This window comes from Dendrobium catenatum, unplaced genomic scaffold (assembly GCF_001605985.2).
Source record: "Dendrobium catenatum unplaced genomic scaffold, ASM160598v2 fragScaff_scaffold_1676, whole genome shotgun sequence".
Taxonomy (NCBI): Eukaryota; Viridiplantae; Streptophyta; class Magnoliopsida; order Asparagales; family Orchidaceae; genus Dendrobium; species Dendrobium catenatum.
Genome location: NW_021320138.1, coordinates 144763 through 216851, shown reverse-complemented (window position 1 = coordinate 216851; position 72089 = coordinate 144763). Strand labels below are relative to the sequence as shown.

Here is a 72089-nt window from a genome sequence, read left to right as displayed (position 1 = left end):
CACTTATTTTATTGTAAGCCGCACCGACTCTTTCCCCTATTTATGAAGGCAAGAGACATTCATGTAAAAAGTTAGGAATATCAAATTTAAGTTTATGATTTACATATGACTAATTAAAAATTATAATTTTAAAAGAAATGAATATATATATACAAATTTTAATAATGTAATTTTATTTTATGGATATTGAAATTAATTATGACCTTGTATTATGCGATGACGTTGTGATGGGTGGAGAGATTGCAATGCCTTAGCTTAGTTTGAGGAGTAGCTCGGGGCAGAGGTTAATGTCGTGAGACGGAATACATGCGAGCATGTATTTTGAACTCATTTGATTCCAACGAAATTTGAAGCTATGGAAAAATGGTCTTTTATGTATTAGTAATATCTCAAATAAATCCAATGCATTTGTTTTACATCATACCAAATAACAAAAAGTTAAAATACATCTAAAAGAAATGCAATACACTCATTCTACTTGGAACCAAACAATAAAAAGTTAAAATACATCTAAAAGAAATGCAATACACTCATTCTACTTGTAACAAAACAACCCCTTAGAAAACCATGCAATTCCCATAATCACATCAAATTAAACTAAAAGTTATATAATTAATGTCACATGCACCGACATGGCTATCATTCATAGCATTATAAGTTGTTAACAAAATTGAGAAACTAACCCAAAATGTTGTAGAGGGTAAACATGATACATCAATAATCTTTTTCAAATATGAATGATTGTAAAGCACCATAATCAAATTAAGTGTAACTGACACGACTTGATCTAAGATCTACTTGAACCACATTGGTTAAATCCTTGGCCTTCTAACATGTGAATGCATAAAATCATACTTGTACTAGCAGGTGATAGCTTTTGATTGTTTTATCTTCATTTGATATCCTCTTTGATTAAGTCCAATACCATATCTAGCATAAAATATCCCTTCTTACATAGTCATAGGACAATCCAATATTTTGCCCGCCAACTATCTACATCTGAGACACTTGTCCATCCCCAAATAGCATGATACCGCTAAGGGGATCCTCCCTTGTGGGGCCCAGAGAGCTATTATTCATTATGTATGGAGGAGGAATTAAGTGAGAGCTATTTGGGAAGGTTTCCTAATTGTTTTTATATTGTTAGGAAAGTTTTAATTGTTCAGGAATGTTTCCTAATTGTGTTTATGTTGTTTAGGAAGATTTTAATTATTTAGGAAGGTTTTCTAATTATATTTATGTTGTTTAGGAAGGTTTTAATTGCTTAAGAAGGTTTTCTAATTATATTTATGTTGTTTAGCAAGGTTCCAATTGTGTTTGTTGTGTGTGAGGGCTATTTATGGGGGAGTTTTGTCTAGGTTTAAGATCCTTTGTTTGCTGAATTTTACTCTAGGGTTTATGGGATAGACGATATATCTCTCAAATAGTAGATCAATTGTATCTTGCATTATTATTGTAGGGGAAATAAAAATTCAACCTCTGTCTTGTGTTCCTTCATTTTTCTTCTCATCTTGCTATTTTTTAGTTACAGGACACATCATAGCACTTCCTCAAATTCGTGTTTCATTAAACAGCACTTTGAAAGGTTTGTATATAGTAGATGGATTTTCCAAATTTGAAATTGAACTCGAACAATTTAAGGTTCAAATTGGTGTTTGTTAACTTAGTTTTCTTGCTGATTTTTTTCCCTCAAGCTTGCACATTCACTTGTAAATTCTGCATGTACCTAATTGAAGATTGTTCACCAATTCCCTTTCTTCGTACTAAAATATTTTACGTTGTTTTGGGTTTATTTCTTTTCTCGAAGAAACCGTCTGCCTAAATGAAGCCAGTGTACATTTTCTATATTCTTTTGGCATTGTATTTAATATGAACGGGCATTTGGAAAATTGGATTTAGAAGTTTTATAGTTTATATGTTTGCAATATGTAGTTTATCAACTTGAAGTAAAAAAGAAAGCAATCATTTTCTAGCGCCTTTATATCATTTCTCTCTTTTATCATTTTATATTTGGTCACCTAATTATAGTTTGCCATTTGCTTGTTTTTATGGTATCTCATTATTCCAATCTCAGGTCTTTGATAATTATAGCTAGTGCATAAATAAGCGAACAGTAACGAATCAAGTTGACTTGAGAAGTCTTTCCTCATGAGTGAATTGCCCAAGTGAACATAAACATCACCAATACGATTTTATTTCTGCTTTGGATGGATATGAACACTTCTCTTTAAAAGATAAAGGGTGATACAATGGTATCTACTATTACTTATTAGACCAACTTACAGCCCAAGGATTGATGGATGCATAATCCTAAAATATGCTGATGAGCTTTAGTTACATTGGCTTTAATAGCTAGAGTCTAGAGACATTCTTATTGCGTGATTGGGCATCCTTTAACGGACACTTCAGGACTAGTAGGACAACTAGCAAGTGGACAATAATCATTTGCATATCCACCCCACCAATCTATGCCATTTATGTTCTTAAATTGCATAGAAAAGAAGATTAGCACTCCCATGAAAGCCACTCCGGCTTCTAAGGCAGCTGACATTACGTAGGTGTGTTTTGCCCACCAATTCTTGTGCCTTGTGTAAATGTAATAATTGAAGAAAATACCAACCGTGCCCCACATGATGTAGTTCACTGCGTGTACTGGTGGAATGGCATTTCCACCTGAGATTAGCAGGGGAATGTGAATATGTTTAAGCCATCTCTTCTCAGGGAATGCTTTCGCAAGCAACCAAAATGGAATGGGTAACAAGAAACCTATTAGAAAGAAGTAATTCAAAAGTGAGTAATGACCAAGTTTGCCAAATATTCTTTTAGGACCTACAAGACCCCAAATGATGTTGACTGTGAAGTGGACGCTATCCACAGGGCAAGTCCATGGGCTCCCTGGAGGAAGTTTGCTTGTGTCGCATATGTTCTTTATAGTATTAAGGAGAAACCATGCTGTTGCAAAGTGAACGCATGTTGCTATTATGGAACCTGTTAACTGAGAAATTTCAAAGACAAGTATATAAATATATAGAAGTCAGCGTTCTGCAGACAAAATCACTTCAATTTGCTGATGTCATGTACAGTTATACCTAAAAAAATGATGAAACTGTTGTTGTTAGAGATTGAACGATGCTTGTGATTTGTATATTTGTATTATGCTTGAAATAATATCAGAGAGGTTAAGAAAGTTGAAGTATTAGATTTGACTTATGTTAAGAAAGATAGAAGTAGATCTAAAAAGACTTGGTTAGAAAATATTTGAAATGATATTTCTTTATTAGATTTGAATGAGAATTTGATTTTTAACATGACACAATGGAGAAAAAGGATTCATGTAGCCGACCCCACGTAGTGGGACAAAGGCTTGATTGTTGTTGTTGTTGTTGCTTTTGAAATAATATCATTTATATTTTTGTTTCCTGCTTGAACTAATATGGTTATCATTGATACATATCAATGTTTGTAATAATTCAGAAATCAGAATTTTCGAGGAACTTCCATATTTAGTAGTTAGAGAAATTGCACTTACGAACTGCAATAGGAACTATTTTAAGCGTGGAAGAGTGCATATCAAGCGAAAGACAGTCCTAAAGCTCTTATTTTTCTTTGAATTTTTCTATAAACTCACAATGAAATATTTTTCAGGAATATATATATATATATGTTTATTAGATTGATGTTGTATGTTGTACAATACATGATCGCGTTAGTATAGTTATGTTTGTTATTTACACATTCTACTGCTGTTTTTAATGCACAGACTTGAAATTTTGGATTTCTTCTATGTGCTTGAGGATTGAGGAAGTTACCTGTACAATGAACATGGACTTTGGCGGTATCTTCATGTACTTCCCCAAGTTTAGATCACTAAGCAGTGTGAGTGCGTGGCCAACGCTTATGCTGCCATAAGTCTTGAATGTCACATTTGCGAGAGGCTTTCCAGGTAATATTAAACCTATGATGTACTCTGTAATGACATACAGACCTACTCCCTGTATTGCAACTTTTAAATATTATAAATACCGCAAATTTGAAAAGATTTTTCTTTTGGGCATTTTAATTTACGATGTAACCTATTGACCTATTAGTTATCTTTGCTCCATTAAGGGCATTTATTCGCGGTTAGGGTATTCTACCGAGTTGGATAGATTTTCTTTCAAAAATACATTATAAAATTACAGAACAACAAACCTGATTTGTAGTAGCCAGGATTACTCCAAAAGGTAATGTGAAAGAAAAAGCCATGGCGCATGCAAAGAGTACCCCCCACCATGGAAGTTGTAGTTGTCTATTGAAACCTAGGCATGTAAAAATGGAGAGTCCAATCATAGAAACTAAGAGAAGATGGAACCACCATTGAGGCACTGGCTCATAATTTCTCTTCATCAATCTTGTATGGACATCTTGTAACTTATCCGTTGAATATTCTCTATCATTTTTCCATATCTTCCAAATATCCCTGATGAATAATAAAAATAATTCAAGTTAAATTTAGCATTATAACCTAGACAGAAACTTAATTCATGTAAATAGCCTTATCCTTTCACTTTTACATACTTTCCATTATGTAGAGCAACATGCATGATGGAAGCTGTTAAGGTTGCAAAGCTCAGGCCATAACCAAAAGAAAATATAATACTAGTGTTAATCTTGCTATAATTCTCTTGTTCTTGAACATCTAGAGTGAATGTTTTGCCATTGATGATCCGCGAGATATTGTAGATGTTTCCATAACTGTCAAATACATTGGACGATATCATAGGGAAACGTTTGGCATCATAAGTGTTGGTCCAATAAGTAATTGGGAGAAGAACATAAACTTTCAAGAAGAAGCTTATCATTATGTTAAAGATAGCTATTGCTGGCGTCGCTAATGGGGTGCCAAGGAAGCCGGCAACAGTGGACCAGTCAAGGCCAAATGAGCCAAAGCCAAGCCCGTTCAGTCCTGAACCAATTTGCTGCATGGTGACAGACTTCTTATATATTAAACAGAGAAAAGAGATGGCAGAGATGGCAGGGAAGATGAAACCAGGGATGGCATAGTATGCAAAGCTTGATATGAAGACAATGATGAAGAATTGAAACCGTGTTATTGCTCCCCTTTTTCTGTTCTCCTTTTGATGCAGTGCTCTGCCAAAATTAGTGAGCAAATGGTAAGATATTTTTTAAAATAATATTAATTATGAATGTAGATATCCATTACCGACAACTTTATAAATTAGTACTTGAAGAGGGAGACTTGAACAAGGTTTCCTGGCCACCACATATATGGAGATTCAACCAGGTATTTTCTGAAAATACCAGCCCAACCATAGCCCAGCAACTGTAAAAGTTTCAAAGACAAATAGAAATTAATCCTAAATATAGCAATGGTAAGCATAAATAAACTAGCTAGTTATGCACTCTAGACCTCATTTTACACAACAAAGTATACAAGTGATATATGTTTCTCACCTGTGATGTATGTGCTAACAGGAAGGCTGCCATTAGATTGATCTTTCTATGATAGAAGGCCTTGACTACAGTGAAAAGATGGACAGAATAAACGCCATGTGCTCCTGTGCCTGCAAAGACGGTTATAAGACAATGTTCTTTCATTGTAAATGGTCCTGGGTTGAGCGAGAAGGACCAGTCTGTGAATGGGAGCTTTATGTCTTTCTTGGGGAGAGTTGCTGCAAGAAATCTCCCTATGGGTAGTGTGACAATCTGAATACAAACGGAACTGATAACCAGCATATTTGTCCTGAACGCGAAGAACTGATTTATGAAGGAGAGCAATACACAGGAGCTCACTCCGAGCAGCCATGCACGAAATGTTGATGCTGGTAGTTTTGGATTGTCGAAGGGGTCCACTGTTAGCCTCACCTCCTCAATGGGATGGTTGTTCTCTTCAACTGTAAATGATTTAGTTGGTCAGTTCTGTTGTGATCGCTCTTTGTTCCACGGGCTGATTTCTCTTACAAAATGCTGATATATATTTGGTAAGTTCAGTTTTGATAACTATTTGTTCCAAGAGCTGATTTCACTTACTAAAAATTGTTGATATATTTTGTTCCTTCATTTGTTTTTTATTGAAAGGAATTTCAATATGCTTGAATGGAAGGGATGTTCAACCGATTGGAAACTGGTGTTGCATGATGAAAGGATGTTTTGTTTACGAAGTTGTTTGGATTTCGTCTCGAAGATATGGCATTGGTTCTGTTGAAGACGTTCAGGTTTTGCTCTTGAAGCTGTTCAAATTTCTTTCATTTTTTTTAAAGAAATTGGAAAAATATATATTTGTAAACAATAATAAAGCTAACTTATGGTATAGTTTATATAATTATACAAGTGCGCTAGTTTTAAAATATACATGCACAATATGGTTTATGGTGGGACTATTTTAATTCGTTTTTAAAGACTTGAGAGATCAAAATAGTCATTTAATATAGTTGTGGACCATTATATTTCTTCATAGGGAGTTAATGGATAATTTTGATCATTTTCTCATATACAATATCACAAGAGTGAGTTATCAATCACCAATTCAACCCTTTATCTCAAGAAATCAAATGAGTAAACAAATAATAAAATATGATATGTCACAAAAAATTCCCATGATCAAGCATGAATCTTGAGACATATTCAAGTTAACATCTTCCAAAATTAAATTCTGGGCAATCTGAACTCCAATTTCAGTAAACTTATAATCAAATTGAATGTCTCAAGGAGACGTACCCAACGACATCAAAATCGATCCAATCCGAGCCTAAATGGTCCCAAATCAAGGGACCGAACCATATTTGAAATCTTTAGTGCATTAATTGGATGACCAAACGATATCAAAATATAGCATGCTTATAGTCGAAGAGGTTTGAATGTCTCAAAATATTGCATGCTTATAGTCGAAGAGGTTTGGGTTTGACTCCCAAAATATAGCATGCTTAGCCCCACTCCCTCCGCCCATGCTAGGAGTCAAACCCAGACCTCTAAGTTCCATGACATTGGGCTGCTAGTCATCTGAGCTTTAGTTATTACTATTATTTAACTTAAATTATAACTAAATCCGACAGTAATGTCACACACACACACACACACACACACACATATATATATATATATATTAACTGATAGAATATAGAATTTAATAAATTATTAAATACAAATATTAATATTTTTTAAAGATCAAAATATTACTTTACAATGAACTATTAAATAGAAAGGTAAAAAAAAATCACCCGAAAATGATTGAGAGTAATTTGAAAATCATCAATTTGTGTTATCACTAATAAATTTTTTTGGCTCCGTCTATGCTTAAAACTAAATACAATCAAAAATATTAATGAGTTTTGAATTGATTTTAATCAAATTATTTGATGTAAAGCCATTGAAATTGAATCTAATTCATCAAAATTTAAAATCATAAATGGCTCCATTTCGTTGTTCACTATGCTCTTAGAAATAAGACGAAAAACTCATTGCAAACAAGAATGATATTACTAAGGTTGCAGTGTTGCCCTACATTAAAATTGAGTTATGATAATATATTAATTAATTTTTTGATTGGCACTACAATAGATTTGTGCTATGCTTGCACATTTTTTTTAAATGGAACTAGTTATTAAATTTTAATCACATTTTTAAAAAAATTTGATTAAAAATAATATCTCCAGTCACAATTCTTATGTTTTATTGAAGAAGTGTGACTATTTATGACAATTAAAATTTTAACCATAATCTTATACAAAAAATATGACTAAATAATCATATTCAGAAACAAAACCTTGAGTCACATCATCAATAATTGCATTCATAAAAATATGATTTGTAATTAAACAAACAAGTCAAAGTTTTTTATTCCACACTTCTGCCGAAAATATGACTATTAATTTGATTTTACTTCATATTATATAATAAAATGTGATTGGTTGTATCTTGAAATTATTTTAGTGTTAAAATGACATTTTCAGCTCATTTTTTGAAGATTTGTAAATTGTAATGATTGATTATGTAACTAAAAATCCTACAATTATTTGTAAAAATTTGCTAAGTAATATTTTTTAGTCCATGCAAGCAATAGTCACTCTTAAAAATGAAAAACTGCTACTAAGAATTTATTTGTCACACACTTTAAGAAAAAAAAATCTGATTAACAATATTATTTTCCTAAATATTTTTAAAATAAAAATGATTAGAAGTCAATTTTCTTGGAACTTTAAATAGGCAAAACAATCATAGTATTTCTACTAGGATTTGCAATATCCTAAAGCAAAAATAAACCAACTTATATACTACAAGAAAAGTACAATCTGGGGACTTGGGCTTTGTTTTGAACTGCTTTTTATCACTGTTTCGCTGCTTCCAAAAAATTTTTTTATTTTGCACTATAAAGCTGCTATAGAAAGTAGTAAGAAAGTTATCAAAAAAAAAAACCTTATAAATACTCAAATATGTTATTTGCACTGCCTGAATTTAGAGCAATTATCAATTTTTTTCAAATTTGTATTACCATCGTTAATAAAACTATGAGTAAAATAAGCTATTTATCATTACTTTAACTTTATCTTCACATATTTTGATGAACTATGTGTATTGTTGATGTGATGAAAACTATAGCTATAGAAAACCATGATTAAAGTTCTTAACCATACTAATATTATTCAAATTTATAATAATGGTTATGCGATGGCAAAATAACCAAAGTGTTCTTAATTATAAATATAAATATAAATATTTAAGAAAAAAGGAAAATTACCTTGCCAACCATCTGAGGAATGATATTCCAGCCGAGGAATGGCAGGAAGGTGAGCTGTTTCATCTCCCATTGCTACAGATGCCTTTCCTTCCACTCCTAATCCAAATTAAAACTCAGTGAAAGAAGAAACCTCATCGTACTGTTATATAAAGCATGTTTTCTCGAAATAAATAGTTGTTTCGATGGTTCTATTTGAATATTTAATATTTATCCTCTTTGTTCTCTTACAGTGAAAAGAACGTGATGAATGAGATTTATTAGACTTATTCAATAATTGGCTGTTATTATATTGGATTTATTATTTGCCTTTGTTCTTGTTAGGAGATGTGTCATGGGTTAGCGTTATTACATATTTCACACATGGTTTTGATGGACCTGGTGCTGGTGAAGCCTAGTTTCTAATCTTTTCGGAAAAGATTAGAAACACTTGATGAATCATTCTCTCTCTTTTGATCAGTATATTCAAGATGCTTTTCTTAGTTGGTGGTGTAATTAAGCTGAGTTTTAGTGAGCTTGATATGTATTTGTGTTTTGCTCGGCTGATTTTTATTTTGTTCGATTTATTCTAGCCCCAACAAGCTTGTGCGGCTTGTATTTGGACACAAATTTGGCTCAAATTATAAGAAGTTTTAATGTAGTCGCACACTATCATTGAATTAGAGGAGTAAAAGTAAAGATTTGTTTGTGTTGGATATGTTAAAAAGATGGCTCTAAATATATGTTCAAGTTTGACTCACTTTCGTATGAGAAAAGAATCAAAATGGCTCTTTGACTCTTTACAAAAGATCAAAAAAATTCTCAGCTATATTAAAGAATCATTTTGATCCCTGAACTTCTTAAAAATGAACTAAAATAATTCCACCATGAGACTATATTGATTCTTTTCAAAGATTTGAGGGACCAAAATAATCATTTAATCATTTGGTCCTTCATAAATAGCCAATATATCATTTTCTTCTTTACTAGCAGAAGAGTCGAATAAGAGTTTCTTATCAAACAAACAACGGGCTGTTCGCAATCAACAAGCCTTTTTACAGCTTTATTCTTAGTAACTACAAAGACAAAAAATCTTGTATCATGATTGCTTTACTTTTAAATTTTTCTCTGTTGCTTGATAGATTATTGGACATCTAATCATCGCAGGTGTTAAGCAGTTCTTCACTATTTTCCTATTAAGTGCTTCACATTCTTATTTCTCCCTCCAGGTTTCTTGATCAAAGATCTTTCCTTCATGGCTGGCATATTTCAACTGTTAAAAATTCAATTTGAAATTCTCTCTTTCCGGTTCATGTTTGCACCTAACCAAAATCTTGCATAAAGGTTTCTTCTTGGTTGCTCGATTCCTGTTTGGTGGTGAATAGTATAAGAAATTAGATGTGGCATATCTTGCATGCAAGCCACTCTCCATAGGATTAAAGAGGTATGGGCTTACCTTTCCTCACTGCTCGTAACTATTTATGTAAAATTAAAGAGGTATTTACATGCATATCACATATTAGAGTCAAAATAATATCAAAATATATGCATGAAAAGATGTTTTTCACTTTAAAAAAATTAATATCGGTGATATTTTTTAGATGATTTAATTTTTAATATATTAGAAATGATCTTTTTTTATTAGATTTAAATGAGAATCTCACTCTTAATAGAGAAGAAGGATTCATATGGCCGACCCATTTAATGGGATAAATATTTGATGTTGCTATTGTTGTTGTTGTTAATATTTTTTATATGATTTAGATATTAGTATGTTATATATATAAATATAAAGATTTAAGTAATAAGTATGTAAATATAAAAGAATTTTGTGATATATTTGTAAATCCCCCAAAATTAAAATTGTTCAAATAATGTCAAACTTGCTATGGTTTGATTTGGATGTGATACCCTAGAAAATGTTATATTTTAGGAAATATTCTACAATGGGCTTCTTCTTCTATGGATATTTAACTAGATTTTAAAATTGGTGAAGGGTCTACATATTTTGTTTTCTTTGACCGTTGAATAAAAGATAAATATCTTATTGATATTGCTGGCAATCAAGCTTTCATTATCCTCAATTACAGCAAAGAAGCTGTAATAAGTAATAAATTAATAGCCAATTAGAACTAGACTCTCCCCAATGCCTTTATGATAACATTTTCATGGTTTTTATTAGGTTTTTTCTTAGAAATCTTCATATGTTCTTGGATGGCTTGCTTAAAGGGTTCAAAATTGTGGAGATTCTTGTATTAACTGTTATTTGTGCAATGTGAAAGCTGAAACTCTCTCCCATCTTTCTTCTGCAACCCTTTTCTATGTGATTCCTTAGAAAATTGCTTATTGAAGAAAAAATTTATCCTTTTATACATCTTTATACCAAGCTATAAAAGCTAGTGCAAATCATAGCCATGGTATGTTAATAAGATTTCTTATCCTTACAATTATGGGTGTAAATTAGTCGAGTTCCCACGAATTTGTTGTGTGTTTGTATTCGATCTATGTTAGTGACCAGTTCAACTAGCTAAAGTTGTTCAACTCTGTGGTATCTGTGCATAGACCGAAAAGATATAATAAAGCAACTCATTATTGTGCTCAATGTGCTATAGAAGAAAATTTTTTATGGAAGATAGGGGAAAGGGATTCTTTGTATATACTTCAATAATTGCTTGAGAAAGACTGTTTTTTTTGTTCTGTTTTTTCGTAGGGGCCGGTTTTGCCGTTTGTATTTTTTGCTTTGGTTACTCTTGTAATTGTTGATTGTTGAATGCAATATATACAATGTGTTCAGGTATTCATCCTATTTAAATATGTGTGTGTTCATATGTTCAAAATTTGTTCATGACATTCTATTGGTGTTAAGCTTCCAAACTTAATGAACGAATCGAACACGAGCTGGCCATCAACGAGCTTTTATTGACATCCCTACTTGTGGTTAAGATCTTGGTGCATTTTTATTAGCATGAAAAGGAATTGCTTGTTACTTTCTTCAAACAACTTGACTGTATGGCTTCGTCCCCATAAGATTTATTTACAGTTTTCTGTGAAGCTAATGAAATGGAAATCTACAGATGATTTCTTTGTGAGTTAAGGAATGATTTGTTGTGGTTGTTTCTCTTTTGTTCTATTCTTTTCCTTTTGGCTTATCAGGATTGGTTTTCTTATAGTATTTTGTATCATTTTTATATGCTATATGTTTGTTGTTTTGTCTGTTACGGCCTCCTTTTTCAAATCCTTGAATATACAAATTGTGACAAATCTCGATCTGTTTGTCTGAAGATCTCTTAGTGTTTTGTTTTGTTGTGTGTAAAGCTCTGGTGTTTTTAGTTTTATATTGAGCCATAGGTGTCTTCGCTTTCAAAAATAAAAGACAAGAAAAATCAGCTGAATTATGAATCTCAGCTAAGGAAGTTATGGCTAAGACTTCGTTTGGAATAGCTTTCTTACTGCTTTCTAAAACAGTTTTTTAGTATAAGAATTTTTTGTTCAAGAAATTTTTACACTATTTCAAGTGGAATTTTCTACTTGGTTGTCCAAATAACTTTAGGTGTTTTCATTTTCTTAAATAAAAATCAAACTCGATTGGACATCACTCTTGCGATCTCGGGTGTTGATGCCACCCTTGTTTTCTATAATCGTTGGCCATTATTCTAGTTGTTTTCATCGTTATCGTTGTTACTATTGTCAATTGTCGTCCACCGTTGCTTGTCATAGTAGGCGGACATTGTCATCGTAATTATTATCGTCCATCGTTGTTTGTCATAATGGATGGCCATTATCACCACAACTAACTAGTAGTGTCATTATCATTGGTCGCAACCACCTAACATTGCCACCCGATCATCTAATCGAATAAATTGGCTTATGGAATATTTAATAAAAATATGCTAAATATATTATTTTTTCAGAAAAAAAAAATAAAGTAGATATAAAAAATAGAAAAAGAAAGTGAAATAATAGTGATATAAAGTTCAATGGTTTTTTGTTTATATAATTGATCAAATTAAAAGTTAAATTATATTAATTTAATAAAATAATATAATTAAAAATGATATAAAGTTCAATGGGGATATTATTTATTCTATATGCTAAAAGTAAGAAATTTAAACAAAAATTACTTAGCATTTTTTATTAATTATGTTGTTTAAGCTAATGATAATCATGTTCATTGTTAAAATTAAGTATATTTTAGTTCATCAAAATTGAATCCACTCTCACCAAATTAAAGCTTCCTTTGAGACCGTTTTTTTATTATTTTTTGAAATATTTTAATGGTACAAAATATGTTCATTCACAAAACTTTTGCACTAAAAATTATTTTAAAAAGCACTAAGAAAGTTATCCTAAACGAAGCTTAAAGTTCGCTTTCAATTTTTTATTTTTTTTAATTGAAATCAATTGGTTTAGCTAATTTGTAAATTAAATCGTCCAAACCGATCAAATGCGCGCCCTCAACCACCAAATTTGTTTCTTGTAGCATCAAGGGGTCCATTAACAAAACATACAAAAATAATAATTGTGTAAATTTGGTACTATAGGATTGAACAGTGTTAGCTATAGAGACATCAGAGGAAAAAAATCAAATTTTTAGGAGGACCAATTTAAGTTTCAGTTTTAGAAAAGGGAATGCAACACAAAACTATATTTAAGAAGGAACAAAGCCACCCAATTAACATAAATGTTCATCAACACTATCCAATGATCCAATTCTTGTTGGATTTAATTTGGTAAAATATTCACATCAATCTCTTAGGCTTTTGTAATTTGATTTCATGTGTTTATCATTCTATTTTTAACATAGAGATTCTGCTAGATTAGAAGGTTCAAAAATAATTTTAATGTGGTTCGAATATAATTCTAATGTGGTTCGAATATGTTTGAATCATACCTTTTTTTTAGGGCTGTCAATATTGGACCCGACCCAAAAATCCGACCCGAAAATTTTGGGTTTGGGTTGACCCGAACCCGAAACGGGTCGGGTTCCGGTTAAACAATTTGACCCGTTTAAAAAAATGGTCGGGTTACAATATGCTTTAATAGCTTGTTTTATACGGTTAAACAATTTGCCCTAGCAATGCTAAAAGCCCTAGATATACTATGAAGGTGATGAAAGGAGGACCCTAGTTTTAAAAAAATGAAACTTTTTTGAGCCAAATTCGGACAAGGTTTTGAGCCACTTGACGTGGTTCGAACAATCTCATTCGTGTTTTCACCCTTTTGTATGCATATACATACTAATATAAACAAGTTAAAGTTCACGGAGATTGATATAAAGGCAACAATGAAGATTCTTGAGGGGGAAACAAAATTTAATGAAAATATGCCTCCAAATAACAAACGTAGAACTCTCCCGCTACATCTTTTCTATAAAAAATGGATTGATGATTGAATTTATACTTTTATAATCAAAAGAACATGAACACTAACATCTATTTGTTTGAAAGAGCTCTAATTGAAGCTTTACAAATCGGCAATTAATTACTTAAAGACCCAAAAAAAATTATGATAATGGTTGAAAAGTGATGTTCAAACAACTATTTCTTTCGAGCTTTTTCAATGTCAATTAAAGGCTATACCGTATATTACCATATCAAAGATAATTTCATCTAAAAAAAACTTCAAATATATCTTTTCAAGAAAATAAATAATAGTGATATTTGGCCAATTTAATTTTATTAAAGTCAAAATTCTCATTCTTAATTAGCTTTAGAACAAATTTATCTAGAAATTAACATATGTGAGATTGTGAGAATGCTTGTCAAATCAGCCACCCATTTAGTTATTCTGTCAATCTTTTTTTTCTTTGTCAATTATCTGTCACAACTTATGAGGACTTCTTGGACTCTTAATTGTGAAGAATCTCATGCTTCCAATAAGCCTTTTTTTCAAGTCAAAATATATCTAAGCCAAATTATTTATATAATTATTTTTTAAAATATATTCAGAATAATCCTATATAATTATGTTTAGATATAAATATATATTTCATTGCTCAAAATTAATGGCCAAAAGAAAAAAAAAATTAGAGATATGTCATATTTTGTTTATAAAATGAACCATAACAAAACTAGAAGATAAATCTTTATTTATTAATTTAAGAATTAATTTTCTTATTATTAATAAAAATTTCAATATTATAAAAAAATTTTCAATCCTAATAGTGACGAATGAATATTACTATTGTTTATTTTTAAGAAATTTTATGAAGGAGTTTAGTATACTTGACTTTATTTGAGTTGATTTTCTTATGCTTTTTAAGTATTTTTTTGTACCAAAAATTTGAAAATTTTTATGCAAGAAAATTGTTTAAGAAGCGGGAGAAAGCCATTCCACAAAGGCCTTGGCTTCGTTTGGGGACAGCTTTCTTACTGCTATGATTTTCAGGAGATTCAACCACATTTTTTTTTAGTCACTTATTTTTTCTTTTTGCTTTTCAAGAAAATTGTACTTGAAAGCTACTTTACTACAACAAATTAAAATTTTATTTTCGTCTATAGACTCTTTATAGAAACAGAAAGAAAGTCATTCAAAACTAAGCCTTATCTTAAGGAGGCATTTTGATGTCTTCAATGTTACACAAATCATTCTAGAAATTATTTTTTAGAATTTGTTTTATTTTTTTTAAAAGAAGATAATATACCTTGCAAAATCTAATATTTAATTTTAAAATTAAATTATTTAATTTATGTATTTATGATGTGTTCTGAGTTGAAAGTTTATTATGAATTTAATATTTAGATAAAAATTTAATAAATGAAATAAAGAATTCAAATGTATGAATAATGCTTTTATAAAATAAATTGTTGGTCATAATAGTTAAATTTGATTTATTTTAATATAACGTAAAAATTATAAATCAATTTTTAAATTTAATTACATTAATTATAAATAAATTTATGAAGTGTTTTATATTATGATTAAATTTTAGTCCCCATTATATATATAATTAATATAAGATTTTATTTATTTATTGGCCTAAAACTGAATAAAAAATATTTATTAAAATTTTCATAGTATATTTGCACATTATATATAATAAACAAAATTTTTTTCATATTATTATTTCCAAAGCAAAATATTTTTCATAATAGTCAAACCTATATTTTTTTTTTCAAAAATTTTCATTTAGAAAATACACTTTTTGTAAAAAAAATCAAAACTTTCTATGCTCCTCATTGGCCCCACCCATGTTATCGGTCCCATCCCACCTATCAAACCGGTACGGCTGCGCTTCCCCACCAGCTCCCTACAGTTCCTTCCACAAAACAGCTTCTTCTAATATCAACCACTAAAACAATGCCACGTTTAAACAATTGCTGTACCTTTTCAAGTTCAGCTCATTCTACACGCCTTTCTGTGTTGTTACTTACGACTCAGCAAGCACCGGATTCATCAAATCAACAAAAATAGAAAAAAACTTAATTATTGCCAACAACTCAAAATAAAAAACATCCGAAGGCTGTGTTTGTTACTATTTATTATTGATTTATAAAATAATTTTTAATAAAAAATTTTAAATTATTTTACTAAAAAAATTTCTTTTAAAAATTAAAAAAAACTGTCACAAAGAAAATCTAATTTAATCAAAAATTAGATGGGAATATTTTTATTTAAATTTAGCCCAATTTAATTCTTATATTTAGAAAAAAATTTAATGATGGTTTTACCAAACTTTCTCATTCGATTATATATACTTAAAAGTTAATATTGTATATTTAAAGTAGGATTTTATTTTCATATTTTTTTGGATGTTTGGGCCAATTATGGAAAACTCACGCACACGTCACATACAGAAGACTCGAACTCAAAATCTCTTGGTTAGTAGTCAAAGTTCACTACCGACTGACCAAACTGAGTTGTGTATTATTTTCATACTTAAATAAATAATAAAAATAAATATTTAATATATTTCCACCTGTAAATAACTAAGAGATTCATCAAGATATGATTAATAGTAATTTAAAGTATGATTTTTTATTTGTTACAACAGTAATAGTAATAGCATTATCGGAATACATATGAGAAAGAACTCAATCTTTTTGATATCAATAGAAATTACTCTTAGCTCTGAGCTTCTCTATTCTAGATTCTGCTTGTGAGTATTCTTCCAATGTATTACATCCCGCGGAATTGCATTAGTTTAGTATCAGAGAAAACGCTTGGAATTATTGTGGATCGCAGTACGAAACTGACCACCGACGAAGTTTGGATCCTTGAAACCATATGGGAAAGCCAAACCAGTATCTCACGACAGCTCGAGGAGTTTTATGCCGACACTCAACTTCTATTCATTGAAATGCGGCTCAAGTTTAGTCTTAATCGAACAAGGAATCCACCCTATTAGTTACGCCAAGATACAACACTAACAATCATATCGGGTGCTCAAAGAGAATGGGTCCCAACTGATAGATGTGTCGAACCCCCTGCAAACTCAAGAAGTATCAAATTAAGAAGATGACTCAAATGCTTCGTGGAATGGATATGGCGGACTCTGATAAAGAAGATGGAGGTAATGAGTATCACTAAGGTTTTTACAACATCGTCGTCTTCCGTTTTATCAAAGGAGTCCTGGAGAATTTAAAGTCAAATTAAATATTCCATTTTTTTATGGGCATCTACACATAGAAAACTATTTTGATTGGAAAAAAAGACGTTGAAACTTTTTTTTTTTTTTAATACATGAAAATTGAGACTGATAAGCAAGTGAAATATGTAGCTTGTCAGTTAAGAGGAGGAGCTAGTGCTTGGTGGACTCAACTATTACAGATGAGGCAACATTAAGGGAAAGGCCAAGTACGCAGTTGGATACAGATGAAACAATTATTGCGAGCCCATTTTCTCCCTACTGACTACGAGCAAATATTATACATGAAATATCAACATGGTATCCAAGGTAAGAGTTCCACGAATGACTATGATGAAGAATTTTATAGTTGAGTGCAAGAAACATCCTCAATGAGTCCACTAATCAACTAGTAGCTCAATATATTAGTGGTCTCAAGGAAAACATAAAAGATAAATTGGTGCTGAATTCGATATGGTCTCTATCACAAGCTATACATTTTGCATTGAAGGCAAAAATGCAGCATAATCATTTTGACCGGCTTCACCACAAATGACATCGCTTTCCTAAAATTACATAAGAGGTGAACAGGAATAGTCCATATGTTCTCAAGAACACAAGTGTCGCACAATCCTCCACTCAGGCTGTTCGTGCAAATAAGCAAGCTATAGTCCCTCTAGATAGCAAATCTTAGCTCAAGTTTAAAATAATAGCTAAATACAATCCCTACGTTAAGCCATATACACTTAAATGCTTATGTTGTTTCCAACATGGCCACAAATCCAATAAATATTCGCAAAGGCAACAACTACAGATAGTAGAAGCTAAATAAGGAGATGACACGACTCATATAGAAGTAGAAGGAGAGCAAGAAGTTAAAGGCATTGAAGGGGATGAAGGAGAGCCATTAGTTTGCATCAAGGAGAAATTATTGATTGCCCCTCGACAATCCATTGCTTCTTAGTGCAATGTGATCTTCAGGACATAGTGTACCATTAACAACAAGGTTTGCGACCTTATCATCAAGAGTGGTTGTATTGATAATATAATCTTTAGATCTATTATCCAAGCTCTTTAGCTTAAAACTACAAAAAATTTCCATCCATATAAAATCAATGGATGTAAAAAATCATTTAGTGGGATAAAGGCTTGATGTTGTTGTTGTATAAAATCAATGGGGGTAAAAAAAGTTATGGAGATTCTGTTTACAAAAATGTTTCAAGTAACCTTTTCCATTGAGAAACAATATGTTTGTGATGTTCTGTGCGACATTTTGGAAATGGATGTTTGTCGCCTAATCTTGGGAAAATCATAGCAGTTTAATGTTGGTGCCAATTATGATGGAAGAGCAAATGTATATTCCTTGGAAGAGAAAGGTCGACATCTGTGACTTTTACCAAGCTTAAGCGACAATAAACCATAGGCTATGGGGAAATCCAATTAAACGGTCATTCATATAATCTCTCGGCCAAATTTGCTTCTCACTTGGCAGGATTTATCACCTCTATTTGCCTTAATTGTCATTGAACTAAAATCCTGCTAGAGTAGCCAAGAAGTTCATGACGACATACACAAACTCTTAAACAGCTTCCGAAACATATATCCAAATGAGCTTGCCCCCATTCTCCACTTGCTACGAAGCATACAACACCATATTGACCTTCTTCCCAAAGCCACACTACCTAACCTTCCTTCCTCATTATCAGCTAAATCCAAAAGAGCAAGATATCTTACAAAAAATCATTGATGAGATGTTAGACAAACAACTCATTTAGGCCAGTTTAAGCCTATGCGTCATTCCCACGTTACTTGTTCCAAATAAAAATGGTGAATGGCAATTGTGCGCTAACGGCCGAGTCATTAACAAAACAACTATCAAGTATATATTTCAAGTACCAATAATTGATGAATAAATTGACAAACTTGTCAGTTCTTCCATCTTTTTCAAATTAGATCTCCTCAGTGGGTACCATCATATCAGAATTTGCCTCAACAATGAATGGAAGACGATATGTTAGACAAATAACTCATTCAGGCTAGTTTAAGCCCATGCGTCGTTCCCGTATTACTTATTCCAAAGAAAAATGGTGAATGATAATTGTGCACGGACAACTGAACCATTAATAAAATAACTATCAAGTATGGATTTATAGTACCACGAATTGATAAATTAATTGACAAACTTATATGTTTTTCCATCTTTTCCAAGTTAGATATCCGTAGTGGGTACCATCAGATTATAATTCACCCCAGCAATGAATGGAAGATGTCATTCAAAACTATGCAGTGATTATATAAGTGGAAAGTGATGCCATTCGGTTTATGTAATACACCATCAACCTTTATGAGAATGATGAATGAGGTCCTTCAACCTTTCTTGAGCAATTTTGCTTTGTTTACTTTGATGATATTGTAGTTTATAGTGACAATTTGGAACAATATATTTGTCATATCACTACCATTTTGGAGATTTTAAGACAATACAAAATGTTCCTTAACCTACCAATATGTGAATTTTCTAATTCCACCGTCCATTTCCTTAGCTTTATCATGTCTCAAGAGGGAGTCCATATAAATCAGAAGAAGGTGGTTACCATTGTAGATTGGCCAAGCCTATGTTCCTTCTTTGACTTTTGGAGTTTCTATGGTTTGGAAAACTTCTAACATAAATTTATTAAAGGATTCAATATTATCATGGGTCCTATAACGAAGTGCTTAAAACTCAACTTTTCAATGGGGCATTGAACATCAAAATAGTTTTGAGGCCATTAAAAAGATTTAATCTCAATTTCAGTTCTAGTGATTCACGGCTTTGACAAACTCTTCATTGTGGATACTGATGTTTCTTCTATTGGTATTGATGTTGTGTTGTCCCAAGAAGTGAGACTTGTAGCTTATTTCAATGAAAAAATATGTTTGGTAAGGCAACGATGGTTGGTGTATGAATATGAATTATATGCATTAGTTTGCGCACTAAAACAAGGTGAGCTTTACTTATTACATCAAGACTTTATTATCTGCAATGACAACAAAGCTCTCCAATACATAAACAGTTAAAAAATTATTAACATAATGTATGCCCGTTGGATAACGTTTCTCCATAAAATTTCTTTTATCCTGAAACATAAATCGGACCAACATAATAGGGTGGCATATGCACTTAGCTGAAAAGTTGTTATTTTAACTCAGCTCCAAACAGAAATCATGGGTTTGGAATGCCCCAAGGAACTATATGCTACTGACCCAGAATTCAGTGAAATCTGGCATCAATGTTTGCGCACTAATACTATGAATGACTACTCTATATGCTATGTGTTCATGTTTTCACCCCAACCTACTATGTATCCTGGTGTCTTTATGGCTTCACCACCTGTTACACGAGGCTCATTGCGAAGGTCTAGCTGCACAAGCCAGTCGTGACAAGTCCCTGACTAAATTGAAATCACATTTTTTTCCTTTCCCACGTCGTGACGTCTTCCAATTTTGTAGACCGTTGTTCTATCTATCAAAGTTACAAGGGAGGAGCCCAAAACATTGATCTTTACTTACCATTGCCTATACCATATTCAATATGAGAAGACCTCAGTTTAGATATCATTTTAGGTCTAACAATGACCGCGGAAACGACTCGATCATGATAGTAGTCGATAGATTTTCCAAGATGGTGCATTTCATCTCATGCAAGAATACATTTTTCTCTTTGCATAATTCCTTTTCATGAAATTGTTCATTTACATGGGATTCCCCAAAGCCTAACTTCTAATCGAGATGTCAAATTCATAAGCCATTTTTGTCGCAAATTGTGGAAACGGTTGGATATTGACTTACGTCTCTGCTTATTATTCGTAATCGGATGACCATACCAAAGTTGTTGATCGCACCTTGGGGAATATGCTTTGATATTTACTGTAGGAATATCCTAAACAATGGGAATCCATGCTGAGCATCGCCGAATTTGCTTCGAACACTATAGTGAATCATTATACTGATAAGTGCCATTTCAGCATTGTTTATACCAAATTACCTAACATAGTCTTGGACATTGTTGTGCTCCAAAAATATATACACGTCAGGGGTTACTGACACTTTTACCAATCAATACACTTAGATGCTTACTGAAGTCCACCAACAACTCAACAAATCCAATTAGCATTATAAAGAAGCAGCCAACCTTCATCGCAAATATAAACTTTTTTAGTTGGGCGATCTCGTGATGGTTAGAATGCGATGTGAACGATTCCTTTAGGGAATTTACTCAAAATCGAGTTGCCGTAAAATCGGGCTTGTTCCTATCATCACAAAGATCAACGACAATGTGTATACAATTGCATTACCAGCCTAGTATAATACATCTCCTACATTCAATTTCTTCGACATTTGGCCCTACCAACCTCGAGACGACTCTCCTATTACAATAAGCTCGTCGGAGTTGAGCTCTTTAGTAATTTTAGTTAGATCTTAGAACAAAACCCTTACTATTAAAAATAAGATAATTCTTTATATTTAACAAGATCATATTTTTTTTTTATTAAATCAAATTTATATACCCACTTTAAAAGAAAAATAAAAAATTATTCTTATTGATTTTTTCTTAAATTATGCCAAAAATATTATTATAAATTTTTTATAATTTTAAATAATATATTTATATTGAGATAAATATTATATATAAAAAATGTAAAAGGGTCAAATAAAACTCTTATATATATATATATATATTATATTCAGAGATAGAACTATAAAAATTTTCGATTCCCACCCGCAATCTACTCTGGTAGACTATTCACCTAATGCAGTTATAATGGAGAGCTTGACCCGTGTCTCGCTCGAGTGGTCGGTCTCTAGTGACGAAGAAATAAGCAGCTTGACGTCCAGAAGCTGAGAAGAAAATTCTTTCTCCCGCTTAATTCTCTTCTGCAGACGGGCAAGGGGAACCCTATACCTCACACGAAACCAGATCATCGGTGATTGAATCTCCCGTCTCGTTGGATCCGAGGTGCAATGGCGTTCCAGGAGGCGATCAAACATTTTACTGCGCTGATGGACGAAGGTCGGGGAAGTTAGTTCGATATCTTTTTTTTTTCTTGGTGAATATAGTGGGAAGTTGACTTGTTCGTTTGATTTTCCACCTTATTTTGCGGGATATTTTGTTTTGCAGTGAACGAGCAACAGAGGGCTACGTTCCAGGTTCGTGATCTGCGCTAGATCTGTGCATTGTTTCTGCTTATCGTGTGAGCTTTGTTGATTGTTGCGTTTGAGTGTCTTGTTTGGTTATCTGAAGCTGGATGTCTTGATTGACTTCCGATTAGTTGAGATGTCTGAGGTTTTACGATTTCGGTTGAGGAAATATGCTGCATTAGCTGATCTGCTGAGTTGACTCATTGATTAAATTTCCTTGTGATCGGTTTCGGATTGGGTTGGAGGGTTTTTCAGTTTCGTATGGTTTTGGATTTGATTGTTTTATTTGTTATGTATGGTGGAATTTAGGGGTAGTGGTTGTTGATGATATAATTTGGAGATTTACTCTCTTGTTGTTTTGCGGAGATCTATAAACCGGTATGTAACTTAGAAATTATGTTTGAACACGATTGAGTTTGTTTTTTTCTGTTAGATGAGTACCGTGCGTTTGATTCTTGCTATGTGGCGATCAGCTGGATGCCATATTAAAGTTGCTTTAAATTGTGATTGTGTGTACTCCACTGGAGTTTTTGGCTTTTCTTGCAACTAGCATATAGGAAAACGTTTCTGGAAAAGCAATCTTTCTGAATTAGTGGAAACTAGTGCTTAGTTGTGCTGTTAGCATATATACCTCATGGAAAGCCTAATCTGCACTTTAAAACTTTTGCATTAATTTTGCGTCAGACACTTCTGATGAGCTGTTTTTAATAGCCAAAATGGTCATCAAGTTCTTTTGGTATTATAACGTTCTGTAGCATATTGCAGCTGTGTGTATAAATGTACACATTGCTATAGCTAAACTAAGTCATCGAGGCAATTACCAAAATATATCCGAATTACAAGGAATCACACAAAAATCATTGTTGGGCTAAACTCATGATGTAGCTGAGCCATGTAGCATGGCATGTTTTGGCTGCCCTAATGAAGTTTGCCCAGTCCTGATTGTAACATAGGTGTTTGGATGAGGTGTAACCAATCTTGCTGGAGCCTCCTTGATTGGAGGGAAATTTGTGGGGAAAGCCTTTTTAGTTCGCTAATTAAAATTTTTTTAAAAGATTCCAAAAATATCAAAGGAGGAATATAATTGACTGACTTCATGACCAAACTTCTATACCCTCTTTTCCCATGATGATAAAGAAATAACATTAGAGTGTGATTCTGTGCATGAAATGCTCTATCATTCTCTAATGAAATGTGACGATGTACCCATGTTTGGTCCATCATAAGTGGATTGGGCTTATGGTTTTACTAGCCTATTGTCAAGGAAGTATGAATTTAAAAATAGTTGTGACCTGTGTTGCAAAATTGAAAAGCATTAATGCTAATTATGCTTGTAAATTTTTTCCCTGCAACTATTGATTTCATGATGAGTATCTTGTTTTCTTCAATCGCAGAACATTCATCAGGGATATCCATCTGATGCCATAGTCCGGTTTCTGAAGGCCAGGGAGTGGAATGTTCCAAAAGCACATAAGATGGTAGGTCTACCTCTTGTTAACTGTGGGTCATTATCCGCTACATCATAATAATCAAGATGACTTCTTATTCTATTGTTTCTCATTTGCATTGCAGCTTATGGATTGCTTGAATTGGAGATTGCAAAATGAAATTGACAACATATTGTCTGTGAGGACTAGCCCAACACTTTAACTTTATGCCATTGAGTATCTTTGTCTGTTCACAGTTTTTTATTTAATCATGAAACACATTTATTGACTATTTTTTTCCCCCTTCAACTTAACTATCAAGTTGTTAACTTCAGTTTTAGCAAGTTCGCTTGTGAAAGAATAGTGGCTGGTGATGCAATGAGGTTTCTTTAGTCTCATTCATCATGAGTCTGTTTTGCGTGAGTCTATTTTGTGTTTGTTTTTATTTGTATTTAAATTAGTTATTAGCATAATTATTATGGGTATATGCCTATTAGTAATGACAATAATCAATTTGAATTCAAATAATGATGAACACTAAAAAAGCTGATGACCAAATATTAAAGGAACTTGCATTGTATCAATAGGTTTTTGTTGCTTCTGTGTATTTTATATGCAAAAATTAGGAAGGTCATTTTTGTAGCTTGAATTTGCAAAATAAATGCCAATAATACAAAGAACTAATTAAAATCAATTTTTTGGGTGAGCAAGACTGAATGCGTGTTAGTTACTAGTAAGAACTGCTGTATTTCTACTAGTAAATTAGTGTTTTAAAATAGGTGCCAGTGGATTATGCCACCTTTGCTGAATTGCTTATATCTGTTATACATTTTTTTAGAAACCTATAGTCCCAGTTGATTTATATAGAGCCGTGCGAGATTCACAGCTTATTGGAGTATCAGGATACTCTAAGGAGGTAAGCATTCTTTTTGAGTCTTTTACCATTGATGCTCTATATTTAATCATTAATAAAGCATAGTTCATAGTTTTATCAACTTAATTAATTTTCTTTGCAAGCTAGCAACATGCTTGTATTTTTCTTTACAAGGTAAATCCTTAGTGAGTTCTAATCTGGAAGGCTTACAATCTAGATGCTGGAACTTATCTTACTATTCTTCTCCTTCACTTTCAGGGCCTTCCTGTCTTTGCAATTGGTGTTGGACAAAGCTCATTCGATAAAGCATCGGTATGGATTTTTAGCTTATAAGCTGTTTGTAAATTTATAACTATTCTTTGCCCACATCATTTAGAGGTGCCAAGCCCATGACAAGTATTGGTTATAATATCTTGAGATTCTTTTTTAAGTTTTCTTATGTCTTGGCTGGGGAAATGTAGGTCATTTTAGGTTCTAGGATTTTCTAATACAAATTTAGGATGAGCTGTGCAAAGAAACACAAAATTACAATTTATAGTTTCCCAGCTTTTAATTTACTAATTTTTCTTAATGCAAAATTTGAAAATATATTTCATTAATTCCAAATTATGAAATAAAAGTTGTCAGAATTTGAAATTCTATAAGACACACGAGAATGAATATAAAATTGCACAATAGTTAAGATCCACAACATAAAAAAGGGAACTGATATGTCTCAAACTTAGAATATTACACAAACCAAATTACAAAATAGTTTAGAAGAAAGAATATGGAGAGAAATCAGCAAATGAAAATCCAATTCACTTCGATATCAGGAAAATTATCCCTTTGAAGTTGTCATCAATATTATAAAGTGGTCGAGGAATTTAGATCCTATAGCACACATATAAGTTTGTATGGAAGTAGAAATTTTGTTCAATAACTTGTAAATTACATGCCGTAGAGGTTGTATTTATAATGCAAAAGGACCCAACATCAATAGCTTCTTGAAATTTTCCAAGATCTAACCCAAAACTATATGTTTCAATTCAATCAAACATACAACAACAACAACAACATCAAGCTTTTATCCCACTACGTGGGGTCGGCTATATGAATCCTTTTTCTCCTTTGCGTCCTATTAAAAGTCAAATTATCGTTTAAATCTAATAAAGAAAGGTCATTCCTAATATTTTCTAACCAAGTCTTTTTAGGTTTGCCTCTACCTTTCTTAACATAAGTCAAATCTAATACCTCTACTCTCCTAACCGGGTCATCGAAAGACCGTCGTTTTATGTGACCAAACCATCTAAGGAAACTCTCTCTAATCTTATCTTCTACTGGAGCTACACCAACCTTTTCACGTATATGCTCATTTCGTATCCTATCTCTAAGGGTAAAGACACTCATCCACCTAAGCATCCTCATCTCTGCCACACTTAACTTAGTATTATGCTTCTCTTTTAATGGCCAACAACTGAAATAGGGAAATACTTGGTCAAACCACCTTGTGTTTGAACACAAGTAATAGCTCATGCATACATATCTTTAATGATTTGAATACAAGCGTTATTAACTCCTTTCTTTTCAAGAACTCTCAATAGCACTTCTCTTGGAACTTTATCATATACTTTTTCTAATTCAATTGTCTAGTGAAAACTTTATCATATGCTTTCAGTTCAATCAAACATAAAAAAACAAAATTTTCAATCTTTCCTTTCAAATCCATCTCCAAGACGGCCATTCACAGTTTCTAGTTATAGTAAAGATCACAAGAAGAGAAGGCTAATAATGCAGGAAAAGGGAAGGTCGTACAAGAAAATTTGCATGGGGCAAGCAGTAGAAACTTTTACTTACGATCCAAGCTACAGTAGTGAGTATCACATATGGAAGGAATCAAGTAGTAATCAACTGTCTTCTATTAACAGGACATAAAACTTCATTTGCGGTCTGAACTATAGCACAATTTCAGGAAAGCCATGGAAGAATGGCAACTTATACCTTCATCATATTAGAGAACATAGAGAGTGTTGTAGCCATACTGGAATAAGAGTTTTAAGCTTGTATTGTACTTGATGAGGGTTGAATTGTGATGGACCGGCTGAGCCGGTCTAGCCAATCAACCTGGCCCCAGCAAGGGGGGCAGTCTAGCTGGCAGGGGAAAGAGTTTTGTGGGCTTCGCTAGTCTGGGCGGAGAGCAAGGAGAGAGGGGGGCTCAAAGGGGATTAATTTTACCTTTAATTACTTGTCATAGAAAATCAAAATTGGGAGGGAATTAAGATGATTTATTTAGGAAAAGAGGGCTGATTTGAATTCAGATTTGGGAGGGAACTAAAAAAGTTTATTTAGGATTAATTGTTGATTTATTTTTATTATGAGATTTTGTGTTTTGGAGTAATTTTCTTTGAAGTTGTTCCTAACGGAGCCTATATGATCCAACCTTTATTGCAATTAATTTCTTTAAAGCCTACGGAAGAAACCTCTTAGGATTCTGATGCATTATTACCAATATCACGTATTTTGAACTTCACTAATTTTCAATTTACATCAGCAACAAACTCATAATTGTTATGATTAACAATTAATTTTCTATAAATGTTCTCGTGCCAGCCATGTATATGTTATGCAAATTCTTCTTCACATGCATTAGGTTTGAACTTAACAGGAAGCTCAACAAGATTTATGGGTTTTCTAAGTTGATACCTTGCAATAATTTCAAGTGTAGTCATACCTCTAGTTCTATTAATAGATTAATTGTAAATAAATTAAGCCATTATTAGTATTAAATTCCAACTAGATGAGTGTTCTTTATTTAGACATTGAAATAGATCCCCCAAACGACTCCTATTAAAAATCTCAAAATGTCCATCTATTTGTGATTGTTAAGAAATTGAAGGTTGTAAGGTTCATATTTTCTTCCATAAAGTCTTTCAAGAGTAGCTCATGAATTTTGCATCTCTATTAGATACAATAGTTTCAGCTAATCCATGCAATTTACTTACATTATTGAATTCATTTTTCATATGTGAGATGCATCAACAAATTTAAAATGCGGAATAAAAGGAGTCATTTTAGAAAAAAAGGCTCAACTAATATAAAGATGGAATTATGTTTCTTTGGAGTTTGTGGTAATCCTAGAACAAAAATACCTACATCCTCACAATGCTTATATGGACTATGCAATGGTGTGTAAAGTTTAGTATGATGTTACTTTCCTTTTACTCTTTGTCTAGTTCTATATCGAGAAACCATGCGTGCAATAAATCTTTTTAAGTAGGGCTAGTAATAGCTATTCTTAGTTATTGATATAGTTTTATCATGATAAAAATGCCTTGCAACACTATCAATAACTCTAAGAGAAGAAAATTCCGCAAAGATGATTGAGGATGCAAAGTTAAGTTCCCTTAAAAAGAAAGAAATGCTTAATCATGAAAACCTTGTTAAGCATAAGTGGCTCATTAATTAGATTAAGATACATCTCATTGAAATCTCTATAATTTGTATACTATTCGTTAATGTGAACCAAGTTTGTCATCTTTACTTACATAGTGTGTAAAATAACAACTCTACTTAAGGCATTCACATTTTTATTTTTATTTTAAGCATAGTATTTTAGCACAAATGTATATTCTTATTGAAATTCAACCACTCAGCATGACTATGTCCAAATATTTTTGAGCGCTTGGATGTTTTAAGACATGATGATCACAATTTAGGGCATAAAATCGAAGTGATTGAGCAATGACATAAAATTCCATATCATAATTTAAATGATTTGGTTTTGCTTCATTTAACTTCTTACTGAATTATGCAATTGTTGTCCAACTTGATTCATAACTAGGGGTGTAAGTAAGCCGAGCTGGCTCGAGCTCGACTCACAAGCTTATCGAGCCATGAGTTCGAGTTCGCGATTCTATGTTAAAATATTAAAATTTTGAAAAAAATAAAAAAAAAATAAATTTAAAACTAAGAAATAGAGCTCAACAATCGAGTCGAACTCGAGCTTTCTAAACGAGCTCGAGCCTATGAATTTTTTAATAAGTCGAGCTTGAGCTTAGTAAACGGACTCGAGTTGAGCTCAGTAACAACTAAACAAGCTTTAACTCGATTAGACAGATACTCAACTCGTTTACACTCTTACTCATAACTCTTTCCATCTCAACACCAAATTTCATCACAAGAAATCTTGCAATTTTTTTTTAAAATTGGGTATAGTCCAAGCATAAGTGTGTTTGTAAGGCTCTATTTAAAATTGTTGAAAGTATGAATAACAAATTATTTTTCATTTAATTTACTTTTTCTCAAGACAATTTTTTTATCATGTTAGTACAAACCTCTTTCATGAATTGTCTATAAAAATTACAAAATCATGAAAACTTCAAATATTATGAATGTTTGTAGGTGTGTTGACCCATTCTTAATTGCCTTAACTTTATCAAGTCAATGGATAAACCATAAGTAAACGTAATAAATCTTAAGAATATGATAGATGGTGTAACAAAACAACATTTATTCAATTTAGGTATAATTTCTTAGATTTCAATTTCTTCAAGTCCTTTCTAAGATGTACTAATTGTCCTCCTTGTTAGGGGTGTCAATATTGGACCCGACCCGAAAATCCGACTCAAAAACTCGACCCGAACTAAAAATTTCGGGTTTGGGTTGACCCGAACCTAAAATGGGTCGGGTTCAGGTTCAATAATTCGATCCATTTCAAAACCCATTTTGACCCCGCAACCGGAGATTGACCCGTTTTTGACCCGAAAAGCGGAGTTTGACCTATTTTTGGATCCGAAAACTAACAATTTTTTGTCCGACCCGGGTCATTCGGGTTGGGTCAGGTTGACCCGGACCCAAAGCGGGTCGGGTTCGGGTCCAAAAAACCGACCCGTTTGCAGAAACGGGTCGGGTTTGGGTTGACCCGAATAGTGCAAGGTCAGTTTTGGGTTCGACCCGAACCCGACCCATGACCCGAAATTGACACCCCTACTCCTAGTTTCCTATAATTTAGAGTATCATCGAATATATAGTAAGTTCTACATGAAAAGTCAAAGAACATTGTTTATGATTCTTTGATGGATCGCTCCCACCTAGACCGGTCAAGGATTGGTTTAGCCAGGATGATTCCCGCCCTTGTTGGGGTGGGGCCCAAGGGAAAATTCAAATAGGAGGAGAGGAAGGGGGGGGGGGGGAGGGGGAGGCGAGAAAAGATGGAGGGGAGGGGGGGGGGGGGGGGGGGGGGGGGGGGGGGTGGTTAGGATTGAGAGGGAATTTAGGGAGGGTTGTTTTAGGATTTGGCTTTGTTATTGTATTCTTTTAGAAAGTTGTTTATCCTAGGTTTGAGTTTATGCTTAATTTTGCTAAATTTAGAATTACTTAGGTTGAGAGGGCTCTAGCTGGCGGCTAGGGATTTGGGAGAGCCGAATCTTCCTCTTCAATTGAAGATCCAATTGTATCTTCTGTTTTCTTTCCTAGTTCTTTTAATAAAAAGTTTTCTTATGTGTTCTTCTTCCTAATTTTTCTTGTGCCATTTCCTGGTTTTGCTGAAATTGCATCCACTTCCTATCATTCTCATTATGGATTAGTCAGTTTGAAAGACATTACTTAGCATTGATATAAATCATCATAAGTCCTAAAACAAAGTTTCATTTCTTCTCTTTCTCGATTAGTGATAGCTAATCAGATAAATCATTTGAAAGATAATGACTCCAATCATCATATTTAGCATATACTGTAACCTAGATATATGAAATTTATATTTGATGGTGATCTGATTAAAACCATATATTCTCTATTCTAAATAAGGAACAAAACTCTATAATGCTTATGATCATCATATTACTTCATATCAAGAATACTACTCATGAACATCTTTATTTTGAGAAATATTTAAGTGATTTTCATGTTATATTCTATAGTAATGCAATATAGCTCTTTAAAGATTGTTTATATGCTTGTTTGTTTTGGGGTGGAGAACCAAGAAGAAATCCCATGTATTCTTGGGTTCATCAATCTTTTAATTTGTAAGCTATTCACATTCACTGTAATTTGAGGTTATTATTTTTGATTCGTTACTTCCTCCTTATGTCTTCATTATTTATAGTATACACTGGCATGATAGTCTCTATGCAGTTGACCACTTCCAATAGACCTGTTAGTAAAGGTATGATTTTGGTGTAGGTCTTTCAAGCATTGTAGTTGAAACGGTTCAACTTTGGAATGTAAAAGTACTTTTTTGTTGGAGTCGTAACGTAATGGCCAAGATTCAAAATCATGAAATAAATTCTCACACTTGAACACAAGTGATTTGCAGGATCTAAGGAGCCCATGCTAAAGTCCGACATGGAAGTTAATATAGATAACCATACACAAGCACCGTGCGATCATTTTGGAAAAAAAAAACTCAAAAGGAACTGAATACCTAGGTTTTCAACAACACTATATAAAACCAAGTAATTGCGCTCAACGACCAAAAGAGAGCCATACATAATAACTTGTTATGAATAAATTCTGTCATGCCAAGAGAGTTGGTTGCTAAATGCCAGGGAAAGAAATCAAAGCTAGAGCTTTTATTGGGGATTTACAGGCTAAGAGAACAGAAAAAGTATTTACATGCAAATATAATATCAATAGGATTAGTCTCTTGTCTCCAATGAACTGGGAAATCAGAAAGGGATACATTTAGAGAAAAAGAAAAGAAAAGAAAAGAAAAGAAAAGGCCACTTGCACAGGATCCAAATAGAGATTTCAAATTTAGTAGGAAGGAGAAATGAGAGAGTTGGAACAGAAGATATCATCAGCCTCTTATTAGTAGGCTAAAAAGACTGATTCTACAATATTTTTATTGAGCAACTTTACTTGGAAAAAAATTCACGAACAAACTTTAGTGAAACACTTCAAACCAAATCCAAATAATAAAAATTAAATCCATATTAAATTTGAGAAGCTATGAAGAACAACTGCTTTAATTAAAGGATATCTGGAAGGCATTAAATCTCAACATTGTGGTCTTCCTACTTTTCTGTTTGAGAAAGTGCTGCACAAATGCATGCCTGAATTTTGGTTGTGCATGTGCTTCTACATTTTGGACCAGCGTCCAACCAAATTTGGTGGCTGCAACATGATTTGAGAAACACAAATTCGTTGATTAAAACTGCTTTTTCAATGCTAAAATGGAAGAACAATTGCTGTAATTAAAGGAGATATGCAATGCATTAAATATCAACATTGTTGTCTTCGTACTTTTCAGTTTGAGAAAGTGCTATCATACTCATGCACGCTTGAATTTTGGTTGTGCATGCGCTTCTACATTTTGGACCAATGTCCAACCAAATTGAGTGGCTTCAACATGATTTAAGAAACACAAATTCATTGATTAAAACTACATGTCCAATGCTAAAATGGAAGAATATTACTTTAATTAAAAGGAGAGCTGGACGGCATTAAATCTCAACATTGTGAACTTCCTACTTTTCAGTTTGAGAAAGTGCTATTGCACACTGCGTGCCTGAATTTTGGTTGTGCATGCAGTTCTGCATTTTGGACCAGTGTCCAAACCAATTGAGTGGTTGCAACATGATTTGAGAAACGCACATTTGTTGATTAAAACTGCTTTTCCAATGCTATAATCATTTAGATGAGCCGCTTCCAACGCTTTGTTGGATTTTACATTTCTATAGAAAACTTTTTTTGAATCTGTTTACCTTGATGATGGTGATGCATTTGCTAATATCGTATGACATTAACAACTTGCTTTTGGAGAGCAACTTATCTAATTATTTGTTTTTAGAAGTCATGTTTCATTTTTACTCCTTTGAACTTAGAAGTCATTAGGTGATGTTATCATAATTAAGTTGTCACTTAGGCAAGCTATTTATATGTGTGTGTATGTGTGTGTGTATATTGAAAACTAGCAGTATTTATTATTGTTATATTCTTCATTATTGAAAATGTTTTCCTTTAGTATTCTCTTCTCTTGTTTGTGTGTAGACATAGATGTGCTTGTACTAAGATAACAATTCAATAAGGATGTAGGTTTTTCTAATTCTATCATTTCTAATAAGATATTAGAGCAGTATGATTCTTCGATTTTCTTTGATCACCATACCCTATGTTGCATATAGCATTGCTGCTTATTGTACTCGCCTACATGTGCATTGCTTGTTGCACTCTAGCGAGCACCGTCTCAATATGTGCAACCAGTCGCTCACCCCATAAACACATTTGTGACCTCCTCCTTTGATTCCTATTGTCATGCCTCTTCTCTAATTGTCATGACTTGGATCTTATTGTCGCTTATTGCCTCAAACACAATAATTCATGGGCTCTGCCTTTTCCAATATCGACTTTGCTCCCTCGCCGACGTCCCATGCAACCACAGATCACGTTGTTATCTGTGACCTACATCGCATCCTTATTGACAATCTCAGATTTTGGCTTGTCAGTCAATCCATCTACAAGATGCCATATGCATTGTTGTCACTAACCTTCAAAAACAATGCACCACTTTCTCTTTTTATCACACCTAACACCTCCCCAACATTTCCTACATCTAAACTCATATTTGATTAATAACGCACTTGGCCTCCTTCATTTCTAGTAAAATTTGTTTAACTCTACAATCTACCTAGATTCTCTAGCGGTAATTGTTATTGGTTTTTATCCTTATTATGTTGATGCTTTATTAATAATTTTTATTGACACTCTTCCTTGATTTTCTCTATTGATTTCCTCTGTTTAAGGATCTTATTTATACCTTCTTTGGCATAGATCTCCTTGTTAACTCTTTGCATTTGATTCATACTATTCTCTCTTTCAAGAATTTGTCACACTCATCTGACACTCACAACCTCTAGCAAGAAAACCATTGGCCACTTCATCTTCGGTTGCTACTATTTTCAAATTCATGTTACATCTTCTATGCTAACTTGAGTTTGAAGGGGAGTATTACCATAATTAAATTGTTATACATGTTATTTGTAGTAAGAATTTGTATTTATTACTATACATTCCTTTTTTTTCTGTTCTCTAGCCAATATATAAGTACATATATGCTTTTACTTGGATAAAAATTCATTAAAGATGCAGTGCCATCCAATTATATTCCTTTTATTATGGAATTAGAGCAAGAGATCATATGATTTTTTTTATCATCGTGTTGTACTCCACATATGTTCGTTGTTGCCAATCACACTTACCACTTCATACATTACTTGTTGAAGTCATGTGTGCATCATACCAGCTCGTGTGATCCTTCGCACACCTCCTATGTGCACACCATTGATTTCATATTCTCTCTATGCTTCTCTTACATCCGTTGATTGTATCTCCCCATCTTGCATTGTCCTGTCCTACAACCCATGATCTCTTTCCTTGCCACTATGAGCTCCGCATGGTCATTGACTTCATGTGAGACCTCACGACATGATTCCCTTATAACTTGCATCCCTTCCTTATCAGGGCAGATTAAGCAACCTGCAAGTTTTCACATGCAATGACATCTTCAACCTCCAAAAATGGCTTGCCTCTTTTTTTCTCACATTTTTTGCAGCTCACATCTAATTAAATACCACCTACAACTGATGTCCATAGTCAACCATTGAGGTAGTGGGCCTCGTCGGTTCTCACAAGATCTATTCACCTCTGCAATCTTCCTTTGTTCTTCTACGGAGAATAAGCTGTTGGTTTTTTTCATTATTGCATTAACCTCTTCGTCGATGCTCTCCATTAATACTCTTTGTTGATCTTTCCGCTTATTTCTCCGCCTGCCGGTACTTTTATTGATACCTATGTTTGAGCATCCTATCCTCACTTTTTTCAAAATGGATATCATTGCTGACTATTTGTGTCCGATTCACACTATTCTCTTTTTAATGGATCAGTTACGCTCTTCTTGTGATATAATTTTTTTTAAGCGACCAGAAATTCAACTATGTTATCATTGGTTATTATTATTTACAAGTTCGGGTTAACATCTTCTCATCCATCTTGAGTTTGTTGGGGTTCATATCTATGTTGTCACATATGATAACTATTTACACTAAAATTTATAGTATTTATTTTTATTGTTTTTCTTTATTGTTTTCTTCTCTTACATATATACATAAACATATATAATTGTATTAAAATAACAAATCATTAAAGATGTAATTTTCTATGATTCTGTACCTTCTAACATGTCATTTTAATTATCTTGTTTGAGTCATTATTAATTTATTTTGGCTTCATTTGCATTATTATTCATGCTATGGCTATTGTCAGCAGTTTGGAATTACTTGCCATCAAATCATTTTTCTAGATTATATCAATTAGGCTGTTGTTGTCAATACTAATATGATATTGTGGTCGATTTTATTTACAGGTTATTAATATAAATAACCTTTTTAGGGTGTATAACCCAACATTACCCGTATGTCGGATAGGTCATGTCGTGTATGATCACAATGGGTGCAACCCCAAGATCCATTCGGAAGAAATTCTTTCTATTCATATAGTTAAAATAGTAAAGTGCAATATCAACACACAAACTTTTAACACAATGCTCATAATAGTGATATTGCTACAGTTCCTCAAATATCAGATATTTGGCTATTTCCTTTTAGTGTGAACATAACAATTTAATCAGATAATTGAAATAAGACACATTCACATATAACATCAATTTAAAGAATGCACATAAATATCAATAATTATCAGATAATATCAATTTTCAGTAACATATCACATCACTTTTCCCTTGGACCCTTATACCTCCCAAAATTTCACATGTTCATAATCAAGCCTTGATGACTTGTGCATTGCAGATATTATCAGACCCTTATAACTCTCCGTACGTAGTACAATTCATTTATTCAGTATCAGACTCTAATACCTCCACTTGGATGCACATGAATATCAATAATTAGTTGCAAACATTTTTTCCTTTCTTCTCTTTTTCATACTTCTTTAATCACATTAACACAAAAATATCAGCACTTTCAACATGTATAAACAATATCTGATACATCACAGAAACATACAAAATTCCGTATTTGCATATGAACCATAGTTTAAAATTGCGCAATCCGAGGCGCGCCTTTGCGCAATTTGCTCCAAAATAGCCTCAAAGCCTAGGCAATTCTCAGGCATCATGAGGCGTACGCCTCAGGTGGAGTGAGACGCGCCTCACTAGCATTATTGCGCAATTTCCTTTGAGGCGTACGCCTCTAACATGGGGGCCCACTTACTTAAAAAACATCTTAAATTCTTCCTTATACCCACTTACCCGACCGAAGACGTCAACCGAAGCTGTGCAAGAAGCACGTAGGTGCCCTATCCGGCTCTCCCGCACGTTTCTACCGCCTCTCCCGCCTGCGCCGCCTCTCGCCGGTGAGTCCTTTGATTTCGGCCGCCCCTCTACATCACTTCTTCAAGTGTTCTTAGAGTTTTTTTTTTTTTTTTTTTAAGTTTAGGGTTTGATTTTTCTTATAGGAAAGCTAGGGTCATAGTTCTCGGTACCGCTATGGACATGCTTAGTACTGCTAGTTACATGCTCGGTACCGCTAGGTACATGCTCGATACTATTATGTACATGCTCGGTACCGCTAGGTACATACTCGGTACCGCTATGTACATGCTCAGTACCGTTATGTACATGCTCGTTCGAACCCTGCCAGGGGGAAGCACCCCCTTGGACCCCCGGCAGCCCGACATATTGTTGTATTCATCATCTTTAGTAATAGTTGTTAGTGTTAGTCTGCTTCTTCATGAGTGCATGCTTTGATTGGGAGACATTGGACTCTATAAGAGAGAAAGAAGTGGTGAGGACTTTAAATGTGAATTATTGTCTCTTAGACAATATTATTTTATATTCATGCGTATTATTTTATGTTTCTGTGTTTTATTTTGCATTTGTGCTTTAGAAAACATGGTTAGGGGCAAGGAAACGACAAATACGTCATTGCGGCATGACCTTTCTTGGAATTACAGTGTGCAAGTTGATGTAGGAGGCGACGAGAAGACATATGTGTATTTAAAATGTAATTTTTGTGATAAGGTGGTGAAGGGAGGAGTAACTCGCATGAAGGAACACTTATCCGGCTCACATAAGAATGTAGCATATTGTGCGAATATTTCGGATAAGGTGAAGGAGGAAATTACAGCTTATATGAAAAAGAGTACCACGACCAAACATTTACAACATGAGCAATTTGATGAAAGGGTCAAACATGGTGCTTACTTCGGGAGCGAGAGTGGAAATGGCTCTTCCTCCACCATACATAATAGAGGTGCACGGGGTCCTATAGACCAGTATATGACTAATCCAGGAGAGGATAGAGGACAACCACAGCTGATGCCTGTGGCTGGTACCTGAGAGGGTCGACGACAGGTTTGCATGGATATTGGTAGATTTTTTTTTTGAGAATGCCATACCATTTAATGTTGCGACATCGCCGACCTACATCTTATTTGACACTGCAGAGTCTGCTGGATGTTAGACAATCTCTTGAAGTAATGTTTACATCGATACAATGGCTTAACTCTTCGTGGGGAAAGAAACCTGAGGGGAAGGAAATACGAAGGCTAATTCTAAATGATAAATTTTGGGCTAGTGTGAGCACGAGACCCTTGGTACAAGTTCTACATTTAGTGGATGCCGAGAAGAAACCAGCCATGGGTTTTATTTATAATGCTATGGATGAGGCAAATGAGTTGATTGCACATAACTTGGGAGTTGGGAGGAGAGGAGGCAAGTTATAAAGAGATTTGTGATATCATTGATGCTCGCTGGGAGGTCCAGTTACAATGTCATCTACATGCAGCGGTGTATTATCTTAATCATCAAGTTCAATATTCAGAGAGGAAATCCTCAAATTTGGAGGTGAAGCTTGACTTGTATCATTGCATGGAATGACTAATACCAGACCAGAACATCAGGGAGCTAGCGGATTTAGAACTTGTTCTATTTCAGAATAGGGAGAGATTTTTTGGTTTGCAAGCAGCAAAATCTATTATTGCTAAACGGTCTCCAGATATACATATTTTTGCAAAGTATCTGTACATGTATAACACTTTATCTTTTTTCTTCTTGAAAATAGTTGAATGGTGGATCCAATTTGGTGATTCCATCCCTGAGTTTTAGAGTTTTGTTGTTAGAGTTATGGGCCTCACTTGTTCTTGCTCTAGGTGTGAGCGAAACTGGAGTACATATAGTCAAGTACAAACGAAGAGAAATCAACTTTCAACACTCAGAATGAACTCTCTTGTGTATATTATGAAATCAACTTTCAACACTCAGAATGAACTCCCTTGTGTATATTATGCACAATAAGAAGAGAGATAGGAGGTTGAGGAATAAGAGGTTGAAGGATGATGAGGACCCATTGGTGTGTGATGATGTGGTGTCTGATAATGAGTGGTTCATAGATGATGAGACAGATTTGCCATTATCAGACCTGCAATTAGAGGATCTAAGTGTGGACGTCTTGAGGGGCGAAGTTGATCAAATGGGCACATCCACTAGTACCACACCACACACATTCACTAGTTCTGCTGCACAACAAGCAACTAAAGGTATTCCACAATTTTTTATGTGCTATTACATTATATATATATATATATATATATATCAAGTGGGCAATTAACATGACAATAATCATTCTTATTGAACAAGAAAGAGAAAAGTGAGTAATATTGAAGATGAAGAAGATATGATATTCATAGATACAATTGAAGATGAAGATTCCCTTGAAGACCTATTTAGTGATGTGATATGATTTTAATATTCATAGATACAATTGAAGAAGAAGATTCACTAGTCCCTTAATATGTTCTTTCTTATTTGTACTTTGGGAGTTTTGATAGACTTATATTTTGTAGTTTTGTACTTTGGGACATGATTTTATTGCATTTTTTTTTTATTTTCCACTAATTTCACTTGTCATTTAGATGTTTTTATTGTATGATAGAATCTTACTATTATTTAGGGGTGCAAAAGAGTCGAGTCGAGCCCGAGCCAGGGGGTGTTCAAGTCGAGCTCGACTATCAAAACCCGAGCTCGAGCTCGAGTCAAGTTCAAAATCCGAGCTCGAACTCGACTCGTCTTCAAGTCGAGCGGCTCGTCGAGCTCCACTGTCGAGCCCGTCATCGCTTCTGTCGTTGCGAGTTCCGTCCCTCGTCATCGCATCCGTCATCCGGAGGTCCATTATCATCCAAAGCTCGTCCTTTGTCAAGCAGAGATTCGTCGTCCTGAACTCAAAGTCCCATCCGGCGTCAAAAACCGTCATCACGAGCTTGTCCGTCATCTTCCTTAGCTCCGCTGTCATGATCCGTTGCCTGAGCTCTACCACCAAGAGATTCGATGAGCTCTGCCACCAAGTCGAGATTCGACGAGCTCTGGACGAGCTCTGCCACCAAGATCCATCATCCCGAGCTCATCATGAACCATCGTTGTCCCGAGTAAAGCCATCGTCGTTCCGAGCTCTAGTATTGATCCATGCGTGCTCTAAGATTTGGATTTCCACGTGCGCTGCTGTCGAGCAGCTCGTCGAGTCGAGTCCAAGACATGTTCGAACTCGAGCTCGACTCGCGAGCTCGATACTCGACTCGCGAGCTCGATAAGCCCGACTCGTCGAGCCTGTTACCGAGTCGATTTCGAGCCGGCTCGCGAGCCGGCTTGACTCGGTTGCACCCCTACTATTATTTACCTGCTAAAATCCATATTTAGGTGGATGATTTAGGAAGGATTATATTAGAGCAATCATGAATGATTCTATAATTATTTAGTTCTTTATTAAGACATCTTATATAGATCTATAAATAGGGACAAGTTTGTGCAATAAAATTAAGCATTTTCCCTCTCAAATTCTCTGAATTTAACATGGTATCAGAGCCTTCATTATCGTTGCCAGAATTCTGAGTTTTTTGTACTGTCATACCTTCATTTTCAGCCTTCTCTTATTGTTGTTATCCTATCTATAACCAATGCAGCCTTCATTGTTGCCCTGCTTGATATAGCCTTTATCAGTACCCTTGTCGCCGTAATGTCTGAAGCAAATTTCTCCCAAAGCTTCGGCCAAATGAAGGACTCTATGTTGCACCAAGGAAGAGATCTCCAAAATATGCAACATTCCTATCGCTTAGATGAGAAGAATTATTTGAAGTGGGTTTAATTTGTGAAGGCCTACTTGAAAGAAAAATGAAAGATGAATCACCTCCTTTGGGTAGGACCAAAAGAAGAAGATCCCAATTTTTTGGCATGGGATGAAGCATACTCCATGATTATATCATGGTTGTGGAATTTTATGACTCCAAAAATTAGTGATACTTTCATGTTCCTATCTACTGCAAAAGGCATATGGGATGTTGCCAGACAAATCTTCTCCAAAGCTCTGGATGCTTCACAAATCTTCAAAATTAAAGTGAAGATGAGAAGCAGAAAACAAGGAAGCAAGACCGTGACTAAATATGCCACTCTCCTTTAAAGCTTGTGGCAAAAACTTGATCATTACAGATGCATAGAGACCAAGTGTCTAGAAGATGCTACAATCCTAAAAAGCTTTATTGAGAAGGATAGAATGTTTGACTTTCTTAAATGATTAAATAAAAAGTTTAACCAAGTTAGAGTTCAGATCTTTGGGAAAGAGGAGACACCCTCACTAAATGAGATAATTTCTTCATTTGTGCTGAGGAAAGCCTACGAGGCATAATGATGGAACCAAATGTTGTTGAAGGTTCAGCAATGGTGATAGCCAAAGAGGTGTTATGGAAGGAAAGATGTAAGGATTCCTCAAAATCTCAAGACAAAGACTCTCTTTGGTGCAACTATTACAAAAAATCAAGACACGCAAAGCGATATGCTGGAAGTTCCATGGAAAATACACAAGTAATGAAAACACACAAGTAATGAGTGGAATCAAAGAAGTAGACAAAAGGAATGTCACAAGCTAACACTATAGCAAGTCACCCAGAAACACAGTTCAACTTCAAAGAGCTCAATAAAGAAGATATTGATAAGCTAAAACTACTCCTGATATCTCTTGAAAAATCACATGCATTTTCTTCTCTTGCACTTTCAGGTAAATTTCCTATATACATTGGATTAAGTGCCTCTAAAAATTATTTGAAAAGAGTATGGATCCTTGACTCAGGAGCCATAAATCACATGACACACTCCATTACCCATTTTATCAACTACACTCCTTGCCTGAATGATAAGAAAATCATTATTGTTGATGGTTCTCTTACCACAGTAGCAGGCCAATGAGACATACTATTATCTCTCTCCCTCACTTTAAAAAAGGTGATTCATGTACCTCAATTATATACAAACCTAATATTCATACAAAAACTTAATAGTGATCATAATTGTCAAGTCCTATTTAACCCTATTTGTTGCTTATTTCAGGACTAGGGATTGAGAAAGAAGAGGAGAGAGATGGTCTATACTACCCGGAAGAGCTGAACAAATCCACTATTATCAATAATGACTATTCTATGTTATCCTTATTTAATAAAAAATTACTATTTGGCATCATCATTTTAGATGAGGACATTCATCTTTTGATGTCTTAAAAAATTGTACCCAAAACTTTTTTATAAGTTGGAAAATAAATCTTTTCATTGTGAAATTTGTGAGTTCGCCAAGCATAAACGAGTTTCTTTTCCAAACAAAACTGAGAGATGTTATACCCCCTTCTACCTTATTCATATTGATATTTAGGGTCCTAAAAAATTTCTAACATCTCACGGCCCAATGGTTTGTATCCTTCATTGATGACTACACTCGAGTCTCTTGAATATTTCTCCTAAAAAATAAATCCGATGTGAGCACTATCCTCCCAATTTTTCACACCATGATTCAAAATCAATTCGGAGTAAAAATAAGAAAAATTCATTTTGACAATGCCAAAGATTACTTTAACCAAACTCTATCCTCCTACTTTCAAAAGGAAGGTATCATTCATGAGTCTTCCTGCATTCATGCCCCACAACAAAATGGAGTTGTAGAAAGAAAAAATGGTCAGCTTTTTGCCTCCACTCATGCACTTCTATTCCACCACAATGTACCCAAATCATACTAGGGGGAAGCCCTTCTGACCGCCATATATCTCATAAATCGACTAACTTCAACAACTTCGGTTCTAAAAATACCAATGGATATTCTATATTCTTTTTACCATGAATTTCAAACCCATAACAACCTCACACCCAAAATCTCTTTTGGTGCACTGCCTATGTTTATATTCACAGTCAAAATAGAGAAAAATTAGATCCAAGAGCATTAAATGTATATTTATTGGAGATTCATTCACCTAGAAAGGTTACAAGTGTTATCGACCTTCTACCAAGAACACACTTATATCTGTTAGCGTTACTTTTGATGAGCAAAAACTTTATTTTACCAAACCTCATCTTCAGGGGGAGACTGATACTAAAGAAGTTGAGAAAAGTGAGCTTACTCCTCTTGACCTTTCAGCTCCACCTCAAACCAATCCAACTAAACTAGAAATCAAAGCTAGAAAAACTGAGGACAAAGTTATTATGAATAATAGGAGGTTTAGGAAACTGTATTCCAAACGTACAAATCCAAATTATGCTCTAGAGAAAATCCAAGAATCTAAATCGTCTCTAGAAATTGAGGCAAATGCACGTTTACCAAAAAAACCTCCGTTGTACCCCATAACAAACTTTGTATTCTTCCATAATTTCTCACATTCACACAAAAATTTTCTGGTTACACTAAATGATATTCATATTCTTAATAAAATTTTTGAAGCCTTATTTGATGAACATTAAAAAAGTGTCATGAAAGATGACCCTGTAAAAAAATAATATATGGGAGATCAAAGTTGTGAAAAAAATCAGTCGGTTGCAAATGTGTGTTCTATATGAAATACAAAATTGATGATACACTATAAATGTATAAGACAAGACTAGTGGCGAAAGGGTATACTGTGACGTATGATAATGACTACCAGAAAACTTTTGCACCTTTGGCCAAGATGAACACCGTGAGGATTCTGCTCTCACTAGCAGCTAATTATAACTATCATCTGGAACAACTGGACGTCAAAAATGCATTCCTACACAGGAACGTGGAGGAAGAAATATTTATGGAGATCCACTAGGATTCAATGAGAAATCTGGGGGTAATAAAGAGTGTAGGTTAAAAAAGGCTCTGTATAGGCTAAAACAGTCACTTAGAGCTGGTTTGGAAGATTCTCAAAAGTCATGCTACTTAATGTTTATTAGTAGAGCCAATGAGATCATACATTATTCTTCAAGCACTCAGGCTCAGAGGAAGTCACAATTTTATTAATTTATGTGGATGATATCATATAGACTGAGAATGATGAATTAGAGAAAGTGATTCTAAGAAATGTCTTGCAAAGGAATTTGAAATCAAAGATCTTTGCAGATTAAAATATTTTATTGGAATTGAAGTGACCCACTCCATCAAATGAATTTTGAATTTTCATTTTACAACAAAAATACATTAATTATTTTCTTAAAGAAATAGGTAAACTGGCACAAACACCAATAGAACTAAATCTCAAATCGGGGAAAGCTAAAGAAGATTCAAATATAGATAAAGGAGTTTACCAGAGACTTGTGGAAAAATTGACTTGTGGAAAAATTGATCAACCTTTCACACAATAGACTGGATATAATATTTTCTATGCACATGGTCAGCCAATTCATGAAAATTCAAAGCAGACTCACATGCAAGCTGTAGACAGAATATTACACTATCGTAAAGGGATTCTCTTCAGAAGAGACAGTGGAATAACCCCACAAGCATATACCGATGCAGATTACGTAGGATCACCAGTAGATAGACGGCCTACCTCAGGATACCGCATATTCTTGGAGAAAGTCTTATTACATGAAGAAACAAGAAATAAAATGTGGTGTTATGCTCTAGTGCAAAAGCAGAATACAAAACTATGGCCTTATGAACATGTGAGCTATTATGGATCAAGATAATTCTAGAAAGCCTAAGGATCTAGAAGCTACACTGTGACAACAAATCAACATTCAACATAGCTCACAATTCGGTTCAACATGACAGGATCAAGCACATAATAGTGGGCATACATTTCATAAAGGAGAAATTAGATAGTGGTCTTATATGTATCGACCATTTCTCATCAAAAGATCAGCTTGCAAATATTCTTACCAAGGGACTTGATAACTCTACCTTTTTGGGACTGATTACCAAGCTGGGGATGATGGATTTGTATTCCCCAGCTTGAGGAGTTTTAAATTCCTGCCATCCCTAGACATTTTGATCCCACGGCTTGGAATTCGTGGGAGATTCATCTATTAAATCCTAGCTGTCTCTTGGCATTTTGATCCCACGGCTAGGATGAAAATTCGTGGGAGGCTCACCTGGATCATGCTGATCACCTTCCATATTTTGGTGTATGATTTAAAAAGGATTATATTAGAGCAATTATGCATGATTATGTATTAGGAAGGATTATATTAGAGCAATTATGCATGATTATGTAATTATTTGGTTCTTTATTAAGATATCTTGTATAGATATATAAATAATGACAAGTTTGTGCAATAAAATTAAGCCTTTTCCTTGTCCAATTCTCTGAATTGAACATATCTGATGGATGACAATGGTCCAAAGAGCTACAAAACAAATTTTTTATATCTAGAATCCTCTCTCTAGCTGGCAGCTCAAATGAGATAAAATGATTTTGGATATTTTCAATTTAGTGGATTTTGATTTTTGTATAAAATGTTTTCACAATGATGTGGTGCTCGAATTGCGCCGCTGCATTCTCATGGAATGCCCTAATCTAATCCAGAATATAGAGAGCTCAATGTCACAGTGCCTAGGAGCAGCGTCACAACGTTCCCAATGAACCATAATACAGAGAGCTTAGTGCCATAGCACCTAGATCACAATGCCGCATTGCTCCCAAGGGATTTTTCTACATAGACTTCAATTTAAACGCTGAATCCTTGGTGACTTATTTAAGCAGGAAAAATTCTCAACAATTTATATAAATTAAAAAAATGCAAATTAAATACATCAGTTTTACTAGTTTTCAACTCCGTTCATCATAGGTGTTGTAATTTCTACAGAATAGTCCTTACAGTATGATTATATTTATTTCTGATGAAAACAAAAAAGAAATTCTTCTTTGGTGTGAAATACATCGCCTTGTGCTAAGTGTGAATTTTTAAGGAGAACAATCATGCCTTACTAATTCATTTCGCTATTCATGTAGTGTATCTTCTCATTTGTTCAAATTTATTTTCTTTTACTTATTGGTTTTGTTTGAGTGATTGTACAAATTTAAGAGTCTCTCTCTCTCTCTCTCTCTCTCCTCTTTTTATCTATCATCCTTTTCTCTACATATCAAGCTATCATCTTCCTTGGAAGGCACTAAGAGGCCTCCACATTGTGTAATTAAATCACATCATTGAGGCATACATGAATGTCACAAATATGTTGAAAATATTAAAAATATGTCTAATGTAGAGTTGATTGGTTTTAAAAGTAGTTGTGATGTGATTGAAGAGTTCTAGATTATAATAGGATTACACCAAGAATTAACATTGAGTCCAATTCTTTTTGAATTGACCATGAAGATGCTTATAATTATATTCAAAGCGGCGTACTTTGACCTATACTTTTATAGGTGACAGTTTTGATTGATATTTAACCACTAAAATAAGTGAAATTTTAGAACAATGGAGAAGATAGTTAGAAGATGGAGGCATTATAGTTACTAGAATTAATATTAAGTATATGATATATAATTTTAATATGCATATATTAACAATCATCAATCAATATTATTAAAGATATGCTGGTCCTTGGGTGTGATAGATTTGAGTATCTTGGATCTACTATATCTAATAATGAGAATATAATCGAGGATATAATTTATAGAGTTAAGGCTAGGTGGTTTAAATGGAGAACTCTCTTAGAAAGTTAGAAGTATTATGTGTTAAGAGGGTATCATTGAGACTTGAAGGTTTATTTTAAAAATTGGGATTAGGTCGATATTGTTGTTAGGATCCAATTGTTTGGTTAAAAAAAAGTCATTGATAAATAAGTCAGCTGTGGCAAAATAAGAATATTAAGATTGATGTGTGGCAAAAGTAGTAAAAATAGATTAAGAAAATATTATATTAGAGGGATGGTTGTAGTGGTATCTAATAAATATAAAGTATTTTAAAATAGACTTAGATTGTTTAGTTATGTACACTGATAAAACAAAATTTTACTCATTTAAAAAGTAGATAAATTTAGTTTTAGAAGATTAGGAAGAATTGATACATTTAAGATAATATGAATAAAAATTGTTTAAAATAATCTACGAAACATAAATTTAGCATTTTAGGCATCAGGGCGGAATAGAAAATGAAAATTTTTAAAGCCAACCCTAAACGTAATGGTGAATCGGTGATCATGATTTGCTACAGATGTTTTGTTTTTTGGTTGGATAACTAGTTTTCGTCTGTTTTTGGTAACCACATTCCCAGTTCTGTAAGATCTCAAAGACATGATATCTTCAACTGCGTACCTCTGGAGATACCATTTTATTTTATTCAAAGAGGCTTACTATCTGAATATTCATGACTCCATTTGTGTTTCTTATTCTAAGCTGCCAATTTTTTTTCTTAATTTAGGTTCACTATTATGTGCAATCACATATTCAGATCAATGAATACCGAGATCGTATCGTTTTGGTGAGTATTACTTTGTTTTTATTTCTGAAGTTGGTCCAAAGACTTTGACCATCTCTATATCTTGATGTCCAAACTCTTGCAGCCTGCTGCAGCGAAAAAGCATGGGAGGCATATTGGAACTTGCATAAAAATTTTGGATATGACTGGTCTAAAGCTTTCAGCTTTGAGCCAAATTAAGGTTTTGAAATTCTTGGCCGTTGCATATTATATTATACATCTGCAACGTTTGTCTAATTTTTCTTCTTTTGAATTGTAATGTAGTTAATGACCATCATTTCTACTGTTGATGACCTGAACTACCCGGAGAAGACAGATACGTATTACATCGTTAATGCTCCCTATGTTTTTTCATCTTGCTGGAAGGTAATTGGCAATTGTTCTCTATCACGGGTGTATGAAATCCTTTGAATTTATTACTAAGCTCAAATAATCAACTTTGAGAAGTAGTTTCCGAACCTTTATTTATCACTAGCATTACGATGATGATAATTTTTTACAAATTTTTGGCAGGTTGTAAAACCTCTTTTGCAAGAACGGACAAGAAAAAAAGTACAAGTACTGCATGGCTGTGGAAGAGATGAGTTATTGAAGGTATGGAATTGAAGCATTGTCCTGATATAAAAATTGTGTATTTACGTACTTCATCCAAAAATTTTAATCTGTATTAAAAACCTGTTTTAAGAAGCAGTAAAAAAACCGTCCCAAATTAAGCCTTAATAACCAAATTCAGTATTTTTTTGTAAGGATAGCTTAAAAAAATATCTCGAATTTTTAGTTAGGATGGATCTCAAAGTCATTTGATATTCTTTGAGATGAGTGCATCACACGAAGAATCAATCAATTTTTATATTACATTCATTTCAAAATAAATCCAACGGCTATGACATCCATCATAAATAAAAATTTAGTCCTAATATATTGAGCCAAATTTTTAATGTTTTTTTTTCTCTTTTCATATATATATAGATTATGGATTACTCTTCCCTCCCACATTTCTGTCGAAGAGAAGGCTCAGGCTCATCGCGATACTCTTCGTCGCCCGGTTCTGACAATTGCTTCTCCTTGGACCATCCCTTCCACCAACAGCTATACAATTACATCAAGCAGCAGGCGCGCGGCCATATCCCTCCCCAACCCACAAAACAGGGCTCCTTCCATGTAAGTCTTCCAGACCCAGACCCTGAAGGAGTTAAGATTGCAGAAACCATAGAATCCGAGTTAATCAAATATGAGGACCAGAAAACAACTGAGAATACTAGTAAGCTCTCTCATCCCATGAATAGCCTCAAAATTTATAGTGAATAATGATTGAAATATTCATGGTAATTGGCTCTCTTACCTTAGAAAAAATATATCAAATTATGTTTTTATTACTTTTATATCCTTAACTCCAGCAATATGATGAGCAAGAAGCTTAAAAATATGATTTATCACATTACTGGGTAGCTGAGAATTTGTGAGAGAGAATTTGAGGCTCTCAATAGTCTCAGCTGATAGACTTACTAGGCGATGTAAAGGATTTTCATATCATTGTAATTCTAGTATCACATGATATAATGTAAGCACCTGTAATATTATAATTAAAGTAATATTAATCCTAAGCTTTTCATTAAGCTTGTTCCACCTTTCTTTTGCCAATTTTGAATATTTTGATAATGTTGGATTGCCGGACCTTAACGTGCATGATGATTTTTTTTTGCTTGATTTTGTAATAGAAAGGGAGTTTATAAAGAGTAAAACTTTCTTCAAGAATTTAGAATGTCAGTATTCAATTGCTCTTAGAGGGCTTATTTGGTTGCTTGAAGATTGAAAATATGTTTTAGAAAGTGTTGATTTTGTTTTCATTTAAGTTGGAGTGTGGAAATGAATATATGTTGAGAATGAAATTATGGGGTAGATTTGGAAAATAAAAAATATATTACTTTTAATATACAGCCAAACGGATTTATATACAAAAAAGAGTTTACCAAGCCATAGCAGCATAAAAAACAAACAAAAATGACAACTTCAGAGACAGGGAACGAAGAAGAATATATCATCAAGCCTATCATTTGTAGGGGAGTTACCTCCGTAAACAAAGAGTCCTTTCTCACCATCAATCTCCGCACCAGAGAATGCGCACCACCCACGCGGTCCCGGACTTTCGCCGCCGCCGCCGACGGAAACCTTAATCCAACCACAGGTCTCAGTATCAAGTCCATAAACCTCCCCAGCAAACCTGCCAGCACCAAGATGCCCCAAGTCACTTGGATCAATCTCTCCGCCATAAATAAAAACATACTTCCCAATACCAACGCTCGAAAACACGCTCCTCGGGCTCGGCTTTTCGCCGCCGCCGCCGGTGGTATCGACGACCGACCATTCCTTGCTCGCAAGATCAAATGCGTGCACATCATCAAGCTCCGCGCCTGAGAATCCATACACAACCCATACCTTCCCTGCTGATACAGCCAGCCCTGAACCGCCTCGCGGCCGGCATTCCTCCCCAGGCGATGGGAACTGTATCCATTCGTGATCAGTAGCATCGTACGCCCATAAATCATTAAGCCGGCCGGCATTTCCGCATCCACCAAAGACGTAAATGCGACGGTCATCCGCCGCCATGGAATGGTAGCTGCGGTGGGGAGGACCTGTTTCATCCGACGAGAGCAGAAACCACTCGTTGGTGCGGGTGTCGAATGAGAAGAGCTCGTTGAGCTCCTTGTGATCGGCATCGCGGCCGCCGAAGAAGTAGATAATGTCGCCAATGGCGGCCATTGTGACGCCTACTCGAGGCGGCGGAATGTCTCCGACGACCTTAGGGCTGGACCAGACACGGTGGTCGAGGTCAAATACATGGAGCTTGTTATCGACTGGGACGCGAGGTGTGAACTCGCCCCCGAAGACATAAGCTTTCTTCCCAACTGCAGCAACAGCGTGAGAGCTTCTTGCGCCGGGTACGCTTCCTTTCTGCTCTAGCTGTTCAAGAAATAGACGAGATAGAGATCCAACTTATCTTAAAATCATTAATGGTCAAGTATGGAAAATGAGTTATCTCCCATTTTCTACAATAGCCGTTACAGTGTTTCAAGTCAATAGAGAACAAGCAGCTTGTTGGGAGGTACGTCCATTAAAACCTTAAAAGCCGTGAACTCTTAACTTGAGAAGCACGCAAGGTATTGCTTGACCTAAAGGTATTTGGTAATTTAGTGCAATTAACATATGATGAGTTGTGAAAAGCTTAATGATAGAAGCTACTTTTAAACAGCTATTTGATACTCATTTATGTTGGGATTTACATGAAATTTAGGAGCTGTTTGGTAGCTCATAAGATTTGATTTAAATAGGATCTCGTAAATACTCTAAATCCGGATTTTGGAAATCCTAAGGGGTCTAAATCCTGATAATTGTTTGGTAATATTCATGATAAATCCTATTGAATCCCTTGTGACTATTTGGCTATAGAGCAGATTTAACGAGCGGACTCTTCTTCTCGAGCCAATGAATTTTGTAAATCCGGGAAAAAAAAAGATTTCGGAAATCCGGGATTTAGCACGAAAGGCTGAATTTTTCGTCTATGGCGGCTTTCATTTTCCGTCAGATTTGGTTTTGTATTTTAGGCCATTTGCGCTCAAATCCGGTCTAAATCCTGCCACCAAACAGCCCCTTAAGATGAATGCAGGCAAAGAGATTTAGGGGTTCTTTCAAATCTTGGATTCCATAAATTCAGGGATTTTAAGACAAGAGAAATTAACTAATTTTATAATTATTTTGGTTTCTTAGATTTAGTTTATCTCTTAATAGATGAATTATGTATACAATAGAATAATTAAACCAAAGTCAAAACAGCTTATTAGTCTATTTAATTATTTTTAAATCAAATCAGTACTTTTAAGATAGAACAAACAGTTTTAGGATTTAACTCAGATTAAGGGCATGTTTGGTTCAAATTAGAACTTAGCAAATCCAAAATTGATAGAATGTCAGAATCTATTAAAGGTAGAACTATTTGATTGCCTAATTCTTTAATCCAAAACCAAATCTGTGGAGACTGTTTCTGTTTGGTTGCTGATTTGGAAGATTTGGGAACTCGGAGAGATTTACTAAACCCTAATTGAAGTAAATCTCTTGAATCCCAGCACTAACAGGACTTGATAAATCCTAAATCTAGGGTTTATTCAAAACCCTTCTGAAATCCTGCTTCAAATATCCAACCAAACAGCCCCTCGTCAAGTTTTAGGGATTTAGCATTCTCAAGATTTACTGAATCCGAATCTGCTAATCCAACTCGCAATACAAAAAAAAAACCCTTAAAATTTCCTTGAAAAAGAATCCAAGAAAAAATAACTGAAGAAATGGAAAGAGAACGAGGAGTATGGTAAGATCATGCGGAAGAACAGAAGGGATTTGTTCTTCCCAGGGATTCGAATCAAATGAGGGGAGAAGAAGAGAAGCAGAGAGACGAGAGGAAGAGTACCTTCACCCATTTTCCTTCCATTGCTCACAATCGTCAGAAATCGTCAGAAATGGCGCTCGACAGTTCGGCTCCTCTGGATTATTAAATTACTTGCAGAAAATTATCTCATCGTTTTTTAATTACAATAATGCCACTATTATTTAGAGATGGGTGTGTGGGCCCCTAAGTCGTACGTTCTTATTTTGTTTTGTTTTATTTTATTTATTTTAAATTATGCTGATTGCTAAGTTTACGGTCTTAAAATAAAGTGAATTATTAGAGAATGAATTGAAAAAAAAAAAATTTTGATGTATAATAAATTTTGAAAATACAAAAGGCTTTAAAGTTTATTTTTTTAATTACTATAAGTTTAAAACATAATATAATATGTTTAAAAGGAATTTTTTATTTTTTGGAAGAATATAATTCATAAATTAGATCCCTTATTTAATTTTTAAAATTGATATGATTTCATATTAGAATTTAATAAATAGATTTTAGTAATATCAAAATTTTATTAAATATAATAACAGTCTTAGAATTTGAAGAAAAATCTAATAATATCAAGATCTTGAATCCGTCATTTTTTTTTTTTTTTTATAAAAATCAAAACCTGAGAGAAAATTCAGGTTTCCAGGTCTTCGGAGAAAGGTGTTGGAGGTGGGAACATAAGGCTTCACATTCAGGTGAAGAACTATTGGCTGAGAAACGTGGCGAGCTTTCTCTAAAGAGGCTTAGTAATAAATTAGGAAATAAATCCTAATTATCATTACAGGGGCCGGTGGTTTTCCAAAGCCAGCAAGGAGGTTTAATTAATTCCTAATTCCTTTAATTGGATTAGGGAGCAATTTAAGGATTAAAGTTAAGAGGAATTCGGTCAGGTAAGGTTTCAAATTGTTTCCAAAGAGGTGGAGAGTGATTTAGGAAACAATTTGATTAATCCAGGAATTGATTTCAGACCTCACGGGATTGAGAGGGAAGTGGGGAATTTAATTTCCAAAGTCCAACCAAATTTTAGGGAAGAAATTAAGAGGTGGGGCTTGAGGAAAATTCGGCCAAGCAAGAGGATATTAAGGCTCATTGATTTGCATTTAGGAATTAATGAGGTGATTTAATGTTCTCAGATTTTGAATTTAAAATTAAAATAAATTTTGTGAATTTAAAATTCAAAATAGATCTAAGTCGAATACTTTCCTAAAATAGATTCACTAATTTTAGGAAAGATTTCTAAATTCAAAATGTTTTGAATTTTAAATGAGGGATTTGTGGAGGCATGAATTCAAAAAGTTTCCTAAAATAGGGTTAGGGAGTTTAGGAAGGCTTATTTGAATTTCAAATCAATTGAGTTTGAATTTCAAACTATTTCCAAATTCATTCAAGCCTAAATTAGGAAACTTCAATGGGATGATGAAGGGAGGTGGCCGGCGGGTTGTGAAGAGGTGGCCGGCGTGATTTTGAAGAGGTGGCCGGTGGCTTGGGTGGAGGATGGGGATGTCGACAACGAGAAAAATGAAAAGATAACGAAAAAGAATAAAAAAAAATTAAATAAAACCACGAACCCGGCCGTCTCCAAGGTTGGTTGGTGATACGATTTCCCTCTCCAAGGGATCTCAAATCACGTGCCCGGACCCATCCTGCGGCTGGTGAAGATTTCGATTCCTCCCATAGGAATCTCACAAACGCTTTCTTACAAGAAGAACACAAGTGTGAGACCTCGTTCCTTTGCTGTTGCTGTAGCTGCTGGGAAAAGTGATATTTTTCCCAGGATCGTCCAGGCCGATTGGAGATCGTCCAGGCCGATCTGCACTGTAGAAAATATCGTCCTGAGAATAGTTCTGGGAGTCGTCCAGGACGATCAATTTTGGTCTGATCGTCCCGGGACGATGTGACGATCGGCCGGGCCGATCCCACTAATGATATAAGAAAATGAGCTCGTTTTGAGGAGAGAGAAAACATTTTTACTGGATGTGTGTATTGATACGAATAACGGATGGAGAAAAAAGAAAAAGAAAATGAATGATCGATCAGATGAATCCTTTCACTACACGGATCTTGGGTCGTTATAACAAGTGTGGAAAAACAGAAAAATTTCATATTCATTCTCCCTCTCTTACAATAGCTTAAGACCCTTATTTATAGGCCATAACATGAGAAAAAATAGAAAATTACAAAAATGCCCCTTGGGCCAAAAAATAAAGAGGAGGTACAAACTTAAAAGATCATCAACATATTCAAATATTTTTCCTTCACATTTCACCAATCAACATGAGCATACCATACTCATATATTTATTGAAGGAAATTCAGCAAGTTCTACATACTAAAAATAACAACCATCCTCGCAAAAGAGAAATACAAAAAATTATGTATATGATTAAAGATAATATCTGCCACCAATATTAATGTTGTTAATAATTAAGAATTGATAATTTTGGCCACATTTTACAAAAATATATGCCTTCAAATCATTATTAAAAATAAAAGGCAAGAACATGAACTATAGTTTTTTCATGGCCAATTCAAACACCATGAAAGGTTCTCATAAAAAAGTAAAGCTAATCTACCCTCATTTTTACTAAGCTAATAAGGGTTTTAAAAATCAGATCGGACCAGCTGGTCTTACTGGTTCAACCGTGAACCGATCTAAAAGCCGAGTTTAGCCTGAAAATCGATTTTGTTTTAAACCAGGATGAGCCGATTAGAACAGTCAAGTCAACCAGCGCGAACCAATGAAGCAATCTTGGTTCGCTTGAATTGACCGATTCAAATTTTGAAATATTTAAATAATTAAATTAATACATTAATAATAAAAAAATTAAATCTATATTGCAATTAAATATCGCTTGTGGATCTTCAAATATATCATCCTGGTATTCGTACTTGTTGCGGGCTAGAATATACGCGGCGGTAGAGTACTAAAACTTTAAATGAATATTTGTAGTTAATTGCATCTTCAACAGAGCCCTACATGTTGGGTACCCATGCTCTGCGCTGACAGTTTTTTCCCACCCACGCCCACCTATGATGACTTACGGAATGTCATACTCACCCACACCCATCCACTTTCCACGCTTCTTGAATGCAATCTGCCACGAATTAATGGCCTTGAGATTTTTTGTCATTTTCTCTGACTGAAAACTTTCAAGCCACATATATATAAAAATCTGTCGTGGTCGCTACATGGTTTAGTGTTGTACACTGCGTTGTAAGGATTACTGTAATAAATTGCATGCATATGATGATTAGTAATGTAAATCAATTTGTCCTCTAATATTAAGTAACTGCTCATACCCACCCACGAGGTCATAGGCGTGCCCATACCCACCCATGCCCATTGGATATATATGGATACATGATTGGGTATGAGTATGAGTACCCAATGCAGCGCTATAACCTTCAAGGAAATAACACGGTCCATGTTTATCTATCAGAACAAATTCCCCGCTCTTCTTCCTTCATAGTTATCTTCTTCTTCCTATCAATGCATCCCTATGTGAAATGGCGCCCTTCTTAGATTGTTATATAAAATTTCATGTTTCTTCTCATTGTCGGTGCTCGTCAAACCCATCAAACATCCCCTTCTTTTTAATCTCTCCAAATTTTTTTGGACTTTTGCTTTGCTCGTCTTTCGCTGTCGTTCGTGTTTTGCTCGCCGAAACAGTCTCCCGCGCTTTTTCCTCTCGTCGAACGCAGCAATCTTCGCCGAAGCCCCACGAGTTCGCCTCTTTTTAAATTCCTAGGGTTTCAATTCGCCAATCTCTCTGTCTTCTTTATCCCACGGCCGCCTACTTCTATTTTATATTTCTCATCTTCTTCTTCGTCATTGCCGTTTGCTTTTGGATTCGACATTCACCACTGTTTCTCCAATTGAGGTAAACAGAGTCATCTTTGTCAATAAATGATTTTTCGATCCACTTCTTCTTTTGGACAGATTTTCTTTGTCGGAATCAACTTTGTGAATAAATGATTTTTTATTCAACTTTGTCATATAATAAAGTTGATTCCGCTCACCTCTCCGATTGAGGAAAACTTCCTCATTTCTTCGTCATTCACCACATCTTCTTCTTCGATGCCATGGAACCTTCCGGTCGGCTGGCCAGAGAAGGGAACGGCATCAAGCCAGTTTTGCGGCGATGCATATCGTATATTTCTTATATATACGAGAGGTAAACAGAAAGTTCTGTGCAAAGGCGTTTGGTTGCTCTAAACTACCAAACAAATCTGATGGAAATGAGAAAGTTGATAAACGTGGAAGCAAAACTAACTACGACAGGTAAACCGAAAGTATTGTGCGAGTGGAATAAGGTGTTTGAGAAGAATTTTTAATCTCTGGGTTAAAAAATTTAGTGTTTGTCAATAAATGAGGAAGCTTTGATATTATTGAAAATTTTGTATGTGCATTTTGGCTAATAGGCAATTGGAGAAGTGATAACGAAAACAAAAATAGATTGTGCTTTTGTTTTGGACAGATTTCCTTAAAGTTTTCTATGGTTGTTTTTTAGTATAAATTTTTTCTTCCCCTTTTAAGCCCTAAATTCCTATTTCAACATTTTCTAGGGTTTGCAATTTAGTAATATCTCTGTTTCCTTTCTCCTATGGCTGCATGATTTTTTTTTACATACCTCAATTTATTCTCTGTCATTGTCGTTTTGTCCCCGGAGGAGAAACAACGGTTCTCCCATTGATTTTATCATTGGTCCAATTCGATGTTTGAGCGGTTGGGCATAGAAGGGAATGACATCTATCTACTTCAAAATTTTGATATCTTAATAATAGTAGCTTCTTATCTTGTTGGATAGTTGTATGCTTTTCTTCCTTTCAATTTCTTCTACTTACAATATTTTTCTCCTCTCTACGTTGTTCCTCTGTATGTTTTTCCTCCTCTAGCAAAGGTGGATTTTCTTGAATTTTTCAGATTTATTCTTCATACAAGGTATATACCAAAACGAAAAAAAATGAAAACATTGGCTGAATTGAAATTTCAAAATTTTCAACACTTAGACAATCGAGATAATATTTTATGTTTATGTATTCTTGTTATTTCATTGTGCTATTTTTTATTAATGTATTCATATTTCTCATTTGCACTTTGGGTACTTAATATCTTATGGTGCAGCAACCCCTGTCCATCGTATCCAATGCACGATTTGGTCCTTCTCACTTACTGCTTGTCGATATTCCTCTTGCCCAACCCATCATTCATGGTAAATTTATTATTATAAACTAATTGTCATTTGCTAAATCATATAATTACTTACTATTGATTTATTTATTAAATATTATTAATTAAGTTCAGACGGAATTTTAAACTTATGTCATAAATGATGCATTATCAACCCATGAACAAACAAATCATTGTAAAATATTTAAGACTTATTGAGTTAAATGATTTTTCAATTAAATTTAAGCTTAGATAGAAGGTAATATCTATGTTATATTATTTTGGTATCATCATATTTCAGTACGCAAGAGATTTTGCATAGGATTGGTCGCAATAAGAAGAAATAATAGGTACTATATAGAATTAACTAATCATTGTATTGCTCATTTCGAAAAGTTTTTCTTTTCCTCTTTTCCATTTCTTCGTTGATGTTTAAGTTCATTGCTCCTTAGCCTTCGCCTTTGTCTAAGAAGAAGGTGAACTTATTAGGGTAAAAATTGATCATTTACTTATTTCTAAACGAATTTTTTCTGTTGTACTTCTTATCCCTCTCGCTTAATGGGTTTGCTGAGCATAATCACCATTATCTTATGGATATTGCTCATATTTTAATATTTAGATGTATTTCTCACAAATTTGCCAATTTTAGAAAATACTATTATTTATGCACTTCAATTAATGTACTTTATTGTTGTGAATTTACTACTACTCAATTCTCTATTTCTTATTTTGATAAATCTTCTTTTCACTCAAGACCTTGTATCTTTGATTATTTGTTTTATCAATCCCCTTTACCTATGTAATGCAAAACTCCATTTACTTAAAGAACTATGTCAATTTCTTCACCTTCTTTCAAACAGGTACCTGAATGCCTTTAAGCGCTCACATAACGTAGTGGGGATTGAAGAAATGCGGCCGTAGTGTCATCCGACACCTACTTGAAGCGCTCACATAGCGTGGAGGGGAAGGCTGTGTTTTTCAAAATTTCACCTAAATAGGCGAGACGTCGGAAGGCTGTCGAAATTTGGACTGAATAGTGGACTTGATTTGAACTCTAATGAACTTAACATGGGACATAAAACTTGGACTTGAGTTGGGATCAACAGTAAACTGAAATTGAATAAGTAAAATACCATATCTATATCTATAATAAGGGGTTCTAGATTAATCATACTTTATTAAATCTATTAATACTAAAGATTTTAAGAATTTGTAGTATGATATTTACATGATATCTTTTACATTGACTATAAATCACATCGTATGCTTCAATTTTTTTTAATTGTAAATACTTTCTTTTATCTCTTACTACTGAACCTCATAAATATGTGTAAACTTTTACTTGTGATTTCTTTTCTTTTATCTACTTTTATAATAAATCGTGCTTAGCCTATTCCCAGGCTCTCGATTTACTTCTATATAGAAAAATCTATCCATTCTCTTGTCCAGTGAGATAACACAATTTTAGTGTTCCCACATGTGATGTTCTTTATGTAATGTAATACAAGTTTTTTCTTACTTTGTTGCACTTAATTCAATTGAATTCATAACTATACTTAATCCCCACTATATATCATTGTATTTCAACTCCTGCACCAATACATAGAATTAGCGTTCATACTATCAATCAAAATTTTAGATGATTATTCAAATTAGCTTTCAAAATTAAAATTGTAGTTAAAATAATATTGTATTTTTTTACATCCTTATTGCAAATTAGTGCTGATGTTGATCATTCAAGCTACTACAAATTATCTTTCAAGTATAGTAGCTTTAATTCCACCAGAACTCCTAATACCATTCAAACTTTGTGTTGTTATTTATCTTTTAGCACTTTATATATAATAGCTATAGGGTTTCTTACTATTTGAGTATAACTTGAACATATTTTCTCATGAGTTTGAGTTTTAGAATGTGAAACATGTTTTTTCTATTTTTAAAAACTGTAGTGTCGCCAATTTTGATATTATCTCCTTATATCATATTAAATATATTATCATATAAATTCATTTTTTTATTTACTTCGTGATGACAGTTTTTTTTTTATTTCTTACTACTTCATGAATTGTTGGTGCAACAACCCCTGTCCATCACCTCCTACGCCCAATTTCGCTCTGCTCACCTATCACTCAAGGTAAATTTATTAGGATAAACAATTTATCAATTGCCAAATCATATAAGTAATTGTTATTTAAGTATTAAACATTATCATTTCATCAAGTTGGATTATATCTTTGAATAAGCCAAACTATGTTTGGACAAGGGATGAGCAAATGAGATACAATCTTGTTCTCTCCAACCCATCACTCAAGGTAAAGTTATTAGGATAAATAATTTATCATTTGCCAAATCATATAATTAGTTGCTATTTATTTATTAAACATTATCATTTCATCAAGTTGGATTATATATTTCAATAAGTCAAATTGTGTTTGGACAAGGGATGCGCAAATGAGATAAAATCTTGTTCTTTGTTTACATATGATGTGAATTATACTGCATTGCTTCTATTAATTTTGCTCATCAAACTCTAATTTTCTATGAAGTTGCTTCTTCTTGAGGTCTTCTTGGTGTTCTGTTTTATTCCCCAATGCTATCATTTTTATAATGTACCATGAGATATGTCAATTTGTAGCCTGCTTTAGGAAGATTTGTTTGAATTATACTCATGTTATCGTTATCATTTAATCAAGCTGGATTAAATCTTCGAATTAGCCATACTATGTTTGGATGAGGGATAAGCAAATGAGAAACAATTCTATTATTATTTTTTTCTATCTGCATATGATGTGAGTTATGCTATATTGCTTTTATGAATTTTGCTCATGATTCTTATAAAGTTATAATTTCTTATTTATACATTAATTTTTATGTTGCATTTCTTATCCCTCTTATGTTTTTTTTTAATAAATATTTCAAACAATGGATTTCATATATTAATGTCTAAGTTCATTAGACTTTTATTATGCTCCATAGTTTCTCGATTTTTTCTATAAAATGTTTCAAAAGCAAATATATATTGGTGCCTAAACTTTTATTATGCCCTATAGTTTCTTGGTTTTTTTCTACAAAACGTGTCAAAAGAAAACATATATTGGTGTCTAATGCATTTTTCCTCCATTTATTAGCAATTGTTATCAATATAAAATAGCTCAAATTAATCCATTAAATTTGGAGTCTTGCAATTTCATAATTTCAAGGAAGATATGTGATGTTTTGACAGCGAGAAACTTTTAAATTTTTAGGGAAAATAGAATTTGAAATGCAACAGCTATTCAAAGTCTTCCACCCAATGTCTTCTATCTTCAAGCTCTTGAGCTTATTAGAAGGGAAAGAGGGAAACTCTTTCAACTTCGGGTTTCACTCACCATCTTTAACTAAAATATCAAACTACCTTCCTTCTACATCCTCCATACTATCTCCTTGAATATGAGATGGCTAAGTGAAACCAAATGCAATCCACATTCAGATTAAATCATCTTTATTAAACTCATGATCTTGTGGAAATATAAAACAAAATGCAAAATAAATTTGTATAGGATTTGGCAGACATATATAACTTACTCTTAAGATGAAAAATATATAATCCTGACACAATGTTGTAATACTTAAATTGCTTCCTAGAATTGTCATCACTTGCCTTTCATCCAAGTTAGAATTTAGAACATCACCAATGACCTTTGCTGATAGTAAAGTTCCTGTAAGGTTTTTAACTCTCTCCAATACTGATTGTTAATTTTTTATGATCATTATGGTTATCTACATCAGAAAATTTATGATAATTAAGAAGCTACAAACACTCTGATGCGTCGTTAACGTTAAAACAACAAACAAACATTTGAGTTATCTTTTTTTTTTTAGTTTAAATGTGATTAGCGCCGATTAGCCTCTTTGAGCGCGATTTTACCCAAATTGACTCAAATTAAGCCGAATCGGGTCTGATTTTGAACTCAATTTTAATTCAATGTTCTTTAATTTGATTCCAATTGAAGTTTAATGGACTTTCCAAGCAATTTGGATCATCTACTAAATCAAGCAATTCTCAGATAGGCATGAAGCAGCAAGCCGGTATGCATGATTTCAATTTATATAATTTTCTAATTCAAAATCACTTTAATGGATTTTATTCAGAATATTATAATTCCATTTAATCAAATTTTATTAATTTCTGATTTAATCATTGATTAAAAAATAAAATAAAAAATAAAGAGGTGGTACAAACTTATAAGATCATCTAAATATTCAAATATTTTGCCTTTACATTTCACGAATCAAGATGAGCATATATAAACACCATACTCATATATTTATTGAAGGAAATTCAGCAAGTTCTACATACTAAAAATAACAACCATCCTCGCAAAAGAGAAATAAAAAAAAATTATGTATATGATTAAAGATAATATCTACCACCAATATTAATGCTGTTAATAATTAAGAATTGATAATTTTGGCCACATTTTACAAAAATATGCCTTCAAATCATTATTAAAAATAAAAGACAAGAACATGAATTATAGTTTTTTTATGGTCAATTCAAACACCATGAAAGGTTCTCATAAAAAAGTAAAGCTAATCTACCCCCATTTTTACTAAGCTGATAAGGGTTTTAAAAATCAGATCGGGCTAGCTGGTCTTACTGGTTCAACCGTGAACCGATCTAAAAGCCGAGTTTAGCCTGAAAATCGATTTTGTATCAAACTAGGATGAGCCGGTTAGAACAGTCAGGTCAACCAGCGAACCAATGAAGCAATCTTGATTCGCTTGAATCGACCGATTCAAATTTTGAAATATTTAAATAATTAAATTAATACATTACTAATAAAATATTAAATCTATACTGCAATTAAATATCGCTTGTGAATCTTCAGATATATCATCTAAAACTTTAAATGAATATTTGTAGTTAATTGCATCTTCAACGAAATAGCACGGTCCATGTTTATCTATCAGAACAAATTCCCCGCTCTTCTTCCTTTATAGTTATCTTCTTCTTCCTATCAATGCATCCCTATGTGAAATGGCGCCCTTCTTAGATTGTTATCTAAAATTTCATGTTTCTTCTCATTGTCGGTGCTCGTCGAACCCAGCAAACATCCCCTTCTTTTTAATTTCTCCAATTTTTTTTGGATTTTTGCTTTGCTCGTCTTTCGCTGTCTCCCGCGCTTTTTCCTCTCGTCGAATGCAGAAAATTTCGCCGAAGCCCCACGAGTTCGCCTCTTTTTAAATTCTTAGGGTTTCAATTCGCCAATCTCTCTGTCTTCTTTCTCCCATGGCCGCCTACTTCTATTTTATATTTCTCATCTTCTTCTTCGTCATTGCCGTTTGCTTTTGGATTCGACATTCACCATTGTTTCTCTAATTGAGGTAAACAGAGTCATCTTTGTCAATAAATGATTTTTCGATCCACTTATTCTTTTGGATAGATTTTCCTTGTCAATAAATGGAATCAACTTTGCCAATAAATGATATATATGCAACTTTGTCAAGTTGATTCCGTTTACCTCTCCGATTGAGGAAAACTTCCTCATTTCTTCGTCATAATGAGACTAAGTAATTCATAATTGCTAAACATGATTACTGGATGTAATCCTCTACTCCACTACCCTCTGTATTGGCATGTGCTGCAGTCTGACGTCTCATCTAAACTGTTGATGGCTAACGGTTTCATCCTATCCGCTCATGTCGTTTTCTCTTCTTATCCTTACTGAGTATATGTATGTTGCTACAGTAAATGCAAAGTAGTACAACAGAGGATTTTCTATTTCCTTGGTTTCTGCAATGTCTTATTCCTCGTTGCTCTGCTTTTCTTTTCTTGTCTGTGTTTACAGGTATCAGAGACAGAGCTTCAACATTCACCACATCTTCTTCGTCGATGCCATGGAACCTTCCGGTCGGCTGGCCAGAGAAGGGAACGGCATCAAGCCAGTTTTGCGGCGATGCATATCGTATATTTCTTATATATACGAGAGGTAAACAGTAAGTTCTGTGCAAAGGCGTTTGGTTGCTCTAAACTACCAAACAAATCTGATGGAAATGAGAAAATTGATAAACGTGGAAGCAAAACTAACTACGACAGGTAAACCGAAAGTTTTGTGTGAGTAGAATAAGATATTTGAGAAGAATTTTTAATCTCTGGGTTAAAAAATTTAGTGTTTGTCAATAAATGAGGAAGCTTTGATATTATTGAAAATTTTGTATGTGCATTTTGGCTAATAGGCAATTGGAGAAGTGATAACGAAAGCAAAAATAGATTGTGCTTTTGTTTTGGACAGATTTTCTTAAAGTTTTCTATGGTTGTTTTTTAGTATAAATTTTTTCTTCCCCTTTTAAGCCCTTTTTTTTTGGGAACCCCTTTTAAGCCCTAAATTCCTATTTCAAGTTTTCTAGGGTTTGCAATTTGGTAATATCTCTGTTTCCTTTCTCCCATGGCCGCATGATTTTTTTTACATACCTCAATTTATTCTTGTCATTATAGTTTTGTCCCTGGAGGAGAAACAACGGTTCACCAATTGATTTCGTCATTGGTCCAAGTCGATGTCTGAGCGGTTGGGCAGAGAAGGGAATGACATCTATTTACTTCAAAATTTTGATATCTTAATAATAGTAGCTTCTTCTCCTGTTGGATAGTTGTATGCTTTTCTTCCTTTCAATTTCTTCTACTCTACAGTATTTTTCTCCTCTCTACATTGTTCCTCTCTATGTTTTTCCTCTAGCAAAGGTGGATTTTCTTGAATTTTTCATGATTTATTCTTCAAAGGTGGATTTTCTTGAATTTTAAACTTTTACTTGTGATTTCTTTTCTCTTATCTACTTTTTATAGTATATCGTACTTAGCCTATTCCCAGGCTCTCACTTTACTTCTATTTAGAAAAATCTATCCATTCTCTTGTCCAATGAGATAGCACAATTTTAGTGTTCCAACGTGATGTTTTTTATGAAATGTAATGCAAGTTTTTTCTTACTTTGTTGCACTTAATTCAATTGAGTTCATAACTATACTTAATCCCCACTACATATCATTGTATTTCAACTCCTGCACCAATACATAGAATTAGCATTCATACTATTTAGATGATTATTCAAATTAGCTTTCAAAATTAAAATTGTAGTTAAAATAATATTGTTTTTTTTTTACATCCTTATTGTAAATTAGTGCTGTTGTTGATCATTCAAGCTACTACAAATTATCTTTGAAGTATAATAGCTTTAATTTCACTAGAACTCCTAATATCCTTCAAACTTTGTGTTGTTATTTATCTTTTAGCACTTTATATATACTAGCTATAGGGTTTCTTACTATTTGACTATAACTTGACCTTTTTTTCTCATCGGTTTTAGAATGTGAAACATGTTTTTTCTATTTTTAAAAACTGTAGTGTCGTCAATTTTGGTATTATCTCCCTATATAATATTATATCTCTTATCATATAAATTCAATTTTTTATTAACTTCGTGATGGCAATTTTTTTTTTTTAAATTTCTTACTACTTCATGAATTGTTGGTGCAACAACCCCTGTCCATCCCTTCCAACGGCCAATTTCGCTCTGCTCACCTATCACTCAAGGTAAATTTATTAGGATAAACAATTCATCAATTGCCAAATCATATAATTAATTGTTATTTAAGTATTAAACATTATCATTTCATCAAGTTGGATTATATATTTGAATAAGCCAAACTATATTTGGACAAGGGATGAGCAAATGAGATACAATCTTGTTCTCTCCATCCCATCACTCAAGATAAAGTTATTAGGATATATAATTTATTATTTGTCAAATCATATAATTAATTGATATTTGTTTATTAAACATTATCATATCATCAAGTTGGATTATATATTTGAATAAGTCAAACTGTGTTTGGACAAGGGATAAGCAAATTAGATAAAATATTGTTCTCTATTTACATATGATGTGAATTATACTGCATTGCTTCTATTAATTTTGCTCATCAAGCTCTAATTCTCTATGAAGTTGCTTCTTCGTGAGATCTTCTTGGTGTTCTATTCTATTCTCTAAAGCTATCATTTTTATAATGTACCATGATTTATGTCAATTTGTGGTATGCTTTAGGAAGATTTGTTTGAATTATCCTCATGTTATTGTTATCGTTTAATCAAGCTGGATTAAGTCTTCAAATTAACCAAACTATGTTTGGATGAGGGATAAGCAAATTTTTTTCTATTTGCATATGATGTGAGTATGCTATATTGCTTTTATGAATTTTGCTCATGATTCTTATAATTTCTTATTTATACATTAATTTTTATGTTGCATTTCTTATCCCTCTTACTGAATTGATTATATTTTTTTAAATAAATATAACAAACAATATATTTCATGTATTAATGTCTAAGTTCATTAGACTTTTAATAGTTTTTTGATTTTTTCTATAAAATATTTCAAGAGGAAATATATATTGGTGCCTAAACTTTTATTATGCTCTATAGTTTCTTGGTTTTTTTCTACAAAACGTGGCAAAAGAAAACATATATTGGTGTCTAATGCATTTTCCCTCCATTTATCTCCTTGAATATGAGATGGCTGAGTGAAACCAAATGCAATCCACATTCAGATTAAATCATCTTTATTAAACTCATGAAAACAAAATGCAAAATAAATTTGTATAGGATTTGGCAGACATATATAACTTACTCTTAAGATGAAAAATATATAATCCTGACACAATGTTGTAATACTTAAATTGCTTCCTAAAATTGTCATCACTTGCCTTTCATCCAAGTTAGAATTTAGAACCTCACCAATGACCTTTGCTGATAGTGAAGTTCCTGTAAGGTTTTTAGCTCTCTCCAATACTGATTGTTAATTTTTTATGATCATTATGGTTATCTACATCAGAAAATTTATGATAATTAAGAAGCTACAAACACTCTGATGCGTCTTTAACGTTAAAACAACAAATAAACATTTGAGTTATCTTTTTTTTAGCTTAAGAGCAATTTTTTACTAATTACAATTTAATTTTTAAACAATAGAACATTTAGTTGTAGTTAACATGCAATGTTTAGAACTTTAGTATTTTCAAATATTTATATGATTATTTGGGTATCATCACATTTCACATATCATCAAAAGACACAACTTATCATTTATGTTTCTTAGTTTCAATCTTTCCTAATCTTTTTATCATCTTGAACCTTTTGTTACGTTGATATATATATAGCTGTTGTAAGAAGGTAAAACGTCGATATATATATTTTACTATCACTATATTAGGAAGCTTTGGTTTCTCTATTTAGTTCTTGTTCTTTTGTCTGCTTGCAACTACTTTCTTTTGTCTCTTGCTACTGAACCATCATAAATATATGTGTAAATTTTGATTTGTGATTTCTTTTCTCTTACATACTTTTAGAGTAAATCGGGTATTCCCTCGAGGGCCTTTAATTGATTTAATCGAGTCCCGGCGGGTTCAATTCGAACTCGAATCGACTCGAGTTGGGTCAAATTAGACTCGACGAAGTTCGAATAAATGTGATTAGCGCCCATTAGCCTCTTTGAGCGCAATTTGACCCTAATTGACTCAAATTAAGCCGAATCGGGTCTGATTTTGAACTCAATTTTAATTCAATGTTCTTTAATTTGATTCCAATTGAAGTTTAATGGACTTTCCAAGCAATTTGGATCATCTACTAAATCAAGCAATTCTCAGATAGGCATCGAGCAGCAAGCCGGTATGCGATGATTTCAAAAAAAAAAAAATGGAAGGCATTAACGAGCATTTGATTCATGCCTTTCCGGTCGCTTGGAGCCGTTGAAACGAGCCCCCACTGCCCCTGTTCTGTCCAGGTGGGCCGAGCTCCTGCCCCGTCCCTAGGGTTGGCGTACACAACAGGAGGCGGAAGCCCAGGTGGGCCGAGCTCCTGCCCCTGTTCTGTCGCCCCTCCTCTATTCGCTTAAGCCGCCTCCCTCTCTCGGTCTTCTCCAGTTCGCGAATCACAGGAGACTGAATTCCCCTCTCACTCTCCAGCCCTTGGTTTCGCACGTTGGAGCCGAGCCCGACGCCAGCCTATTCAGTCCCATTCGCAAACTGCAGCGACTTTAGGCGCCGATCCGTCGATCCATTGTCCTAGCCGAACTCCTCCCAGGCAGGTATATCTCTTTCCCCTTCTTCTTCTTCTTCTCTTTATTCTCTCCACCTTGCCCTTCTTCTTCTTCCATTTCTTTCTTCCTTTCCATGTTTTGAAAACTTCTGATGGCAAATGGATGGGGAGGTTTGTTGGCAATGTTTGGATAGAAGTTGCGTTGTTCTCATAGTTCTTGCTAGAAGAATTAAAATCATGACTCTGTAATCATTTATGCTAAAATGACGGAGTTCTGGGTTACTCCATAGAGATGTGATTCCCCTCTTCATGCATATGTTTCATGTTTAAGTTGTTTTTTTTTCTTGCTGAAATTCTACTCTATGGCTTAAACGTTTTTTTAGAATGAATTGCTCTTAGTTTGGTTTTAGAGGAAAATATGCTGAGATCCTTATAGTTTTTTTTTTTTATATAAGAAAAAAAAAAGCTTCTTTTTTTATCAGAAATTTGTACTTGGATATAGAAAGTTGCTAGATGTTATTTTCATTGTAATATGATTTGTTCTAAATGCAAGAATCGTTGAAATCAGTGTTTTCTTTCAAAGGGGTTTTAGAAGGAGAAAGGAACACAATGTATTCCTTGGGTTTTAACACCAAGTGGAGTTTGATAGTCTTGTTGTCTGGCATGGAGATGCGTAATTGTTTTAACTCTAATTCTTAAAGATACATGGTTTCATGAATAGTGGATATGGTTGGATGGGTTTCCCTTCTTAGGGGAATGTGGAAGTTCTGTTTAGCACTTGAGACTCCTTTTGCTAGCATGACATTATGAATATTATTCAAATATTTGTGCAAGTGTATAGTGGGCTTGTCAATGTTTCTTTCGTCGAGGTCGTTTCGTTTTTTTTATGCGATCTGAAATGATTAAACGAGCTTGCATTGTTATTGTTTTGGATCAAGATATCCTACAGAATGAAGCCCTTGCCTAAGAGATGACCTAGATTAATCTTGAATGTTTCTTCCTCAAAAATTTGAGGAGATCTATATAGCTTTATTTTGATGAGTGGATACATTGCCGATTCGTTGTGATTCATTTCCTGTACTTGCCATTTAAGAAATTGGCGTTTCAGATTAATTTGAGATGTAATATTCTTTGTTATACTATCATACCATGACATCTTATTATCTATGAGTTCTTGAAATCATTAAGCTCATGAATCTATGCAACAACAACATCAAGCCTTTATCCCACTACGTGGGGTCGGCTACATGAATCCTTTTTCTCCATTGTGTCCTATTAAAAGTCAAATTCTCATTTAAATCTAATAAAGAAAGGTCATTCCTAATATTTTATAACCAAGTCTTTTTAGGTCTACCCCTACCTTTCTTAACATAAGTCAAATTTAATACCTCTACTCTCCTAACCGGGTCATCGGAAGGCTGCCGTTTTATGTGACCAAACCATCTAAGGCGACTCTCTAATTTTATCTTCTACTGGAGCTACTCCAACCTTTTCACGTATGTGCTCCATTTCGTATTCTATCTCTAAGGGTAAAGCCACTCATCCACCTGAGCATCCTCATCTCTGCCACACTTAACTTAGTATTATGCTTCTCTTTTAATGGCCAACATTCGGCACCATAAAGCATTGCAGGCCTCACTACCATCTTATAAAATTTTCCCTTAAGTTTGAGGGGTACATTTCTATCACATAACAAGAACGATGCATTCCTCCACTTCAACCATCTAACTTGAATTCTGCTGATAATATCCCCATCTATTTCACCATCACTCTGAACAATAGATCCAAGATATCTAAAACGTGTACTCTTATTAATGACTTGATCGCCCAAAGTCACAATCCCCTCACTAGGTCTATTACTACTAAGATTACACTCTATATATTCCGTTTTAGATCTACTCAAGAGAAAATCTTTAGACTCTAAGGTTGACCTCCATAATTCAAGTTTACCTTAAACTCCTTCTCTAGTCTTATCAACAAGAAGAATATTTTTGAAAAAAAATGTTTTGATAAATGAAAGGGAAGGTGCTTAAAATAAGTGTACTGTTCTTGAGAGGATGGATGTATTCCTTATGTTCATCATTCTATTTGTTATAGCCATGACATGGCCTCAATCAAGCAAGTGTGTGAACCATGACTTTTATGATAATTTGCATTGTGGGGTACATTTCTATCACATAACAATCCCGATGCATTCCTCCACTTCAACCATCTAACTTGAATTCTGCTGATAATATCCCCATCTATTTCACCATCACTCTGAACAATAGATCCAAGATATCTAAAACGTTTACTCTTATTAATGACTTGATCGCCTAAAGTCACAATGCCCTCACTAGGTCTATTACTACTAAGATTACACTCCATATATTCTGTTTTAGATCTACTTAAGAGAAAATTAAACCTTTAGACTCTAAGGTTGACCTCCATAATTCAAGTTTACCTTCAACTCCCTCTCTAGTCTTATCAACAAGAAGAATATTTTTGAAAAAAAAATGTTTTGATAAATGAAAGGGAAGGTGCTTAAAATAAGTGTACTGTGCTTGAGAGGATGGATGTATTCCTTATGTTCATCATTCTATTTGTTACAGCCATGACATGGCCTCAATCAAGCAAGTGTGTGAACCATGACTTTTATGATGATCTGCTTTGTGTGACTTCGCAACTAATGCATGCAAAGTATTTGTGATAATGCCTATTAAAAGAAAAGAGAAAGGGATTTCTGAGCAAGATGCTTTTGATCATACCAAATCTTCATATAACTTCATCATTGCATAATTAGTATTTCATTGGAGATATCGGTTTATGAATGACATGTTTGGTTACTTATGAGATGTAACTAAAAATGAAAAAAAAAAAATTGTGTTGTCTTTGTTGGTGGCAAGATGCTTTGGTTGAGATACTTGTTGATTCAAGATCTCTAGACATTTGCCGATGATAAATTTGTATGTAGGAGAATTGAATGTGATGAATATCATTTCGAGATTGGATGTGTTGATATGGTCGGACACTTGATGACATATTGCTTATATTGTACATCATACCATCCGAAGTCTCATATGGGGGTAGTTAGAGATTCTTTGCTTTACGGATCATGACATTGGTATATCTTCCTTATGATTATCGAAATTTTGTTGCCTCTTGGCTTTGTAAGCTTGTGAATGTAAATCTCGTGATATATATATATATATATATCAATAGCTGGAAGCTTTCTTAGACCACTTGATACATATGATGTAGAGTTGGAGAGCAACCATGAGCTTCATAGTTGTTAACTTATATCATGGGAAGCATGCTTAGTTACAAGGTTAATGGATGATGAGATATCTTTATGCTTATTCAAAAGATGTTTCTTCTTCACTTGTTGGGTATTTATGCGAAAGATATGATTGGAAAGTATCACTTCTTTGTGAAAATTTCTACAGTTTTTATGGATTTCTTTCTCACTGGTTTTGTGGGAAACGAGTGCGGATTTTGAGAGCTTTCTCACTGTTTTTATACAAGAACCCCTATGGCACTTGGGTGAATATTTTATCATTTTTATGTGGAAATTCCTACAGCTTTTACGGAGCTTTTCTCACTGCTTTTTGTGAGAAATGAGTGTAGTTTTTGAGTGGTTTTCTCACTGATTTTTACACAGGAATTTCTACAGCATTTAGGAGGAACCTTTTTTGCTTTCCTAAGAAAATTCCTATTTCTTTTGTATTTTATTTTTCTCTATTTTTTTGTGAGAAACGAATGCTGATTTTGATGGGTTTTATACTCCAAACTGATTTGGAGATGAGCTTGATGCATACTTTCATGAGTTTTATACTCCAAATTGATTTGAAGATGAGTTGTAGTGCTTTGGTGCAAGTTGGAGCTCTACATTGGTAGTATCTCATAAAGTTCATGGTTATAGTTATGCTTTCAAATTAAAGATCTTCATGAGCATATGTTATTTTGTTTGAGGGATTCCACTGCCATTTGATATTTCTTATATATACTTGCTTACAATTTTTTTTTTTGAATTAAAGCTTTCTTTGAATTCTCAGTGGCATGTAACAAGAATGTTGGAAAATGGTTTGTAAGCTTTAAGAAGATATCCTTGTGTTTTGAGATTTTTTTTTTTAAGTCAGCGAAACTTTCTACCCCTACTTTTATAGAAATCTAAAAAAAGGTACATGTGAAAGGACTTGTGAGTTTTCTTTTCTTTTTCTTTCTTTAAGACTTTGCTTAATTATCATATATTTGGGGATTTTACTAGTACTAAGGAAGTATGCTGCTTTTTTACTTTCTTTCATAGATTTGGACGAAATTTTGGTTATGATGAAATGTCGATCTTTTGCATGTTTTGGAAGTTTGTGAAACTTTCTTGTTGAAGAGTTTTAATAAATCTACCCCACGCCAAAAAGATAAGAGCACTTGATTGTTTCGTTTTGTGTCAAAAGAGTTATGGGTGGATCGCTGATATAGAGTTTTATGTGTTGTTTTATTTGAAAGTTTTTCATAAGTCGTTTTGGGATTTAAGATTTTTTTTATTAGCTTTGTGTAGCAAAGTCTCTTTATGTCTTTTTGGAGCAAAATGATATTTAGTGTGGATTGCCTATCTCTTGTTCGTGTTTTCTTCTAGTAGGATTTTGGATAAATGTGGAATGAAAGCTTATTTTGAGTTTTGGTTTTGAGAACTTATTCCCTTTTGTCACTTTGAGCTTTTTTTAGAGGATAGTTAAGTTATTTGAGTTGGGTTTTTATTTAAGTGTTTTGTTTGGAGCGTGGGGACAACAAAGGACATTAAAAACACCTTCCCTATTCACATCATATTAAATTGGGATGAAGGGTGTTTTAGAGGCATACTTGACTTCAAAGAGGTATGCCCAACAATAAAAATATCTACATTCCTTTCATTATTTTGATCTTGCATTTCTTTCTTTTTATTGCATTTTATCATCATTCTCTTCTTTACTTTTAGTCTTTTTGTTGCTTTTCTTACTTGTGATTTAAAATCAAATGCCTTGCAAAATGAGAAAACCCAAATGGCAAGTAACCCACCCGATGTGCAAATAACTAAAATGTACGTTCTTATTTAATTTGCATTTCTTATTTTTACTATTATTTGCTTATCATATAGAACGTGCTTTAATATAATCTCTTTTATGTGTCTTTCGAGGTGCTTCTTTTGGAGAGCAAAGGAGAAGGAGCTTTGGAGCACTAGGCGAAGGAGCATGGACAGTCGGATCCGAGCATCAATCACCCCATTCAGTCTGATGGGGGCGCTACGGGTGGAACCACCGGGTCATAGCCCCGGTGCTGTAAGTATCCTTAAACATAGAAAACCTTTAGGGGCCCCAATGGTTGTACGCTTCCTACTCTTTAGGACCTTGTAGAAACCTCATTTATAACTAAAATTATTTTCTTTTATTTAAATCCCTAAACTTGTTGACACATGTATGAATGTCTTAAGGATTAGAAGCAGGACATCTTTTTCATCCCATAATTTTAGTGACACATAAGGACAAAAATTAAGGACCGAGTCTTAGATAACATAGACTTAGGGTGCATGTTCTTTTTAGGATAAGGACTTTAAAACATAGAAAACTTAGTGACACATTTTCTTAGGATTCATGTCTTAATATATTAATGACTAATCAATAAAATCGGTAATACTTTAAGTCAAAAATACTAATCCCACTCTAGATTTAGGGTTCAAGGCTACTGCATAGGGTGTCTCGCAGTATGCCTAAATAGTAGGTAAGTCACTTCTCTTCAAGGACCATAAATCCTGCTTATCCGTGTCGCGTAAATTATGCCACTTCTATCCTCTCTCTCTGTATGTTTTGAGTGCATTATTTTCTCTCTCCTCAACTACCTCAGTCCCTCCGAGTGTGGATGTGAGCCGTGCATGTTGACCAAGCCAAATTGAGCCATTTCTTTCCTTTTGAGTAGGATTTCCTAGTCTCCTCTTTGTGTACCAATCCCTTTTTCGGGAAGAATAATATTAGATCCTTAATC

The 72089-nt window shown here is 33.8% G+C and overlaps 3 protein-coding genes and 3 long non-coding RNA genes across 8 annotated transcripts in view; 4 read left to right on the top strand and 2 right to left on the bottom strand.

The window, feature by feature from the left end:
• Window positions 1–5610, top strand: part of LOC110110003 — a 7465-nt gene extending 1855 nt beyond the window's left edge. Inside the window, exons 2-5 of one of the 2 annotated variants that reach the window (XR_003703286.1) lie at window positions 1532–1585; window positions 3761–3943; window positions 5193–5372; window positions 5476–5610. This is a non-coding gene — a long non-coding RNA (uncharacterized LOC110110003). The remainder of the gene's footprint in view (window positions 1–1531; window positions 1586–3760; window positions 3944–5192; window positions 5373–5475) is intronic. The other variant, XR_003703287.1, reaches the window with a different exon arrangement.
• LOC110110002 (oligopeptide transporter 5-like) lies at window positions 1716–9352 on the bottom strand. The gene is made up of 7 exons (XM_028701319.1): window positions 8735–9352; window positions 5455–5894; window positions 5226–5323; window positions 4558–5130; window positions 4188–4459; window positions 3810–3988; window positions 1716–2995 (listed from the first exon to the last, which is right to left on the bottom strand). The coding sequence occupies exons 1-7, from the start codon at window positions 8802–8804 to the stop codon at window positions 2372–2374; spliced, it is 2256 nt and encodes a 751-aa protein (XP_028557152.1). The 5' UTR covers window positions 8805–9352; the 3' UTR covers window positions 1716–2371.
• Window positions 5846–6322, top strand: LOC114581361. The gene is made up of 2 exons (XR_003703285.1): window positions 5846–5981; window positions 6079–6322. It is a non-coding gene; the product is annotated as an uncharacterized LOC114581361 (long non-coding RNA).
• A 12681-nt stretch (window positions 9353–22033) lies between the features above and the next one.
• LOC110109991 (phosphatidylinositol/phosphatidylcholine transfer protein SFH9) lies at window positions 22034–48059 on the top strand. Of its 2 annotated transcripts, none has more exons than XM_020841258.2 (11): window positions 22034–22335; window positions 22435–22463; window positions 23849–23932; window positions 24027–24080; window positions 24720–24797; window positions 25014–25067; window positions 46377–46436; window positions 46519–46614; window positions 46698–46799; window positions 46947–47027; window positions 47403–48059. In XM_020841258.2, the coding sequence occupies exons 1-11, from the start codon at window positions 22278–22280 to the stop codon at window positions 47739–47741; spliced, it is 1035 nt and encodes a 344-aa protein (XP_020696917.1). In that variant the 5' UTR covers window positions 22034–22277; the 3' UTR covers window positions 47742–48059. The 2 variants fall into 2 exon arrangements, with proteins under 2 accessions (XP_020696917.1, XP_020696918.1); XM_020841259.2 differs by having other exon boundaries at window positions 22035–22326.
• Window positions 48060–48358: 299 nt separating this feature from the next.
• LOC110110001 (nitrile-specifier protein 5) lies at window positions 48359–51009 on the bottom strand. The gene is made up of 2 exons (XM_020841268.2): window positions 50893–51009; window positions 48359–49394 (listed from the first exon to the last, which is right to left on the bottom strand). The coding sequence occupies exons 1-2, from the start codon at window positions 50911–50913 to the stop codon at window positions 48444–48446; spliced, it is 972 nt and encodes a 323-aa protein (XP_020696927.1). The 5' UTR covers window positions 50914–51009; the 3' UTR covers window positions 48359–48443.
• A 14851-nt stretch (window positions 51010–65860) lies between these two features.
• LOC110109985 overlaps window positions 65861–72089 on the top strand; it is a 17384-nt gene continuing 11155 nt past the window's right edge. The window contains exons 1-2 of the long non-coding RNA XR_002304647.2: window positions 65861–66147; window positions 71248–71389. This is a non-coding gene — a long non-coding RNA (uncharacterized LOC110109985). The remainder of the gene's footprint in view (window positions 66148–71247; window positions 71390–72089) is intronic.

What these genes read in the sequence shown, in the direction of transcription:
- LOC110110002 (XM_028701319.1), bottom strand. Translation starts at nt 8,804, where the DNA reads ATGGGAGATGAAACAGCTCACCTTCCTGCCATTCCTCGGCTGGAATAT. An exon ending in GTTCAAGTCTCCCTCTTCAA is followed by an intron (nt 5,131 to 5,225) that starts GTACTAATTTAT and finishes TAATTTTGGCAG; the next exon opens with AGCACTGCATCAAAAGGAGA. An exon ending in GGCTACTACAAATCAGGTTT is followed by an intron (nt 3,989 to 4,187) that starts GTTGTTCTGTAA and finishes CAATACAGGGAG; the next exon opens with TAGGTCTGTATGTCATTACA.
- LOC110109991 (XM_020841258.2), top strand. Translation starts at nt 22,278, where the DNA reads ATGGCGTTCCAGGAGGCGATCAAACATTTTACTGCGCTGATGGACGAA. An exon ending in ACCGAGATCGTATCGTTTTG is followed by an intron (nt 46,437 to 46,518) that starts GTGAGTATTACT and finishes AAACTCTTGCAG; the next exon opens with CCTGCTGCAGCGAAAAAGCA. An exon ending in CAGCTTTGAGCCAAATTAAG is followed by an intron (nt 46,615 to 46,697) that starts GTTTTGAAATTC and finishes ATTGTAATGTAG; the next exon opens with TTAATGACCATCATTTCTAC.
- LOC110110001 (XM_020841268.2), bottom strand. Translation starts at nt 50,913, where the DNA reads ATGGAAGGAAAATGGGTGAAG. An exon ending in TGGAAGGAAAATGGGTGAAG is followed by an intron (nt 49,395 to 50,892) that starts GTACTCTTCCTC and finishes TTTCTTGAACAG; the next exon opens with CTAGAGCAGAAAGGAAGCGT.